The 72,089-nt window shown below is 40.6% G+C and overlaps 1 protein-coding gene and 1 long non-coding RNA gene across 5 annotated transcripts; one reads left to right on the top strand and one right to left on the bottom strand.

The window, feature by feature from the left end:
• Positions 1 to 32,183: 32,183 nt before the first annotated feature.
• PPP1R3B (protein phosphatase 1 regulatory subunit 3B) lies at positions 32,184 to 44,434 on the bottom strand. Of its 4 annotated transcripts, none has more exons than XM_077144496.1 (2): positions 44,412 to 44,434; positions 32,184 to 37,171 (listed from the first exon to the last, which is right to left on the bottom strand). In XM_077144496.1, exon 2 carries the CDS (start codon positions 37,144 to 37,146, stop codon positions 36,289 to 36,291), a length of 858 nt encoding a protein of 285 aa, XP_077000611.1. In that variant the 5' UTR covers positions 37,147 to 37,171; positions 44,412 to 44,434; the 3' UTR covers positions 32,184 to 36,288. The 4 variants fall into 4 exon arrangements, with proteins under 4 accessions (XP_077000611.1, XP_077000608.1, XP_077000610.1 ...); XM_077144493.1 differs by lacking the exon at positions 44,412 to 44,434 and adding an exon at positions 43,776 to 43,997; XM_077144495.1 differs by lacking the exon at positions 44,412 to 44,434 and adding an exon at positions 42,277 to 42,801.
• LOC143669896 (uncharacterized) lies at positions 43,213 to 70,514 on the top strand. Its single transcript, XR_013169111.1, has 4 exons — positions 43,213 to 43,632; positions 46,040 to 46,130; positions 55,022 to 55,207; positions 70,359 to 70,514. It is a non-coding gene; the product is annotated as an uncharacterized LOC143669896 (long non-coding RNA).
• Positions 70,515 to 72,089: the final 1,575 nt, after the last annotated feature.

The following is a 72,089-nucleotide window of genomic DNA, read 5'->3' as shown; positions in this document are numbered from 1 at the left end:
CATCATACTCTTTAAAATGGATCAACTCTATCCTAAAAAAAAAAAAAATGTACGCTCTTTGCTCAATAGATTTCCTAGAGTACATGATAAAAATATCTGTTGGGCCACCATGTCGAACAGTGCTTTGAAAACAAACAAGTTGTCTTTCAGCCTCAGGTGTTCCCAGTTATCCAAGGCAGTTAATAAGGTGCACTAGAATTTGGATCTTATGTGGCTCAGTTAATCCCCTCCTTTTACAGATGGAGAAACTGGGCCCACGGAGATTACGTGACTTCCCTGAGGTTTCAGACCCTTTTCTTAAGCACAGAGTGCCGGTAACTATAGCAGCGGGAGAATGGGTGGTTAAAAGGAAGGTGCTTTCTGGATGATGCATTCTAATCAATATGAGTGCTTCACCTCTGTGGTCAACCCAGTTTTTTCCTGACTTGACGCTGTCTGTGGTGACTGGCTCCACCTGGTCTATCTTATCTCTGAGCCAGAGCATGTGCAAATTGATTCTTGTGAGTCTTGCACTTTGCTCTTTTATTTTTACTGGCCCTGCTCTTGTGTCTGTTCTTGGTGCACTCTTCAGGCATATTGCAGGAGGCCCCATGTTTATCTTCAGCTCAGGACTTAATATAACCACTGCTGTCACCAGAGGCATATCTACATATTAGCCCTTTTATTATGCCTGTAAACTCCACCCCTGGCCACAGGTACAGACACCGATACTGCTTTCACTTTTTTTTATTTTACAATTTTTTTTTTTAAATTAGAGAGGGTGTAAGTTTACAGAACAATCATGCATAAAATGCAGGATTCCCATACATTACCCCACCATCACCATCTTGCATTGATGAGAAACATTTGTTATAATTGCTGACAGTACATTTTTTATGATTGTACTGTTAATGAAAATCCGTGCTTTAACTCAGGGTTCACTGTTTGTATAATGTAGTTCCATGGGTATTTTAAAAATTTTTATTCTGCTACCATATATACAATCTAACATTTCCTTTTTTAATCATATTCAATATATATATATATATATATATTTCAGTGCTGTTAATTGCATTTACAATGTTGTGCCACCATCACCACCATCCACTGCCTAAATATTTCCGTTATTCCAAAGACTTCAGTTCATGGGAGTTTGCTTTTAAATGGAAACTTTCACTGAAAGCATGGGTGGCCTGGTTCAGGAAGAAATCAGTTCTTATTACAGGCTGCACTGATGCTCTGGTCCTTGGGTGCCAAAGGCTCTCGTCTCCAATTCATAGGTCAAGAGGTCAGAAAGGAGCATACTCAGGACCCTTCACAGCACAGCATGTTCCCTGCATGCTGACTCCATTTCCATTCTCTGGGCCCTTTGAAGCGAGCTTTGTCACATCCTTCCCTCCTTTAGAGCCTACCACTGTATCCCTGAAAGAGTCTGGGTAGTGACAATACATCGTATGGCAGACCTTATTGTACAGCACAATTCTACGGTACACATTTCATAAGGACGAGCTTCTTACCCACCTCTTTCAAGAAGCTCTTCCTAACGCTCCTACCAACACTGGGTCCTTCCGTCTATAGTAGTAGATTAGATATTGTCTTGCATGGTTCGTAGGTTACTTTGTGATTTTAATCTTATGATGAGAGTGAATGCTCATCAGAATCTGAGTCTTTGTCTTCTGCTTGTCTTTTCCTAATCCCTCAACGGAGTGCTGGAAAAACATTAGGTACTTGCCAATTTCTTACTCTGTTGAGAAAGGGGGGAAATGATTCAAGCCTGACTTCCCTTCCACCTTTCTCTGAATGGTCTAGAATCTGCGATGACCTATACTACAGGTCTGGGGCACTGGAGAATTACACACCAGAAGAGGTGGCCTATAGTGGCAGCAGGATCTCTTATACAAATATGTATAATGAGAGAGGAAAGAGGACACTTGCTCAGCCAGCTGAATCAACCTAGGAACAGTGAGATAACAGAAACCGTATTGCTTTTCTATCCTCAAAGTGGTCTCAAGTTAGATCTTTTAAAATATCTTCAAGATCCACAAGGTCAGACATTCACTCCTTTGGTAGACTATTACATGCAATGGCATCATTCTCCAAACCAACACCTCTTTCTCTCCCTCCCTTTCTTCCAGCAATTATTGAAAAACTGCCATGTATGATGTTTTGGGTCAAGAAGGAAAACCAAAATGTACTCTTTTTCCTCATGGAGTTTACCATCCAGGAGAAGAGATTACATCTGTATTAAAAGGACTTAGGAAAGGCCATTTAGATAATATTGCTGGGCTGCTATCACACCTATCAGGAGAGCAATTCAGAAGATTTTTAGAAGCAAGTGTCATTTGGGCATGAATTCAGGGAGAAGAATGGTAAGAAATGAGAGAAAGAAGATAGTAAAGAGAAGACAAGAGGAAGGGCAGTTGTGCTTTGGTTTGGTTTGAGCTTGTTGGCAGCCCTGAGGATAAGATGACATTGCAGTTGCGAGTGAAGGCAGGTAGGGGGGAGCATATGTGCTTCCATCAGAACAGGAGAGTACCAGTGTAGGGGCAGAGGCATGGGGGGCCACGCTTTGTATGCTTCTCAGTCAGGATAATTTGTAATTGCTTTATCATCTTATAAATGTATAGCTAGTGGACGGTCTGCATGGCCGGCTGGCTACTGAGCCTGTTCTCCAAAAGTTCTTCTCTATTTTTGGGTTAACTATAGGAGAGGAAGGGAAATCGTTCTTTGCTCTCAGTTCTGTGTTTACAAGGTCATCTTCAGGCCATCAGTACTCTGAGTGAGGACACAGTGTCCAACACTGTTCATTAAAAAGAACCCTCATGTCAGTGTGCATCTAAAACTGGCTGCACGATTGTCGGTGGGGGCAGGGGGTCTGCTGATGGGTCAGAATTTGAGTCTCTACCACAGCCAGTGAATGTGAGAGAGATAAGGAGCGTGTCCTCAAGGTACAATGAGAACACAGGATGAAGGACCCTGTCTACAGGGAAGCGAGCTTGGGTGTGAGCTCAAGATGTGGCTTTTGATCTTCAGTGATTCATTGTTAGCATAGAAATTTCAGGGTTCTTGTGTCCAGGGGTCTATGTAGGTAGGTGTTGGCAAACTGGAATTAATAAATCTTTCAGTCATGTTCAGTGGGGATATGACCAGTATCTGAATACCTCACCAGAAAACCCAGTCCAGGATCTTATCTTTACTGTCTCAGTTGGATATAAGGTATTACATTAGATATAAGATCACAATTTACATATCTCCCTTGGGGACAGGTGGTAATGTCTATTAACAATGTATTGAGATTTTTTAAATGCTTAATTTAGAGCAAACTCACCACCCTCCCCCTGTCTACGTGGGACATGACTTCCAGGGGTGTGGACCTTCCTGGCAACGTGGGACAGAAATCCTGGAATGAGCTGGAACTCAGCATCAAAGGATTGAGAAAACCCCTAGAATGAGCTGAGACTCAGCATCAGGGGATTGAGAAAACCTTCTCCACCAAAAGTGGGAAGACTGAAATGAGACAAAATCAAGTGTCAATGGCTGAGAGATTCCAAACAGAGTCAAGAGGTTATCCTGGAGGTTACTCTTACGCATTACGTAGATATCACCTTGTTAGTCAAGATGTAGTGGAGAGGCTGGAGGGAACTGCCTGAAAATTTGGAGCTGTGTTCCAGTAGCCATGTTTCTTGAAGATGATTGTATAATGATACAGCTTTCACAATGTGACTGTGTGATTGTGAAAACCTTGCATCTGAGACTCCTTTTATCTACCTTGTCAACAGATGAGTAGAACATATGGAATAAAAATAAATAATAGAGGGAAAAAATGTTAAAATAAATTTAGTTTGAAATGCTAGTGATCAATGAAAGGGAGGGGTAAGGGGTATGGTATGTATAAATTTTTTCTGTTTTCTTTTTATTCCTTTTTCTGAATTGATGCAAATGTTCTAAGAAATGATCATGATGGTGAATATGCAACTCTGTGATGATATTGTGAATTACTGATTATATATGTAGAATGGAGTGATCAAAAGTTACAAATGTTTGCGTTTGGTGTTTTAAAAAAATTTAAAAATTTAAACAATTTTTAAAATTAATAAAAAGAAAAAAAACGAGTAAACCCTGCACAACCTGGCCCCCTTTCTTGTATTCAGTAATACATGTATACTGTTATGTACCAGGCTGGAGGACACAATAGACAAAGTCCCTGCTTTCATGGATCTTAGATCCTGGTAGAAAAAAAAAAATCAAGAAATAAATAAAACAAACTATATAACGTTAGGTAGTAAAAAGTACTATGAAAAGAAATGCAGCAGGGTAAGGAGAAAGAGCATTTGCCTTTATAGCTTTATTTCACATTTAGTCTCCAAGGAATCCTCTGTTATAATCCGGTCGATATCTCCTCTGTTTTGGATAGTGCAGAGTTCCTTGAAAGACAAAATGAGTGCATTTAAACAATTTCTTTTACCAGTTATGTCTCTGTTCTGCCTCTTATCTTCATCCTGCCTGCTTATTTTTATGGTGCTATTGATTCAGATATCAGTGCTACTTGTACCTTACCCCTTCCAGTTGGGCTCAGTTTCCTTCTTCCAAAAGTGCATTCTCTTCATTGAGGCTCTGTAAGCAGTATATTCTCTTAGTTTTTGTTTTAATATATCTTTACAGCATCCTTCTTTTGCTTAATAGTTTAGCTCTGTATAGATCCTAGATGAATTTTCCTTCAGCACTTGGAAAATATTTTTCAATTCTCTTCTGGTGTCTATGAATTGTTGACCTTTGTATGAGTTGTCTTTTTTCTCATTGCTTTTTTTCTCTTCCCTCTCTCTCTCCCTTTTCTCTCCTTCTTTTTCCTTCAGCTGCTTATAAGTTTTTTTTTTTTTTGTAATTGTGTGTGTGTGTGTGTGTGTGTGTCCTGTAGTTTCACCACACTTTGTGACAGTGTAGATTTAAATTTTCTCTCTCTCCTGCTTGGGCCTAATGCTTCTGCATCTACAAGTATTAATTATCATCCATTCTCCCCAAACTCTCCTTCTGAAACTTGAATTTGATGTTGGACCTTCTTTTCTATCTTCTATTTTTCTTAACACTTTATTTTTTTTTATCCCTTTATCTCTCTGGCTGCATAATGGATAATTTGTGCATATCTATTTTGCAATTCACATATTCTCTCTTCAGCTTTATCTAATCTGCAGTTTAAACAGTACATTGCATTTTTTAAAATTAATTAACTAGGCATTTATTAAGAGCTGGGGTGAGGGAAGAAGAGCCTTGAAAAATGAAATAGAATATCCTAGGAAAGGAAGAGAAGGGTATCCTGGGCACTGGAAGTTCCAGAGAACAATCACCTGAATGACTTTCAGAAACATCAATTTCTTGTTTCTCTAATTTCATAGAACTAAGCAGATGGCTCTGTCTTGGAATCTCTCAATCGTGGTGCCATGATTTGCTTGATTGCCATCTTTACCTTGCCCCTCCACAGCCTCTGAGCTTCTTCTTTTTTTTTATATAAAGATTTTTAACACAGACATTTATTTCATTAACAGAAGCCATCATCTCAGAAAAATGACAACTCTTTCCTTTTAAAAAAATTTTTTAAGCATTTTTTTCACAACATCATCACATAGTTTTATATTCATCATCATGATCATTTCTTAGAACATTTGCATCAATTCAGAAAAAGAAATAAAAGGAAAACAGAAAAAAAATCATACATACCATACCCCTTACCCCTCCCTTTCATTGATCACTAGCATTTTAATCTACTAAATTTATTTTAACATTTAGTACATTGCATTTTAACTTCAATGACAACATTTCTTCATTTTTTTGAAAAATGTTTTCAAATCTTTTGTTCCTTTTTCATAATACCTTGTCCTTTTCTTGGGGTTTTGCTTTTTTGTTGGTATGTCTTTAATGATTTCAAATATATTTCCTTTATATTCTCTTTCAGATTGCCATGCTATTCTATCAAGTGTAGTTATCCTATTTATTTTGTACATTCCTTCCTGCTGTTGGTGGATTGTTTTTTTAACGTGTTTTGTAATTTTTAATTTGAACTGTAATAGAGATTGTGTGTGTCTGAAAATCTCTTGTGGCATGGATTGTGAGAGTAGCCTACTAACACCATTTACCTCTGCTTCTGTGAGGGACTCCAAGAGTTTCAGGATCAATGTGTGTGTGTGTGTTTAATTAATTCCTGAACTTAGGGATTCTAGATCACATGGGTAACTTGGAATCCTTAGTCCACGAAAGGTATAGGCCTAGAGTTCCGATTTTTTCAGGGGAAAAAAATATTTCCCCTCCTAGAGCTGAGCCAGAAATAGAAAAACGTTCTTGTAATCCCTTGGTACTGATGAGTGGATTAATTTATTTAGCTTTTTTTTTTAATTGTGAAAAAAAAAAACATATATACTATAAAGCAAAAAATTTCAAAGCACACTGCAACAATTAGTTATAGAACAGATTTCATTGTTTGGTATGGGTGACAATTCCATAATTTTATGTTTTTCCTTCCAGTTGCTCCAAGACACTAGAGACTAAAAGGAATATCCATAAAATGATTCAGCAATCATACTCGTTTGTTAAATCCTATCTTCTTTGTTATAACTCCACCTTCTCCTTTGATCTTTCTCCCATTCTTTAGTGATATTTGTGCTATGCCCATTCTAACTTTTTCATATTGGAAAGGGCTGCCAATAATATGGGATAGGGCGATGAAACTAGTTGCTGTTCCGGAGAGGCTGGCCCCTCTAGGTTTCAGGACTTATTTGACCTAGGAACTCGATGGGTGGATTTATACCTTTTAACTGAGAAAGCAGCTCTATGAGCATCCCAGGAATTTCAGTTCTCCAACTCTCTCAGGCTCTGAGCCTGGTTGGGGCCTTATATGTACACTCAGTGTTTGCTTTAAAACACAATACTGCCTAGATACAAAGTGTGGTCCCTAAATCAGTAGCAAGAGGAGCACTTGGGAGGTTGTTAGAAATGTAGAATCTCAAGCCCCACCCAAGACCTACTTAATCAGAACCTACATTTCAACATGATCCCAGGAGATTTGTGTGCACATGAAAGTTTGAGAAACACCACACTAGACCACCATGTTATATAAAGCTTATTCTTCTAAGCCCCCCACCCCTCTCATCCCAAAATCACAAAGTCCACCCACATGTTTATTGTCCTTTCTATATCCTCTGTAGTTTTGACACCTGAGAATTTTGCTTTCTTGTTTGGAAGCTAATCTATACATTAAAAAACATTTTTTTGTGAAGATCTTCTTAAGTACGCCATGTTTCCAGAGCTGGAAATCCAATCTTGCTTAGTCTTCAAAATTGAGCTTTAAATACTTAGCAGTTTCATATACCAGAACCTAGCTTAGTGCTTTGTACATGGACATATTCAATAACTATGTGTAGCTTTCATGTTCAAGTGATTGATTAGAAGTATACATTTGAAAGTGGCTCAAAGTGACATCATTTTGTTTAGTTCTTTCCCTTCCATGGTGTTCTCTTTTTCTATATACAAATGCTTTGACCCATAATAACATCTGGTCCTACTCTATGCTTTTTACAGAACTGGGTCTGGCTCAGGGCTACCTCCAAGAGTCCCAGACATTTTCCTCTCTTGTAGACGATGGAATTTCTGTAGTGAGATAGGAGAAATCAGTTGTGCTCTCAGAGTTACAGACACTGAATGACACAAAAGGGGCCAGTTCATCAGTGGACACCTCTTTTAGAGGCCCCTTTTGAACATTTGGTTATCTCAACCCATACCATTCAGCCTACATTTGGAGATCTGGAAGGTAAAAGCTGCGGTGGAAGCAGCTCTCTCCAAATTTACTTAGTAGGCATGAATTGCACACCCATTCATTACATTGCATTGCATTACCCCCTGAGACTCAGGGGTAACTGAAAGCGACTATTAGGTGTGAGGGTAGGTACTCATATCTAAAACAACATTAAGAAAAATCCCAACATGTTAGATAATCCAGTGCCTAATAGAGAAGTATGGACTGTGTCTTGAAAATACTGAGAGAACAATAGGTCAGTAGGAGTATCTCCATAGGATGGGTGGGGTGACATCATTCCTTCAGCTTCCTTATGCCCTGCCTGTCCTGGCTTCTTCTTTGTTTCAGAGAGAAGAAAAGAGCTCCTTTGCCCTCCCCTGCCTGGGAAATTCATTACACCTACCACAGAGACTTTGTCTTTTTATACCATTTTGGTGGCTCTGTTTGGCATAAAAAACCTATCCTCCCTGCATGAGGTGGGGAGGGATTTATAAATTCTTTCACCTCCTGTAGGGTACATCTGGCTCACAGTCCCTGATCTTTACTTGCACAGCTTTAATTCAAACATGTACATTGCTTTTTCAATGGCAAAAGACTGAGCCAACGATAACCATAGGTCTTGATCTGGTATGTTCATCTGAAGGACAGGAATATTATATGAAGCTCCCCTCCAACCAGTCTACTATGCTCTTTGTTTCCTGGGAAACTTCGTTAGCTTTGTACTTTTCCTCACAGTACACCTACTCCAGAAATCCCTTACCCCATTCCTTTCCAAATCCTACCCATTCTTTTGTGTGTGTGTATGTGGTGGGGTCACATTTCATTTTTTTTCCATGTGAGTATACCATTATTGTAGCACCATTTGTTGAATTTTTGTTTGTTGGTTGGTTTTTTGTTTTGTTTGCTTGTCTGTTTGGGAAGTGCATGGACCAGGAATCAAACCCGGGTCTCTCACATGGCAAGCAAGTATTCTACCACTGATCTACCCTTGCACCCCCCTACCCATTCTTAAAGTTCTTTTTCCTTGGTGACTTTATATTTGCCCTGATTATTTTCAACGTCACTTCTGCCCTAAAGTGTTAGGGATTGCTTTTATGTCTGACTTATCTCCCTAAAATATACTTTCAGCTCCTTGAAGGCAGGGAACTTACAGCATGCAGCAAGTTGTCAAAGATCTCAATAAAGTTTAAATTCATATTATTATTAATTATCAATATAAATAATTATTCACAAATATAAATGAAGCAATTCTGTATAAGGCCCATGTTGTAAATATCATACCAAGGAGGCTCCAGAAATGCAGGATTAAAGGAAATGAGCCACACTTTCCCTTGTAGGGGGAGATGAAATGCCTCACTCGTGCCTGAATTGGTGCGTACCTCCACCTGCCCCACACACTCAACTTTACCACCTTCCCTCTCATGTAGTAGAATAAAAGGTCACAAGCAGCTCCCTCATTTTATGTATTTGAAAGCCCTGTATTTGGTGCATTTACCACCTTCCAGATAAATTTATCCTTTTGCCATCATGAAATATTATCTGGCGAAAGTTTTAGTCTTGAAAGGTACTTATCTAGTACTCACATAGCCACTCAACCTTCTCATGATTTCTGTTTGCATGTTCATCTTTTCAATCCTTTTACTTTCAACTTATTTGTCTTTAGATTTACATTGCATCTCTTACAGACAGTAAATAGTGAGGACTTGCTTTTTTTCATCCATTTGATCCATCTCTACCTTTTAATTGGAATTTTTAGTCCATTAATATTCAATGTAATTGTTGTTATGGTTGGATTTAGGCCCACCATTTTTCTATTTGTCCCATCCATATGTTATTCCAGTTTCTCCTTTCCTGCATTCTCTTGAGTTAGTTGATTATTTTAGAATTTTATTTTAATGGATGCATTCACTTTTTAGAGTTATTTTTTAGTGTTTATTTTAGGGCTTAAAATATACAGCCTTAACTTTCATTGCCTGCATAGAACTACTTTTGTATCACTTCACATAAAATATAAGAACCTTACACCTGTGTATATCCCTTTACTCATCCATTCTTTATGATTTAGTTGTCATGCATATTATATCTATATTCACTATAAATAATCATTTTAAATATTTGCTCTAAATAATCATATATATTTTAAGGAAATTAAAGAGGAAAAAGAAGTCTTTTTTATTTACCCACATGTTTACCATTTCTGACGCTCTTTATTACTCGTTGAAAGTCCAAGTTGCCACCTGATAGCTTTTTCATCATCCTAAAGAACTTATACTATAGAATTTCTTATAGTGCAGATCTGCTGGTGATGGAGTCTCTTAGTTTTTGCTTATCTGAAAATGTCTTTATTTCACCTTCATTCTTGAAGGATATTTTTACTTGAGAATTTTGAGTTAGCAATTGGTTTTCTTTTGGCCCCTTAAAGATATTGTTCTACTGTCTTCTGGCCTCCATTTTTTCTGATGAGAAATCAGTGATAACTCACAGCCTTGCTCCCTTTTGGAAATGTTTTCTCTAGCTGCTTTCAGTATTTTCTCTATGTCTTTGGTTTTTAGCAGTTCAATTATGATGTGCCTGGATGTGACGTTCTTTTGTACGCATCATGCTTTGATTTTCCTAAGTTGCATGAATCTGTAAATTATTGTCTTTTATGGAACTTGAGAAATCTTTAGTCACTATTTTTTTTAAATATTTTTTTTCTGCTCCATTTTCTCCCTCTTTCCTCTTCTGAGACTTCAATTACTCATATATTAGATTGTTTATTCTACTAGTCACTGAGATTGTTTATTCTACTAGTCACTGAGGCTCTGTTCATTTTATTCACTCTTTTTTCTCTATTTTTAAATTAATTTCTACTTATCTATCTTCAATGTAAGTGACTTAATATTCTCTTTTGTCCAATATGTTGTTAAATATACTCACAGTATTTTAAATTTCATATATTATTATCTTAGTTATAGAATTTCCTCTTTTTTTTTTAGCTACCATGTCTCTGCTGAGGTTTCCTACTGTTCATGTTTATTATGAGTATAGCTTTTATACTCTTGAGCATAGTTATAATACGGGCTTTAAAGTCTATTTCTGCTAATTCCAACATCTGGGTCAGCTTGGGGTTGTCCTCCATTGATTGCCTTTATTAGTGAATATGGGTTGCATTTTTCCAATTTTCCATATATTATGCATTTTAGATGATATCCCAGACATTGTGAACATTGCAGAGACTCTGTATTGTGAATATTGCTAGAAAGAGATAGCTTTTTTGTTGTTTTTGTTAATAGGCAATTAACTTGACTGGACTTAAACTGCAAACTCTGTTGACCTGGTAGTGGGCAGATGCTGAAATCTATATTCTGTTCTTAAAAGACCCAAAGTTAAAGCCTGGGGCTGTGTGGGGTCTATCTTGCAAAAGCATGATTCATTGGTCAACCAGAGATTTGGGTAGAAGCTAAATGCATAAGTTGAGTCTTCCTCTCTAGATGTCTCCTTTCCATGATTACCTCCACTCTCTCATTTTCCTTGAAGTTGCATCAAGCTATTAAAATTGTAGGCTTCTACTTGTGTTTTAACCAACATGACAGAAATGGGGGTTTCCGTCAGGAAGAAAAACTCATGAAAAATCTGGGAACTCATTTAATACCATTCCCTTCTTTCAAGTGTTTATTTCCCTCCCTAATTTATGTCTGCCTTTGGTTACTCTCCAGTGCATTCTGTGAATCATTTTTTCATATTTTATCCAGGGTTTATGATTGCATCTACAAGAGGATTGGCTTGAGAGGAGCTACTCTACCTTTACGTAAAGCAGAACCAACTGCCTCATTTTAGAGAGAGTACTAAGGCTTGGCAGGAGAACTGTGTATGCCTATGTAATGAGAGAGATAGCTGAAGATCCCTAAGACAGCTCTGCTCCAGTGTTCCCATGGTTCCATGGAAACCGCATCTCAAGCGCTAGTGCTAAATGCACAGAAGAAGGTCCCCATGCATATGAGCACCTTCATGGTGACTTCGAGTGGACCTGGCCACCTAACATGCAGAAGCCAACTGAAAAATAGCTCACATATTCTTTGCAAGGCACAGTTCTAAATATTCCATAAAGATTATCTCATTTAGCTCTACCACAAGTTTTTAAATTAGGCACAATCTATAATGATAGAGCTTTCACAATGTGACTGTATGATTGTGAAAACCTTGTGTTTGATACTTCTTTTATCTACCTTATGGATTAAAAATAAATAAAAAATAGGGGGAACAGATGTTAAAATAAATTTGATAGACTGAAATGCTAATAATCAATGAAAGGGAGGGGTAAGGGGTATGGTATGTATGAATTTTTTTGTTTTCTTTTTATTTCGTTTTCTGAATTGATGGAAATGTTCTAAGAAATGATCATGATGATGAATATACAACTATGTGATGAAAAAAGAATGTTCATATTGCATGTTGTATATTGATTGGTTTTATTAATAAAAAATAAAATAAAAATAAAAAATAAAAACAATTTAGGCACAATCATTATCCTCATTTTGCAGGTAAAAGCATGAGACCTAAAGGAATCAGTAATTTGCTCTCTGTGTAACTGAACAGCCTCTAGCGTCGTGCTGGTTTGAAAGGAAGTATGTCCCCTAGAAAACCCATGTTTTAATCAAAATCCCATTTTATAAAGGTAGAATAATCCCTATTCAATACTATAGCTCTGAAACTGTAATCAGATCATCTCCCTGGATGATGTGATTTAGTCAAGAGTGGTTGTTAAACTGAATTAGGTGATGACATGTCTACACCCATTTGGGTGGGTCTTGATTGGTTTACTGGAGTCCTATGAAAGAGGAAACATTTGGGAGAATAAGAGATTCAGAGAGAGCAGAGCAGAATGACATAGCCATGAGAAGCAGAGTCCACCAGCCAGCAACCTTTGGAGATGAAGAAGGAAAATGCCTTTGGGGTATTCCTCCAGGGAGCTTCATGAAACAGGAAGCCAGGAGAAGAAGCTAGCAGATGACGCTGTGTTCACCATGTGCCCTTCCAGATGACAGAGGAACCCTGACCGTGTTTACCATATGCCTTTCCAGATGAGAGAGAAACTCTGACTGTGTTTACCATGTACCCTTCCACTTGAGAAAGAAACCGTGAGCTTCATCAGCCTTCTTAAACCAAGGTATCTTTCCCTGGATGCCTTTGATTGGACATTTCTATAGACTTGTTTTAATTGGAACATTTTCTTGGCCTTAGAACTGTAAACTAGCAATTTATTCAATTCCCCTTTTTAAATGCCATTCTGTTTCTGGTATCTTGCATTCCTGCAGCTAGCAAACAAGAACAAGTGTGGTGCAATCAGGACTGAAATCTAGATCGGACTGATGTTATGGCCCCTTTGCCTATAAGTATAGGGTTCTACATTTCCTTACCAATAGGAAACATGGTAGTGTAGTTCACAATCATGTACATACATGCCCTGAATATTTGCCTTTCTGGATCCCCTGTCTCCTTCCTAGATAAGATGAATATCCATGTATAGCTGGTTCCTGTAGTGCCAGGAGGGCAAAGAGGGAGGGAAGACTTATGGATTTGGAAGATATGTAGAAGTCAAGGGATTGGGTTTTGAGTTCTCATTTTTGCTAATTCGCTGTGTGACCTTGGGCAAGTCATTCTGCTCACTTATAAGTAAAGTCAGAATGAATTCTTAAGATCTTGACCAGAATTACTGGTAAAATTACTGGTAGAATTACTTAAGCTTAATTCTAAGGTTTATTTCTGGTGGCCAGGAACCAGTAAGAAGTCTCCTGGCAAAATTTGCTTGCAGACTGTGAATTTAACTGTATATATGGCAAGTGTTATTGGTAACTTTAATCCTCAGGTATCCTCTAATAATAAAAGCGGAATAATAAAGCCAGAATCTCTAGTCCTTGGCTAGCATGGATATGTTATTCTTGGATAGTCAGATGACTAACTCCAGCTAAAGTCTCCCAAGATCCACCATGTTCCAATCAGTGCTCTCTCAAAGAGAACCTTGAACTGGCTAGGTCACTTTTTTGCATCAAGAGCATAAATTCCTATAGGGATAGCAATATCAAGAATTTTGGTGTCATCTCTTGGTGATCTGTGTTCTAGGTTGGGAAGTTAACCTTTCCCACCTACAGAAAGGATCTACCTTGCCCAAACTGCTGTCCAGGGTGGGAGGAAAATATCATTTGCACTTCTGTCTCTCTGTGGAACTTAATTTCCACGCCTACATTTCAGACACCCTGGAATACTCTGCTGTAGACTCACATCATAGTTGGTGAGATGTGGGACCTCTGCTCCAAGGAATTCATCAATCCTCAGGTTTTCATTAGATGAATTAAAGTACTAGGTAAACTTATTAGTCAAGATGTAGTGGAAAGGCTGGAGGGAACTGCCTGAAAATGAGGAGCTGTGTTCCAGTAGCCATGTTTCTTGAAGATGATTGTATAATGATATAGCTTTCACAATGTGACTGTGTGATTGTGAAAACCTTGGGTCTGATGCTCCTTTTATCTACCTTATCAACAGATGAGTAAAACATATGGAATAAAGATGAATAATAGGGGGAACAAATGTTAAAATAAATTTAGAGTGAAATGCTGGTGATAGGTGAGGGGGAAGGGTGGGGAATATGGTATGTATGAATTTTTTTCTGTTTTCTTTTTATTTCTTTTTTTCTGAATAAATGCAAGTGTTCCAAGAAATGATCATGATGATGAATATGAAACTATGTGATGCTATTGTGAAATACTGATTATATATGTAGAACAGAATGATTAAAAATTATGAATATTTGCATTTGTTTTTTTTGGTATTTAAAAAAAAAAAAGTCCTAGGTAAAATGCCTTCCTGGTACCAGTGTCAGTCTCTGGAATTTCTAAGGCTCACCTCCTTTCTCACAGCAAAAGTTTATTTTTTTAATAGTCATGCTGGATAAAGCACCCTATTTAAAAATTAAAATAAAGTGGAGCAGGAGGCATGGTGTACACTGTTTGAGAATGACAGCTCGGGGCATAGCCCGTGGACGATTTCACCTTCCTGATCTTCCAAGAAATGGCTTAGTATGAGGTTATGAGCATAAACAGTACTTTTCTTTTCACTCACCATGTATCTTTAGGAAATGAATTTAACCTTCCAGTGTCTAAATGTAAATGATAGATGCCAAGGTGCTGCCTACCATAATTTGTGACAATTTTGAAATATTAGGAGAGCCTTGGAAAAATGAAGCAACCTTACATTGGTGACATTCTCACCCTGCTAAAACAATGACAGTACTTAAAGTGGAGATTTTCAGTTCATCATAAATTTATGTTTTCAATTTACTTTCTGAAATTGATCTCTCCGTTTCATTCTGGGGGACCCTAAATCAGATGTTGACATCTTATGGCATGTGTGCCAAAGATGGCAAAGGCCAGATTTTTACACATGGAAAGCCCAGAGATCACTACCTTTGCTTACTTCTATTTGCTTTCTCCTCCTTCACACGTCTCCTTCTATTGCTTGCAAAAGCTGATCCACATTTGCTAACTTAGACCTTTCAGGAGTTCGTCACCAAACAAAAAGAAAAAAGCCTCGTCTTGGCAAAACTTTGAAAATATTTCAACTTCCTTCTCTAAAGGGGAAAATGTCAATGCCTTGGAATGAGGATTCAAGTTTCCCAGGCCTGCTGAAGTAACCAAAGATGGAGATGGATAATTAAATGTCAAATTCTAACAGCACGAATTTCCCCAAAGGGCAAGAGCTCAGCAGTCCTTTTCCTTCTCTAGGCCTTAGTTGCCTCATCTGTAAAATGAGGCAGTAGGAAACAAAAAAGCCTGTCTTGTTTGTAAAAACAATAAAATTACGTTCTATTATTAGCAAAGGCTGTGCTGCCTAAAATTATTCATTTTATTACTATTGTTTTCCTAAATGAAATAATCTACAAGTCTCACGCCCCATATACTTTATAAAGCTATACAATTAGTAAACGCTTATCACATTCTAGCCTAGTAAAACAGGAGGATTTCACCCTCCTGTGGATGTATTTCAAGTTTTGCCATTGAGTTGAGTTTTCTTATGTATACATACTATTTTAGAAGGCTTTTATTCCCAACTAAAACTATATTCTTTATGACCTACCCAAATTGTCTAGCCCTAACTTCTCCTCAAAGTCCTATTTTTATGTTTCCAGTTACCCACAGAGAATTTGCACTTGGGGAAAACATCACACGATAAGACAATCAATAGGTATTTTTGAACAGCTATCACAGATCCAATTTGCGAGAAATTTAGAAGAAGCATTAGACATAACCCCTACTCCCCTGCTCTTAAGGACCTTAAGTTGTAACTCGGGAGAAAAATAAATATATATTAAGTTGTAACTGGGGAGAGAAATAAATAAATATATGAAAGTATAAACCAGCATACACTTGATGAGGGCCTATTTGTGTGACACAACATGAAGCCTGGTGAGGAGGGCAACAATATATCCCAGTTTGCCAGGAAAAATCCTATTTATATCTGGGGCATTAGAGTAATCATTACTATTAATCCTTCTGGCTTTTGGAAGCGTCCTAGTTTAGATGATCAATTATAAGGTTGCCTTAAGAATGGGAGCGACAGGGCCTTGGTATCTCTACCTATGAAAGCCAAGTCAACAAAGACAATTGCCATAGCAATTAAGACCCGTGATGATAGGTACTCAGTACAGGAATGGACATTGTCACATCCTAGGTATTATTAGCTTGGTCGAGGCAATTCCTCTCATTATCTGAGATATATGCATAAACTATACTTTGTGTGGTTGGGTAATCTAATGCAAAGGATTATTTTTTCCAGGTTATAATTCTGATAAGCATTTTGTGTCTCTGGGATGGATTCAGCCTATTACTGAAAATTGCATGATCTTTTATCTGTGGAAATGGACCAAGGAAAAGGCCTTAACGAGTGGGTAACAAGTAAGCAATGGAAGCTTTTGTAATTCACATAAAGAAAAGAGGGTTTGAGGGTTTATCGTCTCAGTTCAACAACTGTCCTTTGAGTATCTACTCCATGCTGGACATGAGACCTTCAGTCAACAGGAAGGTCTAGGCAGATGGAAGCATAAAAACAAAGACCAGAGGTAGGAAACGGCATGGGTGGGTAAGGACTGCCAAACAGTTTGGACTGGTGTATGCAAAAAATCATGAGCCTGTGGGTGACAGGAGATGCAGCTACAGAGGTAGGCAGAGGCCAGATGAGGAGAACCTTGAGTGCTACATCAAGAAGACTGACCTTTATTAAGATTGGAAATGGTGCCTCTGAAATAGCTCCACTCTAGGACTCAGACTGCTCTGGCAGCCACCACACTTGAAGCAAAGTAATCTGTCTTACAGGGCTCCTGTAGATCTCTGAAAACCTCTCTCCCCACTTTGGTGCTCTGTACAGATTTGTTGTTCACATTTCCAAACTTAGCAGTGCTGATGAGACAATATTTCAAGATCCAGGGCAAACAACGTTAGCTGCACGGTAACAACCAATCCTGGGCAGACTGCTCCCTGTTTGGTGTCACCTCCAAGTATTCCAGAAAAACTAGCCCAGCAAGGACAACTGATTCATTTGGGTCAAGGTAAGACTGTTTATGTTCTTCCCAAGTGTGCAGAATTGCTGACAATGCTGGGCTGGCACGGAACAGCCTACTAATTCCTTTGATTATTCCCCCCACGGGTGGACTTGGACCGTGATCCGGCTTGGTATGCCACCTCAGGTTGTGGGATCTTGAATCCCCTGCCACTTCAAACTGCAATGTCCCAGGCAGGTGATCTTATTTACTCTGACAACACAAGCTCTTGGCAAACAGCAGAGTGGTATGGATTGGTGCATAAATGCCGGAAGCAAAGGAAATGCTCACATCCGATTGGAATGAGTAAGCAGAATCCAGCCAAAGAATAAAGTGTAAAGCTAGGTGCAAGAACTGCCTCCAATCATGTGTGAAGGGCATGCAAAGGAAGATTCTTTCTAAAAGAGAGAATTTTTAAGAAATAGTTTACTAGGAACTTTAAAAATCATATGCAGAGGTTTGCTTTCCAGTTTGCTAAACATGATATCTTTAAGTGAAAAAAAAAATCTCTTTTAGGTTCAAGGGAGGGCATTTGTTTTTACATTGCATAACTTTTCTCCTTCACTAATTCACTTAAAAACTTCCCTTAAATGATTTATTTTCTTCTGCATTGCAAGAGTATGACCAGTGTTCATTCAGTGAAGAAGCAATGATGAACTAAAGCAGTGTGCTGAGGTCTTCCCCCTTCTTTGAGGACTGCAGGGATGCCAAGAGATGGAAAGCATCTGGCATACAAAGACCCCAGAGGTTATTGGGAAGGCTCGTGGCTCATGGTGGGTCAGGATGGGAATACCGAGTCCATCTCTTTCATTCAAAAAGCCTATCGAGGAGTATGTTCTGAACTGGGTACGTGATTAAAACAATTTTTAACTGTGGCTCTCACAGGAGAGAACACTCCAATTTAACACCCTTCTTTTGAAGCTTCAATTCATGTTTCATTGTCATTTGCACCAGTTCTGTTCTGAGTGTTGATCTTTGATGACATCAGGCGCTTTGTCCAGAATGTAAGTTCATGCACTACTAATTTCATGGAGAAAATCAGCCTATGGAAACATTATCAGCTGCACCATACGGTGTCCTCAGCGTGGTTGAGACACAGTATGGTGCAATCTCCTTCTCTTCTTGCAGAATGACATCTGCCCACGGGCTATGCTTTGAGAAGCACTGATGTACACATTAGTTCCTTAGTCATCTTCACCTTCTATGCAATCTAGAATTATTAATCTGTTTTGCCATTTTCCAATAGTTTTATTTTGAAACAATTCAAACAATTTCAAGCAAGAATGGTACAAAGAACTCCTGGTGACCCTTCACCTAGTTCTCTTCCAAGTCTCACCCATGACGTGTGTGAAATCAGGATCGTATCTACCACCCTTTAGTCTCGCTCACTCTGGAACAGCCCTGGTTCTTCCTTGAGTTTTATGTCCTTGACTTTTATGACATTGCAGGCTAGTAATTTTGTAGAATGACCCTCAACTTGGGTTTGTCCTGTGCTTTTTCACAGTTAGACCCAGCTTGAGTCCGTAGGGCAGGAATATCATATAAGCGATGCTGTGTTCTCATTATCCTATCAAATGGCCCCAGAAATTGACCTGCCCCATAAATGGTGATGGAACTTTGCTTGATAAAGATAATGTCTGTCCAGTATCTCTCCTGTGACTTTTTTCTTTTGTAATTAATATTATTAATTTGTATACATTATATAATATGTATTATATAAATATCCCATTACTTATCCCACTTTTACCTACTTGTTTGAGCATCCGCAATGTTTCTTGCCTGGATTAATTATTACTATGGCTTTTGTTAAATGGTCATTTTTAAATTCTATCATTCCTTTTTTTAGGTGGTATTCAATTGTAAGGAGGAGCTCTTTTTTCTCCACATTTTTAATCCATTATAACTATTATTCAATCCATTACAATAATTAATTATTTTGATGCTGAAACCGGCCAGATTTGGACAGTAGAACCCTGTGAAGCTGGCTTTTGGATCCTTCTGACATGTGTGTATCACTCTTTGAGTGCTACCTTTATAACAAAGTATTCCAGCATTATCTTGTACTTTCCCTGTCCCAGCTCTGGTTCAGCCATTTCTATAAGGAACCCTGATTTCTTTCAGATAGAGTGATATTTCTAAAGCCAAGATCTGGGTGCTAAAAGTGCTCTTTGTTAGTGGAGTGTTACCTCTTCCAGAACTAGGAAATATATGTATTTATACGCACACATACATTTACATCTAGACTTCTCTATTTCTCTGGCCCCAGTATCCTAGTTCTTCTACATATTTGCCCAATCCCCTGTATATGACTTCTCCTGACTCTTGGAGGTAGCCCCTCTGCCTGCTCTGACTCTGCCCTCACGAAGTTGTCCCTTACCAGCTGTCATCAGCTGCTCCGCCACCTCCCTTCAATGCCATTCTTGGCAGGCCACTCTTACTCCCCTGCTCCTGCTGGCCCCAATGATAGTTGGTGCGCTGGTTTGAAAGGAAGTATGCCCCCTAAGAAAAGTCATGTTTTAATATAAATCCCATTTCTTAAAGGTAGAATAATCCCTATTCAATACTGTATATTTGAAACTGTAATGAGATCATCTCCCTGGTTGATGTGATTTAGTTAAGAATGGTTGTTAAACTGGATTAGGGGATGACATGTCTCCACCCATTTGAATGGGTCTTGATTAGTTTCTGAAGTCCTATAAAAGAGGAAACATTTTGGAGAATGAGAGATTCAGAGAGATTCAGAGAGAGCAACACTACAAAGCAGAGAGTCCACCAGCCAGCGACCTTTGGAGATGAAGAAGGAAGACACCTCCCGGGGAGCTTCATGAAATAGGAAGCCAGGAGAGAAAGCTAGCAGATGACGCCGTGTTCGCCATGTGCCCTTCCAGCTGAGAGAGAAGCCCTGACTGTGTTCGCCATGTGCCTTCTCACTTGAGAGAGAAATCCTGAACTTCATCGGCCTTCTTGAACCAAGGTATCTTTCCCTAGATGCCTTTGATTGGACATTTCTTTAGACTTGTTTTAATTGGGACATTTTCTCGGCCTTAGAACTGTAAACTAGCAACTCATTAAATTCCCCTTGTTAAAAGCCATTCTGTTTCTGGTATATTGCATTCCAGCAGCTAGCAAACTAGAACAGTTGGGCTGAATTGGGGAGGAAATCAAATTTTTGTTTTCTTAATTACAAGAAAAGGTAAGCCAAAGCTAAATTGGGGCAACTTGCAATGCTGACTCCTTTGATCACCGATGCACCTTGGAATTTGAATGATAAGACAAACAGCCTAATAATATTTTAGTCTTAGTACCTCTTGGTCTGCTTCAGGGCTGTAATTAAGACAGGAGGGTGGGGAGGCTTAGGTGCCTGTGCCCTCTACAGTGCACTTCAGCCTTAGCTCCAGCAGCAAGAATAGGGCTGTCAGCCTTGGGTTTGACGTTGCTAAATCAGCAGAATGCTTTTCACTGGTTTGGACATGCATCATGCCTAATGATGAACAAAAACCACAGGCTTGATTTTTCTGTGGTCTTTAACAGGAGGCTGTACTGCTCATCCTCAAGGGGGTCTGGGAAATGTGGGGGCGTTTCATGTTGTCACTATACCCAGGGTCGGTCAACTGTCATTTAGTGGGCAAGAGCCGGGGACGTTAAATATCCTGCAGTGCTCAGGACAGTCCTGCATGCGGTGACTTCTCCCACTCAGATGCCAACTGAGCCCCGCTAAGAGACTCAGGTGCTCAGCAATACGAGCGCACTTTGTAATGTTTTAACGTGATTATTATTGTCATCTTTGTAAGGGACCGTGTCCTCTAGCCTTGGCCAGAGCAGAGCAAAGTAACCATGACTACCAGAAATAGAAGTAGTTGTGGCAGCTGCTTCTGCATCTTCCAGATGTTCACCTACTGTGGGCTGTCCTGAGTGAAGCAGTGGCACCCCTGTGACCACCACACCCCAACCCCAGCAACGTGGGCAACACAGTGCCGTTAGAGCAAAAAGGGAGCTGGAGGGATTCCTCTGCTTTGGCCTCTTTTGAAACTAGCATCAGAAATATAAATGTGCTTCTGCCTTCATGGATGACTGTTAGCTAATTGTGAGCTAAATATCTACCAGTTGATTGTGAGCTCTTCCACGGCAAGGGGGTGGAATCATGCACTCCCGTAATCTTCCTGAGTGGCTTACAATTAGTAGCTGATTAGTAGTTGATGACTCAAAGGCTTAATTTTTTCTAGCTAGAACATTAACCCATTGACCCACTTCTATTCATCTGTAGTGTTCATCACCTCTACATATTCACATTTGAGATAGGACTTCTTGGCAACCTCCTGAACTGATTAAACAAGCCAGAAGGAAGCAAAAGCCCTTTCCTATTTTAATTTTTCTCCCTCCCTCTCTTCAGCCCTCTTCTTCCTCTCTCCCTCCTTTTCTCCCTCCCTGCCTCTGATTTATAGGCTTGCAGGAGTTCATGCATGAATGGCCCCAATCTGGGTGTATAAAAAGCCTTGTCCATTCAAGCTCAGAGCTGAGAAGCAGGACATCCAGGCTCTGAACTGCAATCAGTTTTAGGCTGGCTTCTGGCATGAACGCTGTCTGACTTTCAGCAAGTCTCTTAACCCCTCTGGTTTCATTATCTTTATCTGTAGAACTGGAAGTTGGACCTCATGTTCTCTTTTTTATTTGTTTCTCCTTTTTTTTAAATGCAATTTTACTGAAATATAGTCACATACCATATAATCATCCAAAGTATTTCATCGATGGCTCAACAGTATCATCATACAGTTGTGCATTCATCACCACAGTATTTTAGAACATTTTCATTACTCAAAAATAAGCAAATAAAAAGAAAAAGAACACCCAAAATATCCCATACTCCTTATCCCAGCCACCTATTATTTATCTTCTGTCTTTATTTTCTTACCTGTCTGCCCAAACACTGGATAAAGGGAGTGTCAGTCACAAGGTTTTCACATTCACATGGTCACACTGTAAAGCTATATCCACTCACCATCAAGAATCAAGGCTTCCAGATTATAGTTCAACAGTTTCAGTATCTCCCTCTAGCTGTTCTAAAACCCTAAAACCTAAAAAGGGATATCTATATAAGAATATATAGTATAAGAATAACCTCCATAATGACCTCTCAACTCTACTTGAAATCTCTCAGCCACTGAACTTTGTTTCATCTCTTCCTCCCCTTTTGGTCAAGAAGGCCTTCTTAATCCCACAATGCCAGGGCCAGGCTCATACCTGGGAGTCATGTCCCATGTAAGGGGGAGGGTAGTGATCTCACCTGCCTAGCTGGCTTAGAGAGAAAGACCACATCTGAACAACAAAAGGGAGCTCTGGATCTCTTAAGGGTCTGTGGTTCTACAGTTATTCTACTCAGGCCTGTGGAAATACTGACTCATTGACACATCCTGAATACAGCAAAGAATGGCAAAGTGACAAGGAAAACAGAGTGAAAGTATGACCTGAAATAACAATAGAAAGACCATTCTCTCGATACTAAAATTAAAGCTTCTCTTTCTTTGTGGCTCTCTCTCTCCTCTCTCTCTCTCACTCTCTCTGTCTTTCTTCTTTTTTTAATAGGAAGAGCAGCAGAAACCACTTACAATTGTTGCCTTCTTATAAGGGGGATAAACAAGTCTAAGACCCTGGTAGTGGAGAAAACTGGTTTTCATTTCCAGACTGTAGAAGGACCACATTCACTCAAGATGGCCTTCTTTCCCACAAATGATTGATGACTGTGATATGTAATTCCGACACACTCTGCAATTTTTATAAGTCTGACTTTTATGTTAACAAAGTACAGTGAAAAAATAATTTAAATTAAATGACTCACTATCTAGATGTCCTGATACTTTACTTTTTCTTCCACAATTGTTTCCATTCCTGAAAATTGGAAAAATATTTCCACCATTGTTTGTCATTTTTCCCTTTTGCCATTAAAAAAAAAACTTACTCTGTATTTTTTGTAAACTGTCAAATATTTCTGAAGTGGTTTGGAAATAAATGATAAAGTAATAATTTGCAGTCATTACAAATTATTAAAATGATAATTTGTTATTTGTAATAATCAAGAAAAACAGAAAGTTATGGAACCAGAGAATTATAGAATGTTAAAAGCAGATGGGACCTCAGAGAACATTTAAATCAATGTTTTTCAAGTTGCAGGTTGCAAGCCATTAGTGAGTTGCAACTAATAGTTTTAAAAAGTGGTATGGAATAGGATGGAAAATACCAGAATACATAAACATAGTAAAGGGTTGCTTAATGAAACTTTTGTTTAGGCATGTTCTGACTTGCCTAGAATCTCAAAGCTGTTAGAAAGTATGAAAATAACTCAGCACAGTAAACTAGAGCACTGTATTATATTAAGTATGACTTTATATAATTGGTCACTACGATGCCCTGATTAACTCAGAAATAGTATTTGGAAAATCCACTGAAAAATTCAATTTAATAATATTTAATAAGTGTCCAAATAAGCAAAAGAGTAAGCAAAATAATTAATTGAAAGACTAGGCCTTTAATGATTAAAGATACAGAACTTGTAATTGAAAACCTCCCATAAAGGAAATCTCCAGGTCCAGATGGTTTCAATAGTTAATTCTACCAATTATTTAGAGGAGAATTAACAGCAATTTAAAATAATCTCTTTCAGAAAATGAAAGAGTAGAATACTTCTCAATTCATTTCTTGATGTTATTACCCTGATATCAAAACCAGACAGAGTCCAGAAAAAAACAAATCAGCTAAAGATCAGTATTGCTCATGAACTTACTGTACACATCTTCAACAAAATATTAGGAAATTGAATCAAGCAATCTATAAAAAGAATTATACACTATACTAAGTGGGATTTATTTCACATAAACACGGCTAGGTCAATATTTGAAAATCAGTCATTGTAATCCACCATATCAGTAGGGGAAAGAAGAAAGATGGCATGATTATATCAATTGTTCATAAGAGTATTTGACAAAATCCAATATCCATTCATGATAAAAACTCTCAGCAAACTAGCAATAAAGGGAAGCTTCCTAAATCTGATGAAGAATAACTATGAAAAAACCCACTGGTAACATTTTCCTTAATGGCCAAAGAGTGAATGCTTTCTCTCTAAGATTAGGAACAAGGCAAGGCAAGTAAATAAGTACTAGAAATCCTAGCCACAGCAAGAAAGCAAGAAAAAGAAATGAAAGGTCTACATATTAGAAATGACAAAATAAAACTGTCCTTACTTGCATATGGCACGATTGTCTACCTAGAAAATTCCAAGAAATCTACAGAATACTCTTAGAACTGATGCATGCACTCATCAGGGATATACGATCACACAAAAATCAGTTGCATTTCCACATACTTACCATGAACATATGGAAATCAAAGTTAAGAACACAATACCATTTACAATCACTCCAAATAAAATGAAATAGGTATGCACTTAAAACATGTGCAATAACTTTATGCACAACACAGTAAAATGCTGATGAAAGAAATCAAAGATGATCTAAGTAAATGGAGAGATATGCCATGTCCATACTTTGAAAAGCTCAACATAGAAAAGATGTTAATTCTTTCCAAATTGATATGTAGTTTAAATAGAATTTTGTTTCAAACCCCAGCAAGAATTTTTGTAGACATAGACAAGATTATTCTAAAATCTATATGAAACACAAGCCCTAGAATAGCTAAATAATATTGAAAAAGTAGAATAGAGTAGGAAGAATTCCTGTACCTGATATTAACTCTTACTATGCAACTATAGTGATCAAGACAATCTGGTTTGGGCAGAGGGACAGACATACATACAAAAAAATAGATAACCCAGAAATAAACCCACACATATATCCAATTGTTTTTTGGCAAAGATGCAAAAGCAATTCAATGGAGGAAGGATAGATTTTTCAATAAATGTAGAGAAGGAATTAGACATCCACAGGCAAAAAACAAAAACCAAAACAAATAAATAGAACCTCAACCTAAATCTCACACCTTATATAAAAATTAACCCAACATGTATCATTTATCTAAATTTTAAAATGTAATGTAAAACTGTACAATTTTAAAAAATAAAACATAGGATAAACTCTTTGGGTCTAAGGCTAGGCAAAGAATTCTTAGACTTGAGATCATAAACACTTTGGGTCTAAGGCTAGGCAAAGAATTCTTAGACTTGACACCAAAAGCATAATTCCTAAAGGAAAAGTTGATAAATTGATAAAAGATAAAGCCTTTTGCTCTGAGAAAGCCTATGTAAATGGGGATGAAAAATGAAAAGATAAGCTATAGATTGGGAGACAGTATTTTCAAACCACCTATTTGACAAAGGACTAATATATCCATTTAAGCTGCCAGAATGCAATGTAGCAGAAGTGCACATCTTTTTAAAAGGGAATTTAATAAATTACAAGCTTAAAGTTCTAAGGCCATGGAAATGTCCAAATTAAGGCAGCAAAAAGAGGTTACCTTTACTCAAGAAAGGCTGAGTGCTCCTCTGTCAGCTGGGAAGGCATATGGATGGCATTTGCTGGTCCCTGCTTCTGGGCTCTGTTGCTTTCAGCCTCTGTTTCCTGTGAAGTTTCCTCATTTAGCATCAGTGGGCCTTCATTTAGCTCCTCCAGGACACAAGTCTGGGTTCTGGCTTGCTTAGCATCTCATGGGAAGGTGTATGGTGACCTCTGCTAGCTTCCTCTCCTGGTTTCTCATTTCATAAGTCTTCCCTGGGGGTGTTTTCTTTCTACATCTCCAAAGGTCTCTGGCTGTGCAGGCTTGGAGCTTTCTCCAAAATGTTTCCTCTTTTAAAGGATTCCAGTAAACTAATCAGGAACCATGCTGAACGGGCAGAGTAACATCTTCCTGGAGGTAACGTCATCAAAAGATCACACCCACATCAGGGAGCATCACATCTCCTGGAGATTATCTAATCAGAAGGGTTTCCACTCTATGATACTGAATCAGAATTAAAGGACAAAGCTTTTCTGGGGTACACAACACTTTGAAACCAGTACAACTAGTATTTAAGAATATATAAACTCTCGAAACTCAACAGCAAAACAACAAACTACCCAATTAGAAAACTGACAAAGGACTCAAACAGACATTTTACTAGAGAAGATAAAAAGATAAACAAGCACCAAAAAGACCTCCAATATTATTAGCCATTGGGGAAATGCAAATTAGAACCACAATGAGATATCATTACACACCAGCCAGAATTGCTAAAATGAGAAATAGTGCAACATCCAAAGCTGGTGAGGATATGGAGAAATTAGTTCACCCACATATGACTGATGGAAATGTAAAATGGACAGCCAGACTGAAAAGAGAATGACAGTTTCTTATGAAACTATACATGGAACTACCATATGAGTTGGCAATTGCATCCCTGGGCATTTGTCTCAGAGAAGCGAAAATTTATGCTCACATAAAAACCTGTACATGAATGTCCATAGCACCTTTATTCATAATAGCCCCAAACTGGACATAGCCCAGATGCCCTTAGGTAGGTGAATGCCCTTAGGTAGGTGAAACTGTGAAACATCCATATCATGCAATACTACTCAGCAATACAAAGAAACAAACTATTGATACATGTAACAACTTGGATGAATCTCTAGGAATCATGCTGAGTGAAAAAACTGCAATCTCAAAAAATTGCATATTGTATGATATAATCTATATAACATTTTTGAAATGAAAAAAAATTTGCAAAAATGGAAAACAAAATTAGTGATTGCCAGGGCTCAAGGACAGGGCAGGTGTACAGCAGGAGAGAGGATGTTGTGGCTATGTAAGGGATTTCTGTGGTGCTGGAGATGTGCGTATCTTGACTGTGATTGCCAAAATCCTGACTGTGATATCGTACTATAGTTTTTGTTTGTTTGTTTTTGACATGGGCATGTGCCGGGAATCGAACCCAGGTCCCTGTCATGGCAGGCAAGAACTCTGCCACTGAGCCACTGTGGCCTGCCCATAGCATTATTTTTTAAAGCTGCATGTGATTCTAAAATTATTTTAAAGCCAAATGTATAATCAAAAACAAAAAGAAACATCAGGACTTTCTGTTGGGTTTAATTTGATGAAAGTCAATGGAGTAAAAAAATGTCTAATGAGAGAAAAGACTCAATAATAACCATTAAACAGATTATAAATGGCTTGGTGACAGTGATATGTTCCTCCCACCCCATCGTCACTAGAGTATTGGACCCAGTCAATACATGGCTCAAGAAGCACTCTGTAATTTTGGTTTGTGTATTAAACAATGGAATAGAAGTTGCCTGATCAGGCAGTTTAATTTATATATGTGAATATAAGGCATACATATGACAATAGACAATCCAAAGCAGTTCTACGTGAACAAGCCAACAACTTTTTGTGTGTGAAAGGAGAATAACAATTATCTTTGATAAACATAACTAAAGTCCCTTTGAATAGTATGTGGTTAAATAGTTGTTTTTGTCTCATGAATGTTTGGTTAGTTTGCTTTTGTTTTCTTTTACAGGCTATCCTTGAACCACAATGAACAGCTTAGAAAACAGGGGCAGGACAACCACTTTGTTCTAAGGAAAAGGTGTTCACCCATGTTTGTGGAGTACCTCAGGGGTCTTGGTAAGGGGGACTGGGTGTGAGTCCCTGCTTCCTGCAGTTTCCACCTGGGGCAGATTCTATTCCTATCAATTTTGCAAATTGGGTTCTGTGTTTAAGAACAGTCTAACGCTTAATAAAATGTTTGAAAACCACCCGCTGCTCTGACCCATGGAGATGACGGTGCAGGAGGCCCCATCTCTCTGCATTCCCTGGCCGGGGAGATGGCGGAGAGGCTGAGATAAAGCAGCTAGCAGGGTCCTGGAGGGTGAAGGACAAGCTCTGAGTGTCACTCCTTCTCTGGCTCCAGTCACTGCCAGCAGAGTGCTGCTTATTTCATGTTGCTCTCTGCTCCAACTAGAGAAAATGCTGGGGCAGGACCACCGTTTCAAAGCAGAAAAATGAAACCATGTGCAAGGGATGTAAGCAGAAAAGATATTTCTACATTTTTTCTTTCCAATGTGTGTGTGTGTGTGAGAGAGAGAGAGAGAGAGAAACATGGCATGAGGGTCCAAGGGGTGAGAAGATAGATCAATCAATTAGAAAAGCACCTGGAAATTCAAATGAACAAATGTTCATGGCATGCACAAATGTGCAAAGCTGTGCACAGAAAATATTTTAGGGGTATTTCTGTATTAGGTTCAATACTATCAAAAATGGGTGAAATTGTTTCTGTTTTAATGGATGAAGGCAGCCAAGGCTGCCGGGCAGGGTGTGTGTTTATGGGCATGTGTGTGAATGTGTATGACTACCAACCAAACTCTTGACATGGCCAATCACCAGCAAATGGCGATCAACGAGGTGGCTCCATAGGTGAGTCCAAGAGGAGGGTGTTTCTCACAAATGACAGTAGCGCAGATTGTGATTTGTGGTGTTTGCACTCTCTCACAAAGAGCTCTTTGGGATGAAGGCTGGAAAACATACCCATCTTTGACGGTGAAGAGTTCCCCTTGGACATCTTGGGGCTTTGTAACCTCCCCGCACCTCCATGTCCCCTGTGGACTGACATGAGCTTCCTCTCAGAACCCACCTTTGGCATTGGGCAATGGGAAACACCAGAGGGGAAGGCAATGGACCCTTAAAGGAAAGAGAGCTCTTGTGTCACCCTGCAATGGTGGCCACCAGGCAGGGAGAAAGCTTCAGGACCTGCGCCCAGGGGGCTCTGGAGATGATTTCCTCCCTCCTTGGTCACCGTAGATGCTGAAAGCCCCTTGAACTTGTTGGACCGGAAAAGGATGTGCTGAGATCCCATGGCTGGCAAAGTTCCTGGGAGTATTCAAGGTCTCCATTATGGGGACTTGGGTTTGGAATTCTGCTAAATTCAGCCTCAGTGTCTCTGTCTATAGTGGACAACTTCCCTTGGGGAGCTTTGCCATGCCCTACTTGTTGGGGACTAGAGAGACGAAGGAGGTACTAGGAAGGAAGGCCCAAACAGTAACCACTCCTTTCCTCCTGAATAAGCTACTGTTAAGAATGAACTGGCTGGAGGGACCAGAGAGGGCTTTGGCCCTCAACACTACAATTAGGAAACAGAAAACACCACCAAACCAAAAACGCATCTAAACCACAGACTAAATCACCATGCTGTTAGAATCCATCCATTCCCCAAAACCCGGAAAAAACTCTGTGACCCTGTGAAGCTACAGCTGAGTTCAGCATATGGCTGGGGCATTCTGAACTTTCTAAAGGTCTGAGGCTCCAGAGAAGACCAGGATGGGTGAGCACCGGCAGGGTTCACGTGGTTGGGGGGACCATGCGTCCCGGCTCGCCCAGGATGCCCCTCACTTCTACCTGGCGTGCCAGGATAATTAACCGGACCCCTTCATGCTCGAAAGTGTCCCAGCCTGGACCACAAATTATATGGTCGAATTAAAAAACAAAACAACGCAGACCTGAAAATAACCTTCTGCCTCCGGGCCTCAGCAGGCAGGGGTGCAGGACGTCTGCTCTGAGGGCTTCACTCTTCTATGTGACTCCTTAACTGAGGTCGGTTAAGCAATGGCCTGAGGGCCAAATTCAGCCCTTCATCGGTTCCTGAAGGCCTCGTAAGCTAAGAATGGTTTTAACAGTTTTAAAGGGTTTTAAATAACAAAGGCTATGTGACGGACTGTATGTGGCCTGCAGAGCCTAAAGCATTTACTTTCTGGCTTTGTACGAAAATGCTTGCTGACCCGATTTGTTACCCATCCAGCACCCCTGGCGAGATGGTCAGGATCAGGAATCATTATTGACTTTGGTTCCAGAGAAGGGCAACAGTTAGACGTCCTCATTCTACCTCTGCCAAATTCAAGGTTAGGGCTGACTTATGGTCCAGCACAGTTCTGGCGGGGTAACCATCGCAGAGTTTAGCGAATGAATGACACTAACTGTAAACTCAAGCCTGACACTTAATCCGAGTCTCCCTGTGAACTGCAAAAGGCATCTGTTGAGATTCTCTCTCTGCCTCTCCCTCCAGGGATTAGTGCCACTAAAAAAGAAGCGAGAGAGGGGGAGTCTTCCTGCGCTAGGATTTCATTCTTTCTGGGGAAAGGAATGCTGTGGCCAAGTGTCCCTCACTTTTGGAAGGCCTCAGTAGCCACAAGTCCCTTTATGGTTTCCTACCATAAATTACAGCCTGATGTCCAATCATGCCCTCAGAGACCCAGATCATTTAATTTTAACTTTTACGGTTCCACAGGGTCTGGGGCCCTTGTATTTGCAAAGGAAGCCTTTGTGCCTGCTCATATATAAACACGAGCTCATTCACTCCCCTGGGAATTGCATCTTTCCAGCATGAGGTACCACTTTTTAAGAGTCACTGATTTCAGTTCAGGGGGGCAGTTCTTGGAAAAAGACCCATGTTGTCTTCCTGGGTCTGTCAGTGACTAACTATGTGACTTTGAGAAACTCACTCGGGGACTTGGTATCCTTAACCATAGAAAGATCTCTGCTATCCTTCCAACTCTAACACAGATGCTCGGATTAAGTGCAGGCTATAGCCTGGAATGCCATTTATTCTTATAAAGAATGCAAATAGAGTAGATGGTAGAAGCCTTTTAAAAATGAACATCTTGTGATTGTATGAGATAGCTTTCGCAATGTGACTGTGATTGTGAAAACCTTGTTCCGATGCTCTTTTTATCTACAGTATGGATAGATGAATAAGAAATACGGATTAAAAATAAATAATAGGGGGAACAAATGTTAAAAAATTGGATAAAGGGAAATACTAGTGGGCAATGAAAGGGAAGGATAAGGGTTATGGTAAGTATGAGTTTCTTTTTTCTCTTTATTTATTTTTCTGGAGCAATGCAAATGTTCTAAGAAATGATCATGGTGATGAATATACAACTTTGTGATGATATTGTGAGCCACTGATTGCACACCAAGTATGGAATGTTCGTGTTTGTATGTTGTTTGGTTTTATCAATAAAAATTAAAAAAAAAAAAGTGAACATCTTTGTTGACTTTCATAAGCATCCAAGTACTGCTAGGGCCCAGTGGTAATTACTTCCTGCTAACAACACTGGAAGCTTGCCAGTGGAGCAGCTGACAGAGGGGAGCCCTAAGTCAGAGGCTGAGCCAAGATCAGAACCCAGGACGCCTGGCTTCCAAGACCTTTTGATAACAAAACACACTGCTTTCCATAGCTATGAGAGGACTCACCGAAAAAATACGGAAGTCTCCTACAGGGGCTGGGTAGGAAAACCACCTAACACTGCTTGTAAATTGTAAATGAGCAGTAAATGTTTAACTGGATTTCTCAGAGGGCTGCATTTTACTGCTCTGCCCTTATAATTCCAGAAAAGTGTATTTTTTGTTTTACTTCGGACATCTCCGAGATGAAAAATTCTTTTTTACAAGTTAGAATTAAGCAGTGTGTTAACGATTATGAAAACAATACTGAATCTGAAATAGACACTTACAAAAAACAATGTCATTTTTCCCCCTTCCCATTTCTGTGCACAGTGTTTAAAAATCTTAAGTATGCATGGGCTCACTCTTGCATTTCTGTCCTAGGTGCCAATAACACTCCACCTTCCACTGCACAGCCAGCTATGATTTCTGAGGCTGGCAGATTTCTCTGGAAATCTTACTTACTTAGGATGCATGTTCGAAATGCAATGGAGAGGAGGGGTCCCTTCAGGAGCTGGGTACAGTGTAGCTGCTCATGCAGTTAAAAGCTATGACAGTCACTTATAGTATTCCCACTTTTGTCTGAATACACTAAACCAGAAATGTGTTTCACAGGAAAGTGAGATGGGAAAAGACATGCCCCTGGGTCATTAAAAATAGATAATAAGACTCCTTTTCTCAGCTTTGACTAGCCTTTAATGCTCTGACAACTTAAAAGCAATTACACCTTTACTCCTTGCTTTATAGTTTAGTTAACTCAGCCATTGCTGGTAATCTATCCTTTTGGGAACCTAAGTTCCACGTGCGAAACATGCTGATTTAAATATTCCTTCCCTTCCTCTGACTCCATGAATAGAACAGTTTCAGGTTTTTGTTTTTTTTTCCTACCTTTATTACATTTTTGCTTTTCATATACAAACAAACCACTCTTATACCACACAAAATACATCCATTCTTGTGTTTTTAAAGTGCATTTCTCCTTTAACTTTGTGTACAAAAATATTTATTTTTACACCATGCGGAAGTTTCTTGACAAGGCACTTTTAGGCATAAAATGAAGATGAATTCTCGGTTCTACATTCACATTGAAGTAGAAGTAAAGCATCATCACAGCTGCATTCTTGAAATCTTCATAGATCCACAAGTCTCCAGAAACTGATAAACAGACTGTAAAGACATTCATAGCTTTACAATTCTGGCTGCAATGCTTTACAAGCATGACAAGGAAAAAAGGAAACAGTAGCTCCCTTTGTCTCAGTGCCAGAGGTGTCCCCACTTCAGGATATGAAAATGAGCTGCCAAACTGTCTTCACTGACTCTCTAAGATCCCACTACATGTATGACTTCTTATTCCCATTGCAGAAATCATGTCAGGGGAGATAGTTCAGAAACGTCCTAGAGCCAAGGGCCACCAGGCCTCCTCCCTCAGGTAAACCACATCCAGTTGAGGAATTTCAAGACAGAAAACGAATTGAAGACTACCCAAGTTGTCATTCACTGTCCACTGAGAGGGAAAACCAAGAAAGTGGGCACTTTTAAAAAGAAATGAACAAACAGACTTCTTTGGTTTATGAAGATGTATGGCCCAGTTAATATCCAAGTGATTATAAGTAATACTTATTTTTAAAAAGCAAATGATACACAAAGATCAAAAACCACAAAGCATTCTCCGACAAGTTCAAAATTTACACCTTTAAAGAATATATTGAAAACCTCATGTCTTACCACTGTGAAGATGACATCTTAGATATAAAATAAATTCTACCATTAATTCTGAAATGGTTTTAATTTCTGGAGAGCAGCTTAACTCTATTCTTTCTCACCAGCTCCCCTGTAACCAGAATAGTTTAATAAAAAAAGACAAGAAAAGAAACCCAGTCAGATGCTTCTCTTCCAGGAAACATGGAAAGCTTATTTATTATATATCCTTATATAGTCCGGCTTATTGATTGCACCCAATTTGCAAATTTTCCCCAGTCAATGAATATGGATCATAAATGGCGCTACTTCCCCATCTCTGGACAAGGGCACTGGTGACAGATGGCTGGTTCTTCTGGGGAAGTTCGTCATCATAACCAAAAGAACACTCTGAAGCCCAAATATACGAGTCAAGCTGCAGTGAAGTCTCCAACTGAGAAACCCTCCGACATGGGGAAGGCTGAACTCATGTAGGAGAGGTTCCATAAAAGCAGTTCCTGAGGCCATCTGAGGAATCTCACGGAATAGAACCAGAAGCAAAGGACAAAGGCTGTGATGGGGGTGGGGTAAAGCAAACACAGTATTCTGATACTGCTACTTCACTGACTGATGACACTGATGAGGGAAGTCAGGCTATATTCTGTAATGTGGGAAGGTGGGAAGGATCTCAGCAAGCAGGTGAGGACTCGCCTTCTGAACTGCCTAAAGGGTGAGCACCCCAGGTGTGCTGCACAGGGGCTTGGAAACTGTGCCTCAGGGCAAGAGAGCAAAGAAGGGTGGGAAGGTTTACGGCTGTTTCCGAAGAGACACTTACCACTGAATTATCATATTTCAATTTTTGACGTGGGAATGTTTTAGGAATCACTGTTACTTATTCTTCTACAGTCACTCGAGGCATTTTTCTTCTGAGCATAGGATAATTTTATTCCCCTTCGTCTGACATGTAAATGACAGTGCAGCCTGTATCTTTCCCACATACGGGGGTGGGGTGGAGTTTTTAAAACAAAATAATTCAGGACCTACATGAAATCAGTTTTGCTTCCATTTGTTTTGGATTTATGCTCTAATAGTTCTGATCACATATTATAACATCTAAAGTACCTGCTGTAAGGTATATTTACATAAAACACAGCTCTGCCCAATTTCATCATGAGATAAAAAACGTGATTTCCACACACATTATATTACCATGTAACCCAGAGTGCTACCCACCTGAGAGAAGCACAGAAAATAAAGCACTACATTGCACACTAGTAACAACCAGTTTTAGGAACAATTACATCAAACACTGCTTAAAGCACTGAAAAAGTTCAAAAGCATTTTAAAGTTCCAAAAAGAAAAAAAAAAACAATCCCAACCACAAGACTCCAGGAGTCAAGGCACTCTTATTTCTGCCTGACACTGAGTCCTTATACTGGGTTTACAAAATTACAGAAGCCATGAGGCCTTTTCTAATCAATCTGGGTAATTCACGCAAAAGAAGATTCTTTGCTTGAAAAGTCCAGCAGCTGTGCCCCCAAACCTGTGTATCCCTCTTTCTGCCTCCCAGGACAACCACACTTTAGTAACATCAAGCAAACAAAAAAATGAGACAGTTATCAAGCTCCAAAAAGAAACAAACAAAAAAACAGAAAAAAAAATCCCCAACTCTCTACAAATATACATGTAAAAATATTTTCAAAACATCTCTAAGTACAAACCAGTCCTGCCTAACAAAAATCACAGGCTTTGGGGATCCACCTGATAATAAATGACCCAAGAGTATCTTCTATAATAGCATCAACCAACCAACAGCATTAATTCTTTAGATCCAATATGGGTAAGAACAATTAACCTCTGATATTTCAGAGCTGGCAAATATTTAAAATAAAATATAAGAACTTGGTTAGGTTTTTCTCCCCTATCCCTTTACATACTCACACACCATAAATAACATCCCAAAGTTCCCAGGTGCTTGTAAAGTGTCCTGGATATTTTAAAACACAGTCAAAATTAAACCAAACATTTTCTGGCAGGTTTTGAGGATATACTTGATCTGTAAATCAAAATGTTCTAAACACAGTGTAAAAGATGACTCTCTAGGAGACGAGATCTAAAATTCTTTTGCAACAAATGAGATGCTTGCAAACCAGCTAAACAAGTTAAATCTTGTGATCGAACTGTCTGGAGACTCAGGGTAAGAGTGAGCACTTAGCTCCCACAAAAGCCAAGAGGAAGAGCTAAAAATGTTTTACTCGTGACCGTTCTGCCTTGTCTTAACCTTGCAATCTTAACACTGCACAGGAGCCAGTTACTTTCGATAACTGGTGTGCTTGCTCCACTGGAACATATATATGTGGGGCCAGGAAGAGGGGAGAGGAAATGCCTCTCTTAGTCACAAGTTAATTTGCCTTTATTATCTTTCCTGAACATCAGATGAGCTGTGTAAGAAAATAAAAGGCAAAATAGGAACTTGCAATCATATTACAGCACAGGGAAAAAAGAAGGCAGGTTGCTGATTCCGTCTCTGTTTCATAGCTATATTAGAGATGTGCAAACTCAGACCGACGTAGCAGGATACAGAGGTAAAATATGAAGAACGTGTACAGACGTGGAGCAGCGGCAACATGCAGGGAGAGCCTGTCTGAGGGGGCTGGGGACTCAGCTCCACTTTTAGGTGACTTTCCACATCCAAATGGAGAGCAGTGGCTCCTCCAGCATCCCAGACACTCTCTTGGGTGCCTTGTTAAGCCCCTTGTCCTCCAGCCTCACAGTGTTGCCCTCAGACTTGTTCCTGTCCAGACCCTTTCAGCACCATCTACTCATTTCCCTTGTGGGTGCCACAGTCCAAAGCGGACCAGCAGACAGCGTACGCTGGGGAAGGATCATGAGATAACTCTGGGATATATACCCAGCTGGCTTTGCTGGTTTAAGAAAAAAAAAGTGAACAGGATCCTTTCTTTATGAAAACTGGGCCTAATGGCAGTTCGACCTTACTCTTTTGGGCCTCCGTCTACATCTCATTGTGACTGGAGCCAGGTTTGCCTGTGTACCAGCTCAGCCATGCCCCATCAAGGGCAGTTCTCTAGTAGTAGGGTCCCAGCTTTTCATATCCCAAATAACTGGGCCACTCTGGAAACAGACCATAGGAACAACGTGGGCTTCCAAACTGGTCGAAGGCTATTCCAAAATCAGGTCCATTTTGCTGCTGGACCATCCCTTGTGTGGACTTCAATTCAGCCCGGATAATTCGGTAGTTTTTGCCTTTGTTACTGTCCCAGTATGTCTGTCCACTGCACTCATAGCACACAGCAAACTCCATTCTTTCATAAGACTGAATTTTCTCAGGCAAGCTAATGTCAAAGGAGAACGTGTCCCGGTCTGAACCACCGTAAGTGTCCTTCACATACTGACAAGGAAAGTCTGTGAAGGTCTTCCACGTGTCAAATGTCATTCTTATTTTCACAGTCTTCTCAAATGCAAGGTTCTGCACCTTCACTGTGCCCGCGATGGCTCTGTCCTTCAGCATGCAGTTTTCAAGGCACACGTGGTCTGTCTGAAGTCGATTTCTAAAGTCCAAGTAATCTGCAGAAGGCTGTGAAAAATCCAAAACAAAACTCTCGCTCTCGACTGTCGTCAAGTTCACAATGCTGTCAAGAAGCTCGGTGATGTTGAATGGAATATCTAATGGGTCATCAAATTCTGAGAATACTTTGACCATGGTCAGGGCCAAGCCTTGGTTGTCTGCAAAGGAGACCCGCTTTTTCACCTTCTTCTCCTGGACAGTCGGTGCCACCAAGCCACTGGCTTCATTCCTGCTGCTCAGCTGAATACATGGCCTCAGAGGTTTGCTTGGCTTTGGTGAGATCTTGAAGGCAAACCTCTCTCTACGCAAGGAAGGGGCCATGCAGTTGTATCTGCACTCTATGTCCACAGCCATCATGGAGTTAGACAAACAGGTTAGAATCCTGGCAAGAAGGGGAAACAAACAGAACAACAAACAGGTCAGACAGATGTTTAAAATCTCATCCCAACAGAGATGGGCAAAGATGGTCTCTGCTTCTTTTCGACTCTGCCCACTGGGTATAGCTCAGTACTAAGCCAAAGTTCGGATCAGTACAACATTAATTTCAGGGGAGATGAAGAGGTGAAACTGAGGGGTGGGGTGAGTACAAGGTAAAGACAAAAAGTATTGGAACCACTGGTTTTAAAAGTAAAGCATTCTCAGCATCTTTGGTATGCTAATAAGCCATGGGGAATAATGAAGAGGGTACACTGTTTACACAAATCCCCAAACTCATTTCACTATGGAACTCTCTTTTGGGGAGCATCTTGTGTAAAAGCTGCTCTGGGCAACACAGTTTGGTAAATTCTGCTTTAATACAATGAAGAGAAAGGAATTCATCCTCCAAATTCTGATCTAGTGTTTATTACATACCAGGTTATCATGCTGACACTGGGACTGATAGTGAAGACAGACACAAACCTGCACACAAACCTTAAATTTACAATAAGTTTTATTATCCCAGTACATCTTTCTTTAATGAGCCAGCAATTCACCTTTCATAGAGGTGAATTTGTCTTTTCTACAAGTGAAAATAGCCTTCATAACAATAAAAAGCGAAGAATCATGTTAAAGGAAATAAGTTAAACCTGTCCACATAAGAATTACAATTCTCTATAAGTGAAAAGATAAATAAAAACAAGACATTAAAGAAACACTGGGAAAACGTTTTAAAACAAGCATGCAGCAAAGAGTTAAATCCTTAATACATAAAGTTTTTACAAAACAATATCAAAGTCAAATACTCTATACAGAAAAACAAAATTTATGCACTTTAAAATGGTTTATAAATAAGCGAAATGATCAAGCTTATATATAATTTAAGAAATTTAAATTAGAAAATCATGCATGTTTTTACCTATCAAATCACAAAACAAAAAAAATCATACAAATATATATGTTAGTGTAAACTTGTAAAACCCATCTAATGTTGAATAATGCTCTTATTTATTGCTCTAATATCCCAAAAGGCATTTATTGTAGGGAAATCATTGAAAGTGTACAGATTAATATACTTAAATGCTCAGGGCAGCATTATAGGGGGGAAAAGGGTGAGAAAATAATCTAAATGACCAATCAAAGATACTTGGTTAAATGAATTGTTCCACATCCACATGATACATTTTTATGTCGTCATTAAAACCATAATTTGGAAAAATATTTAAATGACCCAGAAAAAGCTGTATAATATAGCTAACGTGGAAAATGGAGAAGATAAAGTTATCTATCTACTGCTTTCTACCGCAGTGGTAACAGTAGCTCAGTGGCAGAGTGCCTCCATACTGGAGATCTGGGTCTGATTCCCGGAGTCTGCCCATGCCAAAAAGCAAAACAAAACAAAATATTACTATTAGAAACTAGACTTATGGAGAAAAATATTATATGTATGCAGAGGAAGAAGACTGGAGATATACTAAAAACTGATAGTATGTCCAGGTGATGGGATTTCAGGACATTTCTATTTTCCTGCTTTGTACTCTCCTATATTTTCTAAGATGAGTACAACTTCTATAATCAGAAAAGAAAATCTAAAAAAACAAAGACAAAAACCAACATTTAAATGTTTTACGCCTGTCAAAAACCCATTGAACACTAAGTGCTCTCTAAAATCAAGCAATTTTTTTTATCATCCTAATGACCATAGCAAATTTATACTCTGATTTGACAGCTACAATGGGTAACTTGAAGAAGTTAGTGGCAAAACCAGGATTAAAATTCCAAATCTGAGACTCACAGAACAGGATCCAGATTAGTTCCCAAACTCATTTTCCTAACTACAACAAAAGGTGTACATTTAAGGTAGTTGATGTTGGGGTGTCTTGTTCTCAGACTTCTATTGCCTGCCCTATAGTGGGGAGATGCGTGTGGGAGGCTGCAGGCCAGGTCATTAAGGAAAACAATTAGGCAAAATGTGGCTCATCTGAAAAGAGCTGGGACCACCAATTCAGCCCAATAAATAATACCTTGCTTTCAACTTCTGATTTTGATTAAACAAAACTATGAAGCAAAAAGGAGAAAGGACAAAGACACGTATGGCTTGATCTCATTTTCTGAAAGAAGTACAGCATTTCCCAGACTGAACTTCGGCTGGGATGTTCAGAGAGACGCACAAATTCAGAAACAAATAAAATAGATTAATTTGTGGCCATAATATAGTTACCTAAACATTCATTCTAACATTTAGTCTTAGCTTTTCCTCTCTAACAAAGTCAATCAAGTGAAAAATTTAAGCGAAATCTGCTCTCTAGTTTCTGTCCTTATATCAACGTAATTGTTCGGAAAGGAAAGATCTGAACGAATACAGCAAGACAGCTTCACAGAGGGTCACAAAATCGAACAACAGGCTCAATGTAAAAATACTTCTATTTACAGATTATCTGAAATCTAGACCTCCCCTGTCCTTTGCAAAACTTTCTGTTAGAATGTACAGCTATTATACCTTCAGCTCTAACTCTGACACAGGGAGGTGTCTTTGTTTTGTTTTGGTTTTGGTTTTAGTGTGGATTAAAAACCAACCAACCAAACAGCCTGTATCTTCTTGCATCAGCCCCTCCCAGTCTGCTCCCCATCCCCCCTTGAAAACTGGGTTCCTCCTCAACGGCTTCCTCCTCGCCTGAGTCAGCACAAGGTCAACTGCAAGTTCTCCAGACACCTCGGACAAGCCGGCAAAGCAATATCATAGTGCCTTCCCATACACTCCCCTTTAAAACAGTTCATTATGTGTGACTCTGTGATTGTGAAAACCTTGTGTCTGATGCTCCTTTTATCTACCATATCAACAGACGAGTAGAATACATGGAATAAAAATAAATAATAGGGGGAACAAATATTAAAATAAATTTAGTTTGAAATGCTAGTGATAAATGAAAGTGAGGGGTAAGGGGTATGGTATGTATAATCTTTTTTTTCTGTTATCGTTTTATTCCTTTTTCTGTTGTCTTTTTATTTCTTTTTCTAAATCGATGCAAATGTTCTAAAAAATGATGAATATGCAACTATGTGATATTAAGAACTACTGATTATATATGTAGAATGGAATGATATGTTAATATTTTTGTTTGTTGTTAATTTTTTTATTTAATAAATAAAAAAACAGTTCATTATGAAAAGGCTGGGAAGCTCTACTGTCGAAGTACAATTCTAAAGCAAAGGATCAGTTCAAGACACCTGCACACTTGCAGGAGTCTTAAGTTCTAATTCTGCAGGTTAAAGAGACTTAGTTGAAGACTGATCAAATTTCACTGTTTGGACACCCAGTGATAAAAATTTGCCTCCCTTACCCCCCCCCCCCCAAAAAAAAGCCCTTTTATCACCAAGTTGTAGGAATAAGTGGAACTGGGGGTGAGGAGACAAGGTTCTGTTGTGAGCCCGACATAATTGAACAATTCCACTGGCACTTTCAAGAGCAGAATTGATTTTGCAACATTCTTCCAGAAAGGCGAAAGTAAGGTTAACCACCTTGTGGACCTACAGTTACTGCCAGGGGGATTGCACAAACAGCCCCTACCCAGAACACCTTCCCTTTTCTGTGTGTCATCATAACTGGAGGTGAGGACATTAACCCCTGAGGCCTCAATTTAGAGCATGATATGCAAAGGTAGCTCCCATAATCCAAAATCAGTGCACTGAAGTGCCGGCTTGGTGTTAGCTTCTTGTCCTTTTGTTCAAGAATTCCCCAAAAGACATTGACCCAGATACCCATCACCTAGAAGGACTCCTAACAACTGAGATGTACAAGTAATGTTTTCTCAAGTGCCTGGAAGGAAGACACCAGGACAGCTGTGTTATTCTCAAATGTCACGCAAATGATCAGCTCCAAGGCAGGGCATTCCCCTTCCATGTGCCAAGGAATATGAATGTGCAAGGCTGGTCAAGTAAAAACCAGAATCAGAAGACACGACACAGGAGAGCCAGCAGTACATGATACAAGATCTGAAGATAAGTTGCAGAACAAGTGCACAAGGGGATTAGTAGCTGTTACCCAAGCCAGTTGGGATTCTTGGACACCTTGTGCTGCCATATAGATACCTAAGAGATCAATTTTGCTTAATGAGGGACTGGGTCATGTCTGAGGGTAGATTTCAGTATTTCTGGCCGAATGAGAGCAAACCCTAACATGCTATGCAAATCAGAGGGAACATGGGCAGATCTGCATAAATTCCTTCCCTGTTCCACTACTGACAATTAACAATCCTCAAGATAGCTAGGCAGGGTTAGGCATTGTATTTATGAGGATTCTGCAGAGAAATAGAACCAACAGGGTGTGTCTGTGTGTGGAAGGAGAGGGAGGGGGGAGGAGAGAGGGGGGTGGGGAGAGAGAGAGAGAGAGAGAGAGAGAGAGAGAGAGAGAGGGAGGGAGGGAGAGAGAGGGAGAGAGGGAGGGAGGGAGGGAAGGTAGGTGGGTGGGTGGGTGGGAGGGAGGGTGAGAGAGATGGATTATAAAGAACTGGCTCACTGAGGCAGGCCAGAGGCTGGGAATTCTAGGAGGAATGTCTGAGTTTGTAGAGGAGGTCCAAGAAGAGTGGAGGGTGTAGCCTGGAGGCAGAATTCCTTGATTCGTGAAACTTTTTACTTTTGAGACCTCCAACTAAGGAAGAATGAGGTCATTCACATGGCTGAGGGTTATTCACTTTAAACTGGATGCACCAATAACCCACCAAGAACACTGAAAACTCCACCAGACTGCATTGGGTATAAGCATTTACAACCAGGTTATAAAACGTCTTAAAGAAATGGCCATCCACCCCTTCAGCCTTTCTTTATTCCTACCCAAGATTTGGCCATTACAGCACAGATAAAGCTGACATCTTTTCCCTTTTTAATCAGATTGTGGAGCACTTATTCAGTCTAGCGCCTCTTGTTTCCCTCTGTCACTATCATCTGAAGCACCTTTGAGAAAAATACCAGTGAATGAGGCTGTATGTTGTAGAAAAGAGAAAATTAGTATGGCACAGTCCCTGCTAAGTGTCCAACATGAAACACAGACCACCGGCCCAGGTACGCCCCTACCTTGCTGTGCCACTTCGGCAATCACTCGACCTCTCTGGGCTTGAGGTTTCTTCTTTGGGGTCCCTTCTAGTTCTGACAGTCAATGCTGCTAATAAAATCTGGTGGTTCTTCTCTTCCCACTAACTCTTCCCTAAATACCTCAACTTTACTTCTGTGGCAAGTTCCCCAGCTGTCCTCACTTTAATCTTGGCTTCTGGACAACCCTGCCAAATGAACCATTTCCTCTTCCCCTGTTCCTCTTCACCCCGGCCCTAACTCGCCTTCCTCTTCTTGGACCCTAGCTCTTCCAGGGAGGCCTGGCCACACAAACCGCAGGCCCCAACACCTCCAGCAACTCTCCAAGTTCCCAAGTTGTCTTTCCCCTGCTCGCTCTCTCCTCCTCCTCGGGAAACAATACCTTGTCAGGCCCCAAACGTCCTAGTACGTCGCGCTAGGTCCCCAGCCCCACAGTCCCTTCCACACCCCTTTCTCTGAGTTCAAAAGGGCGGCGTGAACGCGGGCAGCCGGGAGTGTCCAGGCTGGAGGATCCTCGCGGGTCACTGTCTGACCGCACCTCCTCCTCTCCCTCCAGCCGGGCCGGGCTGCACCCCGCCCCCAACTTCCTCCACGCAGTCGCGCACCCACCTTTCAGGCCGCGGAGAAGCCCCCTTCCCAGCTCGCTCGCTGCATGGGAGAGCCCGGTGGGAGGCCGCAGGGGCGGCCGCCGCCACCATCCGACTACGTGAGCGTCGATGTGTCCCAGAACCAAGGCCCGGGCTCGGTTCCCGGAGTTGTGACCCGCAGGCGGAGGGAGACGACGAGGAGGAGGAGTCCAAGTTATCACACCCCGGGGGGGCGGGGCGGGGCGCGCCGGACAACCCCCACCACACCCCCACCACACCCCCACCCCCACCCCGGAGCAGCGCCGTGCGAGCGCCCCCGCGCGGTCTCCGCGTCCCGGCCCGGACTGCCCTGGGCCCCGCTCCCGGAGGCCACAGCCGCCGCAGCGCCCTCCCTCTCACCCTCCGCGGAAACTACCGAGTGCGTTTCCTTCAGCTTGATAGGGAAACTGAGGCCAGGGGAGAGGCAAAGCGACTTTTCCTTGGGCTCCAGACCCCATCGCTCGGAACCGATGGAGACACTCTCCAGAACTGTCCCTGACTGGCAACGCCTGGTGCCAGGCCTGAGCCCGGGACAATAGCGAGGGGGCGGGGGGCATGGGTAGCTGAGCTACCGACTGTGCGCCCGGATGCCACAGCCAGCCCTCGCGGCCGCGACCCCGCACCTCAGGGCAACACGGTTGGGGGGGTAGGGGGTCCGGCCAGGCGCCACCCCAGCCCTCATCCCCGGATGTTCCTCTCGCAATGGCAGCCACAGGTAACCCGCTCGTCTAGTCTGTTGCGTCAGCACGGGGGTTTAGGGGAAAGTTGGACGGCGAAAATGCAGGATGGTAGCAGACACCACAGAGGGTCTACCGCGCCCAGTGCGCCTGAGACGCGAGGGCTCGGGGATGTACGTACCGGGCACAGCTCATAAGCCCCGAGGTGCAGGGGCGCCGGCCCGCGGCAGCCTCCGCGCCTGGACGGCAGGGGCAGCGGCGGGGGCCCGGGGACAGGTCGGCGCCCTCGGCGGGCAGCCGCATCCGTCTGTGCACGAGAGCAGCCCGCTCGCCTCTTCGCTGGGGCCTCGCAACAGGGACTCGGACTCCTCTGGGCCGCGACACCCTCTTTAACTTTCCGGCCACCTTTCCCCTGCTCGGGGTCCCATCCCAGACCCCCTTGCACGTGAACGCCCGCTGCAGCCAATTGGGGCGCCCGGGACAAGAGCCGCCGACCAATGGCCGCGCAGTCGCGGCCCGGGGGAGCATCGCTCCGCCACGTGATCGGCTGGAGTCCAGGGGCTGGAAAGGGGGCGGTGGGTCACTGGAGCCCGGCTACGGGCGCTTGCGAGCAGGGACAGTTTTCCTACAGCAGAACGCCCCGTTGTAGCCAGAGGGCTGCCCGGAGGCGGCTTGCCAAATCCGTTCTTCCCAGGCAAAGTCCTAGCTAGGCACAGCCTTCTTGGACGCGCACGAGGTCGCTGAGCCGCGTTTGCAGACAGGCCACCCAGCAGATCTTATCTTACACCTTAGCCTCCAGCTTCGCAGACCTACTTACCTCCTTCCCACGCAAGAAACCCGAGGGACCCTGAGAAAAGCCCAAGGGTGTTTTCCTTCCGTTTTTGCCGGGGCCCTCTTCGGGATTGAACATCCCCAACTCCTGTGATAGTGTCCAAAGCAAATAATCACTGAACGCCTGCTTTGTGCCCTTCGTGATCCGTGTGTCACTGTAAGAGGAATGCAGTAAAATCTTTTTTATAAAACTGGAATTGAGGCAAATGTTCGACACCTAACTGACGCGGTATCCCAGATATAGTTGGTGGTTCTCAGGTATATTTTAGAGAAAACCACCTGATTTGAATATGTATAATTACCTGTATTTAAAGAACCTCTGAGCGGCTTGGAGACTATAGAAAACTATGCCCTTAGAAGAGATGGAACCAGAGACCCTCCTCTCAGGGGATATACATTTTTAAAATGTAATTTAAATTTAATTTGATTTAATTAATTTAGTTACATATATCACACAGTCTTATTTATGCTCCCCTATGAGGTAGTCACTTTAGGGATGAGGCTCCTAGTTTTCTAGTTTTAATGACCAATATACTTTTATAAAAGAATTTGGAAACTGATATAAACTTGCCAAGTTTTTAAAGTGCCAAGTAAGAACGTTAAAATAAACAAACAATCCCGGCCAGCTTCTATTGCCCTTCTTTTGTTTAAAGCATTTTTTGACTACCCTTTAACACAATAGCAACACAAAGTGCAGGAAGGGCAAAATCTCCCAGTCCAGCTTTGTGAAAAATCATGTTGAGTACGGCATTTGGGAATTTCTGTTTAGGGGCTATGAGAGCATTTTACAGTCTTACAGTGTGAGATGAAAACACTAATTGTTTACAATAATTCAATTCACACCTTCAGCATAAGTGCTCCCCAGATGCAGGGTCTCCCCTTCTGAAAGTTGGAAAGGGCTCTCTCTCTCTCTCTCTCTCTCTCAAAAATTTTTTTAAACATAACAACATACAAATACGAATATTCTCAACATATGATCATTCCATTCTTGGTATATAACCAATAGCTCACAATATCATCACATGGTTGTAAATTCATCACCATGATCATTTCTTAGAACATTTGCATCAATTCAGAAAAAGAAATAAAAAGAGAAAAGAAAAAAAGACTCATACAAACCATACCCCTTACCCTTCCCTCTCTTTGATTGCTAGTATTTCCATCTACCCAATATATTTGAGCCTTACTTTCCCCTATTTTTTCCTATATCCCTTATCACTTCCTTTCATTGATCACTAACATTTTCAAAGTACTAAATTTATTTTAATATTTGTTCCCCCATTATTTATTTATTTTTAATCCATATGTTTTACTCATCTGTCCATACTGTAGATAAAAAAAAGCATCAGACACAAGATTTTCACAATACACAGTCATACTGTGAAAGTTGTATCATTATACAGTCATCTTCAAGAAATATGGCTGTGTTCCAGAAACACAGCTCTACATTTTCAGGCACTTCCCTCTAGCCTCTCCATTATACCTTAACTAAAAAGGTGATATCTATATAATGCGTAAGAATAACCTCCAGGAGAACCTCTCAACTCTGTTTGAAATCTCTCAGCCATTGACACTTTATTTTGTCTCATTTCTCTCATCTCCCTTTTGGTCTAGAAGATTTACTCAATCCAGAAAAGGCTCTCTCTTGAGTCTTCTCTTTCGATGGGCAAATCTGATAAAGGACCACCTGTGAAATCAACTATTGGTAGGTATTTGGCAAGTAGAATTTCTATGCAATATTCCTTTTTGCCAATTCTAACCACCCTTTTATTAGCTGATGAGGAAGTCGAGGTTTTATTAATCTGGCTATGTTTCTCAGATATAGTGAGTATGCTAGAGGAATGGGCAAAAATAAAGAGGCAATAGGTAGGTATTGCAAAATGTATACAGGCAAAGGGTGATCTGGAGCAAGCTGGGAAGGAGTTAAGACAAGTAAATACAATTTTATATCATCAGGGTTTGGCAGCATCTTTGTTCCATGCATCTAGGAAACCATGGGTAATAATATCCCCTAGTGGTTTAGATGACTATTTCAGATCAGGAGAGTGGGGCTAAACTTAGTTGTGGCACACCACAGTCTTGTTAGGTAGGAGTGGTGTCTATGTGCTTGAAAAGAGCATAGTTTCTTTGCGATCAAAGTAGAACTGCGATGCACGCTCCGAAAGACCTTTCCAGCCCAAGACCAAATAATCCCACAGCCCTAGAACCTGAGAACCGTTTAAAATGATCTCATTTTATGGCAACAGAGAGGGAAAGTGAAAATGGAAAATTCCAACCCTTTCGTCAATGCTCCCCATGTTCCTTTTATAATAACTGGCATTGCATTTTAGCTTTAATTTCATTTAATAAACCAACCAAACAAATAAAAAACCCAAAAATCTTAGCGGTGGCTGAGCGTGGCAATTATCGTTCTTCCATTCACCATTCTTTTTCATGCCCATCAGTGGTAGCACTGTCTTTCTTCTTCCTTGTGCTTGGGTTCATCTGTAGATTCCCTCACTCTTCTGTCATTAATTCATGAATTCATTCGTTCAACAACACATTATTTAATGACTACCAGTAGCCTAAGTTCTAGAAATGGAAAAATGGGTGAAATATAATCTTACCCCCACGGACCTCAGAGACTAATAATGATATGAAATAAGTGTGTGGAAGGTAAGTCTGTACTTTGGGAGCAAAGAATAAGGCTGTGCATGTGTGTCAAAAAGGAGGGGCTGGGAATGAGGGAGGTCAGGGAGGTCTCCCAGGGAAGTGACCGCTGAGCAGGAGCCCAAAGGACTTAAGAGCTTAGTGGTAATGGGAGGGTTATGGCAGGTAATGGCAAAGGCACAGAGATGGACCCCAAAGAATTTCCACTCTACTAATTAAATATTAGTTCCCCTTTTGGGGTTAAATATTAGGCAAAGTTCCTTTATGCATGTTTGACGTTAACTTTTTGCGCATTCATAATTTTTTCTTTTAAGTCGGTATCTTATATCCTCAATTTAACATGCTTCAAAAAACAGCCTAGAATTAGAGCCTATCCCCATGCAAGATTTTGGGAAAAAAAATCTTTCTTCCTCCTCTTAGAGCTGTAACATTACTCCGCTTTGAATGAAAATTATCGCAAAGTGAGCCTAAGTAAAAATAACCAGCACTAGGAGTCAGAACTGAAGAAGAGAACATTCTTTTGTCCGATCAGAATAGAACTTGGGAAAGACTGCTTCCACTCTGCCTGAGTCGATTTATATTTAGACGAGTGGAGTTTGCACCTGTCAGAGCTACAGTCATATTCTGGGTACATTACGTTACCTGGGTCCCTCTGCCCTACTCTCAGATTGGACTGAAATTAGCTTGCAAAGTCATATTTTATGGGGACAGATAGGTAAATTCTAACAGAGGGATTCTGTAAGCCTTCTGTCTATGGAGAAGGTATTCCTGCCACGTGAGAATACCTTCAGTAGTTTACAGCATCGAAGCTCATAGAGCTCATTAGGACATTTTTCTCACTATTGGGGAAATTCGAGTTCCTGGATGAGGTCGATGAACTGATCACTCTTTTCAAAGTTATGTAAATGCAGAGCAGATTTCATCCCATAGCGTCATACCTTGCATTGTGCTTTGTATGAATCCAGTAGAATGTCTTTAATGTATACCATTTATTATTTTTTTTATGATTAGAAAACTAATAAAAGGCCATTGTAGGTATTGTGGAAAATAAAGAGAAATATAAAGATGTAAATAAAATCAGGACCACCCAGAGATAACTACCAATATAATTCACTGTACTTTCTTTTAATATTTATGCTATGCATCAACATTATATTAGTAGGATCATAGCATATACATGGTTTAACTTTTATATCCATGAATGCATCTCATTCCAAGTGCATTCATATTATAATTTTTCTAAATAGGATTTTAATGGCTATATAGTATTCCTTTCTATAGAGAAAGCTTATAATGTAACTGTTTTCTTGTTGTGAGATATTTAGATTTTTTCCAAACATTTCCCATTAAGAATAACACAGTGATAAGCATCTTTATACTGAAATCTTTCTCTACAACCCTGATTATTTCCTGCAGCATGCAGACGACCTTCAGACTCTTGATTCATATTGCTAATTGTTTTAAGAAAGTTTTATATCAAATTTTCATTCCCACTACTGGGGAAAATTAAAAGCTAAATAATTCTAATAGGATCTTGGTTTATGGGCTTTGGGCAAGCTAAACTTATTTTGCCAGAAAGACAATTGAAAATTTTTGCTAATGAATCATATACTCTGTACTTGGGTGAAAATAGCTACTCACCTGGTCTTTGGCTTAGCTTTGAATCTCAAAAGTACACAGCCAATTTGAGTTATGAATGGGTATTTCAAACCCCATATTATTGATTTAAATGGTATAAAGGAAGAAGTTTGAGAGGTTGGGAACTAGGGAATACTGTCTTGCCATAGGCTCAAAAAGAATTAGACAGAGCCTGGTGTATATTTATATTCTTTGCTTATTCATCCCCTGTTCGTGTTTGGTGTGGTCATAAATTATATTTAAACATGAATTTCTCTTTCTCTCTCTTTGTGTGTGTGTGTGTGTATATATATATATATGATGAAACATAAAGCAGCGTGCATACAGAATTTCATGACAAGTGGCATGCATAAAATATGCCAAGCTGCTTTTAGGCTGGTGATAGACCACGTGGCCACTGCATGCCTTGTCCATTAGGTCTGGCCTGTTTCTGTGCCATCTCTCTGGAGTCAAATGACTCAGATACTATAGGCCCTTCAGGTTTTGTATACACAGTTGTATTTCAACTGGTTCTCTCCTGCTATTTACAAAACTTCTATTTACAAACTAGCCTTACTCTTAGGAACATGCATCAATATATATTCACATTAAGAAAACAGTGAGTCACTTGAGGGATGAGAGATGGAAACCCTAAATATTTATGTACGGTGATTCCAAAATATACACCGCTATATTGCAGAGGCCTTTCATTTTCTATCAGTCCTCTTTTCCTTTGAAATTTAGAGTCAGAAGCTGAACTGACTTCATGGTTTTCCTCGTGATCATTTGATAGCCTCTAGAGAATTACAACTTAAAGACTCATTCTTTCTTCTCAAAGCTCATGTAAGCAGTTTTTCCACACAGAGCCACCGGCTGTTTTGGAGCTGGAAATTGAACATTTAAAGCTCGAAAGTCACACAAGTTGGGAATATTCCTGCTCCTAGCCTTCTGGTGTTGGCGAAGAGGCACAGGTCTTGGAGGGCAGAGGGTCATTTCACCAACTGTATGATAAAGTGCAGAGGACCATAGTGTATTCATTATAAAGACTACTCAAGTTTGCTATAAAATTATAGTTCATCAAAAACAACCATCTGATTACTAACTCTTAGAATGAGTTTTACTTGGTGAGGAGTCAGGACTATATAGTATATAGAGACAAACTCTAACATTGTTTCCATCTAAACCTTGGAAATTACTATGAAAATATAGTAAATGTTAACAGATATTTTTGGCATCACTTCCTTTTTTCTTCTGTTGGTTCCTTGGTCATCTTCAAATGAAAACCCCCTGCCCCCCAATGTAAAGTTCTTTGTCTCCTCCTACGTTTCTCACAGTTCATCGTTCCAAAAGTACAGTTACCTGCCCTTTCTTCCCTGACCATGACCCTTCTTCCTTCTTTCTAAACTCCTTAGTTTACCAAATCTAGAAACCTCTCTCTCCTAAGATTAGTAAATGAGCAGCTCCCTTTTCACTTTCTCTTTTTATAGATCAGCATTAGCTCTTAAATTTCGGGAACAATCCCAAATTATGGGTGATGAGAAGGAACACAGTAAAAATTTTTTTAAAAAAGGTTTCTGGTTTAACTTCCTGCTAAAAAAATGTGGAAAAAGCTGAAGCTTCACATACTTCCCATATGTTAGCAATAATAAATATAGTGGTGAAGAGCTCCATCGTCTGAGGTCCTGGATTAGAATCCTGACTTGGGTCACAAAGGAGCTATGGACTTGGGCCAATTACTTAATTATCTTATTATACCTCCATTTCCTTATCTGCAAACCTGAGCCTGGTAGGGTTTTTCTGAGCGTTTCCTGGAATTCTATGTGTAACTTGGATGGCTTGCTCCCCAATACCCAGGTGCGAGGAAAGTTGCAGTTCTTAATTATTCTAAATACAAAAAATATCTGGATTTGATCCCTGTGCTTACTAAAGTCAGCAAGAAGTCCCCTAGCAGTCTGCTTATGCAGCCCAAGAAAGTTGGGAACAGGCCTGTAAGGCCACTCCATCTGCAGCTGACCCTCTGTGGAGGTCAGGTCCCAGCCTTTCACCAGAGCTGCTGCTTACGGCGGGCTCTACTGAGCCCACTTGGCAGGTCTCAGCCCCTTCCAGCATGTCGGCACTAGAACGGAATGTCAAATCTACACCTGTTTCTCCACAGCTCATAGTCTCTGGGTGTCACCCTCTCTTTGGGCGGGACCTTTCTGTGAATCCATAGAGGTACCAGGTTCTCTCCCCTCCCACTCTTGGACAGTCCTGGACCCTGCCTGGAAGGATGCAAAGTATTTGGGGAATCTTTTCTGATTCCTGAAATACAGAGGAACTGTTAGCTTCTCATTGGGGTTAAAAAGAGCCAAGACCTTAGAAAACAAAAACCTAGCCCTCACTCTAGGTTAAGGTGTTGGTATTTGTGAGACTAAAGCACACATTTATGCTGCAATGATATTTGTAAAGTATCAAGCACATGGTAAATATCCCAAGGGCAGCACTAGTTTGCCAGATAGCCCTGCATTTGAGGATAGGTGCAGAGAAGCAACAATTAGGATGTAACTTATAAAACAAGAGGAAGGTGTATTTCTAAAGACTCTGAAAAGGAGCAGACCTCTGAAACAGGTTCACTACAGGAATGAAAGAAAAATTTTAAAAAACATCTTTGATTGTGAAAAGAGCTGGTCTATATGAATTATAGTCACCTAGAGAGAAAAAGACCCAGATGAAATGTTAGCTATATGAGATTTAAAGAGAGATAAAGCTGGATGGCAAAAAAGCAATTGAAGATTTAAAATCCATCATGAAGGTAGAAATAAGCAAAAATTGACACTGTAGAAAATGGAATCAATGATTTTGAGGTTAAATTGTAGAGGTGTACCATATGGCACAGGAAAAGAGCTGAATAAAAATGATAAGAAAAAAGAAAACAGTCACTGAGAAAAGAGACTGATACTGATAGATTCTGAGAATAGGAATCCAATTAAAGAATTACGGTGTGATTAAGTGATAACTTTATTGAAGAAAATATTTCTAACCTAGAAAGAGACCAGAGTATGTAGATTGAATGGGCTCTCATATTCCAGATAAAATCATTTTTTATTTAATTTACAAAACAACGCACAAACACAAATATTCTTAATATATGAACATTCCATACTTGGTATACAATCGATGGCTCACAGTATCATCACATAGTTGTATATTCCTCACCATGATAATTTCTTAGAACATTTGCATCACTCCAGGAAAAGAAATAAAAAGAAAAAATAAAACACTCATACATACCATAACCTTTACCCCTGCCTCTCATTTACCACTCATATTTCCATCTACCCGATATATTTTAACCTTTGTTCCCCCTATTTTTTTCCTGTGCCCCTTACCACTCCCTTTCATTGATCACTAGTATTTTAATCTATTCAACTTAACATTTGTTCCCCCTATTATTTATAAAATCATTTTTTTAAAAAAGAGCCACACCTAGACACATACAACATTTTTTAATTACAAAGACCCCCCCCAATATAAAAAAGTAACACAACTGACCAGGCAGAAAATAACCAACCCCCCAAACCAAGTATTGATGGAATAGAAAACTAAGTGACTTCAGACCTATCTGTGATACTGACACAGAAAACCACAGAGAAGCATCTAAAAGAATTTATACTCGGCCAAATTGACTTTCAGTGTGAAAGACCCCTCTTCCTAACACTTCCCATTTTTCCTACCATATTCCCCCACCCCATATTAGGAAATATAGCAATGAGTCTGGTTAGTACACAAAAAAGTACTCATTAAATCGTATCCACCTTGTAATGCAGCTCTTTGTTGAAGTTCTAAAGTTACGGGTAAAAGCCTGTTTTATGCCTCACCATCTCTCTGTGCGTTGAATGCCTTGGTTTGAACAATCCTTGAATCTGGCAGCAGTCCTGTTATTTGCTGCTGAGAGAAGAGGTCTCCCTCCCAATGACTTAACTTTAACTTCACCTCTCCCTCTTCAAGGGTGGTCCTATTGTTTTCCTTGCCAGTGGGAATTTATACTTTGTGGTTGTAGTGTTTGCTCAGGTGGAAGAGCTCAACACAGCAAATCTTTGCTGCTTAATTTCACTCCAAATGCCAAGACCTTAGTTTACAAATCATCTGGATTTGAATCAGCTAAAAGAGCTTTATGTGTCTTCTAATCTAACATCCTCAGTTTATAGGTGAGGGAAATCGAGGCCCAGAAGGGTGGCATCACTTGTTTAAAGTCACAACCTTAGTAATGTTTGAGTTGAGACTAAGCTTCTGTTTTTTCTGCATCTGCCACTAGGCAGACTCTGATGGACAAGACCCATCCTTAGAACTGCATGAGGCAGCCTTCATGGTGAGGAGGGGGCACACAGTGTCGTGCCCAAAGCCTGTGGAGTAGCCAAATGGAAGGCTAATGCCCACTAATCAAAAGTCCAGCACATGCCCAGCCATGATTGGAGACGTGCCTTCAACAGGGCACTTCAGAGCAACTGGAAACTAAATGGAAATCTGAGGACATGCATGAGATGCCTCTAGAAAGTTCTTCTTCAAAGGTTCTACTTTCAAGGACACTAGTAACAAGAACGTGCCTGTTTCTAAGCAAGCAGACTTGGGTATGATACCTAGCATTCCTTAATCAAATACTGCTTGACCAGTTCAGGGATCAAGACTGTATCCTGCACTTGCAAATCCCATAGCTTTCCTACATGGGACTTGGATGGGTCTGGGACTCTTTAGGTTGCAAAGGAGAAAAGCACAACTGCAACTGTCTTCATCAAACAAGCAAGCAAAAAAGAAGAATCGGTTCACATACCATATCCCAGGAAGGCAGAGGTGAAGTTGATCTTGGGATCAGTGTCTGTGAGTCTGCATCAACCCCCCTTATGGAGCAGAGAGAAAAGAGGACATCTTTCACCTGATTCCAGTATATGAAATTCCTGGGAGGGGCTGTGATAGGCCAATAACTGTGGCCAGAGGGTGTTCATAGCCTGACTGCATGCTCAGTTCTCTCTCTCTCTCTCTTTTTTTTTCTTTTAGCTTTTTTATTGTATAATGTAACACCATGTGATCCTCGCATATTTTTCCTTCTAGCTGCTCCAGAATATAGGAGGCTAGAGGGCTTAAATACTTTTTTTATCATCACAATCGATGTTTTTTTCCTTCTTTTTTTTGTGAACAATAGCATGTATACAAAAAAGCTATAAATTTCAAAGCACAGCACCACAATTAGTTGTAGAACATATTTCAGACTTTGACATAGGTTGCAGTTTCACAATTGTAGGTTTTTACTTCTGGCTGCTCTAAAATACTGGAGACTAAAAGAGATATCAATTTAATGACTCAGCATTCATATTCATTTAAGTCTTATCTTCTATGTATAATTCCCCCACCACCTTTGATCTTTCCATACCTCTCTTTGGGGTTATTTGGGCTATGGCAATTCTAAATTTTTGCTCTTGAAAGGGTCTGTCACTAATATGGGGTAGGGAGATGGAGCTATCTGATGTTCTGGAGAGGCTGGGCTAGGTTTCAGGATTTATCTGGACCAGGGACCCATCTGGAGGTTGTAGGTTTCTGGAAAATTACTTCAGTGCCTGGAACCCTTGTGGAATCTTATAAATTGCCCTAGGTGTTCTTTAGGATTGGCTGGAATGGTCCTGGTTAGGGGTTGGCAGGTCATGATAGGTACATGCTCAGTTCTCTTGAGAGGAGCATTTTCTATAACCAAAATTGAGGGGAATGGGCAGGAAATGGTACCGGTCAGATATAGGCGGTAACCACTATATTATCAATAGCAGGTTTCAGTTAGCATGTAATTTGCTCTCTTCTCGATGTTACTGCCACCATGTATTTCCAAGAAAGGAGGAAAGAAATTATTAATTCCTCTACTTTGCCATCTTTTCACCACCATCACTAACTCCACTTCTGGAGGGTACAGGACCCTGTCTGCCTGTCTCCTGGTTAGGAAGGGACACTGAAGAGCATACTTATTTAGGAAACTACAAAACTAAGGGGCCCCTGTGCTTTGTGGAGGATTTCTAATCAGAGCCTTTTCTTGCGGTCTTGGCTGTGCTGTTTCCCCTCCTTTAGAGATGATAGCAGCAGTGAGGGTGTGATGGCATGTCCCAGATTTAGGGAACAGGTTCACTTGCCAGCATTGTAAGAAATGAACTCATAGTGGGGTCATTACAGGTGAGGAGGTGACGCCGAAGCGCCACTCTCCAAGATGATATCCTCATGCTTGTTGGGGCCCCAGGAATGTGGGTCAGCCTTAGAAGATACAGTTTTGGGGCAGTGCCAGTGACCTAGGTTAGACTTTATCTCTTCATTCTCTAGTGGGCTCCTGTAACTTGAGTGAAGAGGACACTGTGAGCTCTGTGGGGAAAGTCCTCGCGCCAGCTCCTCAGCTTCATTTCCATTATCAAGTCTTCACAGGCCCAGTCAAATTGGAAAAGACCATCATTTATTGATCACCCACCCTGTGGCAGGCACTTGGCATATTTTCTACCAATATCCTGGAAGGTAGGTATTTTTATCAACTACTTTTTATAGGTAAGAACACCAAGGCTCGGAGATGTTTAGTAATTTCCCCAAGATCACACAGCAGCGAATCACAGAGTCTTGACTCAAGGTCAAATCTATCTGACCCCAAAGCCTGGGCCTTATCTACCATACTAGGCTGCAGCTCACAGCAATCAGATGGGAAAGGAACTCCTTGTTCTGCTTCCCCAGTCTGCTAGATGGAATCTTAGGGCCTTTATGGGGCTCTAGAAGAATAAATTTAGATTTTGCCAAACATAGCCCTTAATTCAATTTGCTGCAGGGACAACCACCTCATTCACTGGTGGGTGGTAAGGAGAGGATAATTAGGTTACTCGTGCTGCAGGAAGAGAGGTTTATAGCCTTTCTGGAAAGCTACAGCAGAGTGGGCAGGAAGGAAATCTGGGGAGCTGGAGACAGAGGAGAAAGATTGGGGGCACGTAGGAAGGCAGAATCTGAGGCTTGAGAAGGAAAAGACCACACAATATTTGAACAGAGGCCAAATATCTCCGTTTTCAGGAGGAAACAGACATACAAAAAAATCCTCCCACCCAAAGAATGCTTAGGTACCCCTGAGCCCTGAGACAGCATAAAGAAAATAAAACAACCTGCTATAAATGCAATAAAGGTAGGAAATTCTACCGTAAATCCGGAAGGAATTCATTTTATTCAAAATGGCTTTGCAAAAATTATTTAGGGTGGCTGAATACCTGGAGGACAGGGTGGGTAGGAGTCTGTTGAAATCTCTGCCTTTGTCACAACCTGGGAGTATGGACCTGCAGTGCAAAGAAAGAGGGCATTGACTTGGGTTTGTGGTGGGGAGAGCCCCTGGGAGACTGACATCTTGTCTCATTTCTGAGTCCCTCTGCCACAGCCACAGCCAGGGCTGGTGCTTTTTACACAGCATGCAAAGGAAGTGACGATTGCCGGGCCTCAGGAGAGGATGGTTGTGGTAGGTTAGGTTCAGGTGTCAACTTGGCCAGGTGAAGGTGCCTAGTTCTGTTGCTGTGGACATGAGCCAATGGTTCGTGAACCTCATCTTGCTCATTACATCTCCAGTGGGCTAGGAGGTGTGCCTGCTGCAATGAATGATGTTTGATTTAATTGGCTGGTGCTTAAATGAGAAAGCTCAATGTAGCACAGCCTAAGCAGCTCGGCATTCCTCATCTCAGCACTCGCAGCTCAGCCCAGGCCTTTTGAGATGCAGAAAGGAATCACCCCGGGCAAAGTTGTTAGAATCTGGAGGCCTGGAGAGAAGGCCAGCAGAGATCACCCTGTGCCTTCCCACATAAGAAAGAACCTCAGTGGAAAGTTAGCTGCCTTTCCTCTAAAGAACTATATGTTAACTAAATAAATCCCCTTTTATTGAAAGCCAATCCATCTCTGGTGTGTTGCATTCCAGCAGCTAGCAAACTACAATAGTGGTGATCAGGGGGACAGTTTGCCTTGGGTCTTCTTGGACGTGAATTCTACATTTTGCTGACCTTTGTGCCATGAGGACTCCTGGCATCTCAAAATAGATATCTTCTCAAAGGGGAGCATAGACATCTCAAAGACATCCTGCCAAAGCAAAAATTTTTAACTTTAATTCTAATTCTAATTAAAGCACGAATATGTGCCATTTGGCATGTTTATGCATACGAGAAAGTGTTGCTGAAGCAAGTAATAAAAATGTGAAGGTTAGAGAATTACTGGGAAGGAAAAAATTTGTGGTTAAAAGGATTCTAGGGCTGTTGAACTGTAATCTGGTAGCCTTGATTATTGAAGATGATTGTATAACTATATAGCTTTTATAGTATGACTGTGACTGTGAAAACCTTGTGACTGACACTCCCTTTATCCATGTATAGGCAGATGAGTAAGAAAATAAAGACAAAAAAAATAAGTAATGGGGGGAGGGGATAAGGGATACGGGATGTTTTGGGTGTCCTTTATTTATTTTTTATTTTTATTTTTTTGGAGTAATGAAAATATTCTAAAATTTTTCATGGTAATGAATGCACAACAATATGATGATACTGTGAGCCATTGATTATATACTTTAGATGATTATATGGTATGTGAATAAATCTCAATAAAATTGCATTTAGAAAAAGGATTCTAGGGAAACTTATTTGGATGAATGTTCCTAATATTTTCATGATCCCTGCTCAGCTATGGAGAAATGGCAAGAAGGCATCTGCAGACCCTATATGCATGCCATACTCCTGCTGCCAGGGAAGCCCCCCTCACCTGCTGTCAGGGGAGGCAGGACATGGGAAGGACACACCTCTTCTAATAATTCTCAGGGGCCTGAAGAGTCCACAAGTTTATTTGCCAAGCACTTGATGGCATTTGAAAATTTGTTTGATACCTATTTGTTTAAAGCAGACCTTGTGATTAAAAGATGACCAAAATCCTGAGCCCCCAGTCTTGGGGTTTGTTCATATGAAACTTAACCCCACAAAGGATAGGTCAAGCCTACTTAAAATTAGGCCTGTCACCCCCAAGAGAACCTCTTTTATTGCTCAGATGTGGCCCCTCTCTCCAGCCAACACAACAAGCAAACTCACTGCCCTCCCCCTGTCTTCGTGGGACATGACTCCCAGGGTTGTGGACCTTCCTGGCCACATGGGACAGAAATCCTAGAATGAGCTGAGACTCAGCACCAAGGGATTGAGAAAACCTTCTCAACCAAAAAGGGGAAGAGCAAAATGAGACAAAATCAAGTGTCAATGGCAGAGAGATTCCACAGAGTTGAGAGGTTATCCTGGAGGTTATTCTTATGCATTGAATAGATAGCACCTTGTTAGTCAAGATGTAATGGAGAGGCTAGAGAGAACTGCCTGAAAATGTAGAGCTGTGTTCCGGTAGCCAAGTTTCTTGATGATGATTGTATAATGATATAGCTTTCACAGTGTGACTGTTTGATTGTGAAAACCTTGTCTCTTATGCTCCTTTTATCTGCCTTGTCAACAGATGAGTAGAACACATGGAATAAAAATAAATAATAGGGGGAACAAATGTTAAAATAAATTTAGTTTGAAGTGCCAGTGATCAATGAAAGGGAGGGGTAAGGGGTATGGTATGTATAAATTTTTTTCTGTTTTCATTTTATTTCTTTTTCTGAATAGATGCAAGTGTTCCAAGAAATGATCATGATGATGAATATGCAACTATGTGATGATATTGTGACTTACTGATTATATGTGTAGAATGGAATGATCATATGTTAAGAATGTTTGTGTTTCTTTCATGTCATATTTTTAAAAAAAATTTAAAAATTAATTTAAAAAATTAAAAAAAAATATTGCCAAAATCAGAAAGAGGAAAAACCAGGAAGTTGATTTATATTTAGAGAAGTTTTGGAAGAAAGATGAGACAAACTTAAAGAAACAGAGAAAACCCATAAATGAACTACACTGCTGTTCTGCACAATGCCTTGGGTGAAGCACTAGTTTTGAGAGAAGTTCATCACCAAAAGTTTTCTGTACTCAAGTAAATCTGGCCACTCTGACATACCATAATCCCATGTGGAGATTCAGGTTTTGAGAGCATACTAAATGTTCTGACAACTTCTGCAGTAAAGAAATATAGTTTTGTTTTTTCACACAGCATTTCCTCAATTGGCCTGAGAACTCTTTTTCCAGCAATCTTTTATATTACTGGATGGTAGAGTTGTGAAGGAGAAAAAAAAAAATGAACATAGGCGAGTATGAATGAAATTTTAGGAAAAAAATCTCGAACAGAATAGGGAAATGCATTAGGCATGATTTAATTTTGTGGAACGGCAGTCCTCAGTACAGAGAAAAGATGGAAACAATTCCAACAGACTATGTGCTGAATGCCTTTTCCTAGAATAAGACAATCAGATGGGTACCTTGTTTCATCCCAGCATGGAACCAAGCCACTATGGAAGCCAGAACCAAGTGGAAGAGATTAAATCAACCAGTTTAGGCCCTATGAGTAAGAAACAAAGGAACACCAAAAGCAGCTTATCTTTGTACAAACAGACAAGATAAGAAAAGACACAAACAGTATTGGACTAGAGAGAAACCCAATCACATTAACAATTTATGTAAGTTTGAAAGGCAAAGCTCTTACTTCTTTTGAAAATAGAGGAATTTTTATCTTTGCAGAATCAAAATCCATTCATTCATTCAACACAATTTATTGATTGCCTGTAAGTGCTGGGGGGCTTTGTAAGGGCTGAGGATGCACAGCAAGCAAGCCAGGGTAGGTGTAGGGATGTAGGTGATGATTGTAAACAAATAACCACGGTCCAGTGTGTTAGGTGCTTTAATAATAAAATGACTGAGGCCACTGATGTGAACCCACATTGCAATCACTCAAGCGAAGTATATCCATTATGATCTTTACAACAATTAAATGGTGCTTCCTTAGTCACTGAAGCAAATCAACAGATGGTTGTTTAATTGTTTGTGAAACTAAACTATTAACTACTGGGCTAGAAAATACATCTCTTCTTCTGAAATCTCTCAAGGCAGAAATGAAACAGCACTCTGGAAGATGCCAAAAACCATCAAAAGATAAATGTAGAATCTCAGAATTGAGTCCTGTCACTGACCTGCTTTATAACCTCTGTCAAACTGCAATATGGTAAGATATAGTGGATGTGTTTCCCCAGGAGCATTAAATGGAATGATGAATGTTTTCTAGTTGCTTGTTACATAAATGGTAAAATACAAAGCTACTCATAAAACCCCTTTGTGGTGATGAAGGGTCTCTGTCAAGTTTCCCATGTTGGCTGCAGATATGTTTGGGGAATTTGGCCCCCTTCAAAAAGAGAATGCATGGGCTCCTTGTTTCTGGCCACATTTTAATATTGCACTGCATTTTAGCTTATGAAGCTCCAGACACTATTTATGCGCTGTTCATTTAATATAATGCTAATTACAGTAATAGGCAAGGCACTTATGTCTCTATTAATCACTTCAACAACACTTGGCTTAATCCTCTAAAATTAACTACAAGCTATTACTAAACTATAAAATTCTCAAACTATGCCTGATAAACTAGAAACACCTTCAAATAATGAGAGCCAGCTTGAGAGTTGACAAAGGCTCCTCACAGTCCAGCTGACAACAGCAACATTCCCCAAAAGCCCACTTTCAAAGGTCACCATTTCCATCTGCCCACCTCTTGGTAATGCTGCCATTTATATAACGCTGGAAGCCAGATGCTGAGCCTGTTTCTGAAGCACCCAAGTGGAAGTTTCTGTTCTAGGTTTAGTAGGTATCTCCTGACAGATGTCATGCACAGAGTCCTGGCATGCTTTCCCATCTTCTACATGAGGATGAAACCGTTCCCACTGCAGTCTTCCTCCCCTGGAAGCATCCTTTCTATCCTCCTGGATTCAGCTTAAATGCCACATCCTCAGGAAGTTTGCCTGACCAGTTGAGCTAACCTTGATCTCTCAGTTGTCAAATCTCTGATCATTTATATTTCTGTTTACTTTCTGGTTCATAGTCGGGCCTTGCCAACTAAAAGGCAAGCTCTGTGAGGGAAACAGCATCTGCTCTCTTTACCCCTATAATCTGCAATGCACAGATAGGATCTGTTGATTGAATAAAAAGGATGATGTGACAACAATATCAGAGACAGATTTTGAATAAAAAATAAAAAAGAAGATTACTTGATAATTTTGTTAACGCAAGTTCATTTATTTTTGTTTCTCTTCTATTAAACAGTTGACAACATCTGGATCCAACTGGATCCAAATATTGGAGGCAATCTCCAAATGAAGCATCTGCCCAGGTCTTTAAGTGTTTACCAGAGGCAGGTTGGGACACCTATTCCTAGCAGTGCCTTCTACTTTGTCTTCTTACGCAAGGTCAACAGAGATCAGGAGTCAGAGATGGAGTATATATAAAAATTAATAGGTGACAATAATGTTGGGAGGGATCCAGAGATGGGAATATTCTGGCTGCAAGGCAAGTAATCAGAGGCTGTGAAGTCTGTGAGTTTAAAGGCAGATAGCAGTAAGCAGAACACCACACTGTCTTAAAGGTGCCTGATCCTTGAGTAGATTACCATCCCTGCATCTATGGATTTTCTGGCATCCAAGTGGCAGGAACATCCAGCAGAGAGAGTTAAAGACTTTAGCTGGGAACTTCCAATTGGCCATCCATCCATCCATCCATCCACTATCAAGACTCAGAGGACTATGCCAGACTTTCTGGATACAGAAAAATACTCAACACTACTTTTGAGAAGTTCATGGTCTGTTGAGGTGGCAGACATCTAATCAGATAAATACCCCAACACTATTGGAGCTGTAACTGAATCTGTACCAGGAACACAGAGGAGGGAACTGCTCCCAAACTACACTGCGGAGGTGGAATTTGAGCAGATTCTTGAAGGAGGTCAAGAAGTTTTCTAGGGAGAAAAAGTTGGTGGACCTTCTAGAAAGAAAAAAAAGGCATATAGATGTGGGACAATCTGTAATATTTGGGGATCAGATGTTTAGTATAGGTGAACTATGAGGCACAGTTGGGAGCTGGAGTTGCTGAGGCTGGGAAAGGGGTTGCATCCAGATATCAGTGCTCTTGTATACTTTACCAAGGAGTTTAAATTCCATCTTCTGGTCTGTGCAAAGTCTGTAGAGAAGAACTGTATTTTTTTGGTTTTTTTGTTGTTTGTTTTACACACACATGCACACAGCAACTAGAAGAACACGGTTAGAAAGCTTGCTTGGTAACAAATCATGAAAGATACCAAATGTGTCACCAAAGACTTTATTTTCTAGACCAAAGGTCCACATCTCAGATGCCTTCAGAGGCCAGACAAATAGCAAACATGTGAGGTGCCTGGGGGTGATTGTCCCATCTAAAGATTTCACATTCATGAATGTCAAAACACTGTGTTTGCCAAACTGATCATCTCAGTGGCTGATATGACTTTGCTCTCTGAGCTCATGATCTCTGCCCTGGAAAATGGGAAGACAGAAGATTTTAGTTGAGAAGAATTGTAGCAGGTTCTGTTGTTGCTCTCTCTGCCAAGATCCCATTGGACTGTCCAAGAGGTCACTTGCAGATAGTCCCTCTCAATCTGTGGTTTCCTCCATCCCCCTGTCTGAGGGCCTTCTGAGAGTGCTTGGCCACATGAGGGCTAGGTCAGAAGTGCCAGAGCATTACTGCCTCAGGAATAAACTTTGACCAAGAAGAACAGGAGTTGCTGGACAAACACCCCGGCGGCCTTGCTCTTGATGGACCAATGCTGCTATTTGGTCTACGTAGTTTCTCAGAGGGTCTCCAGCAGGACTGAACTCCAGTTGTCCACAGCAGTGTCTCATCCATTAATGCAGTTTATTGGCTTTCTCTTTATAGGGTTTACCTATAAAACTGAAATGCAGATTTGCTTACAGGAACTTTATTGGGTAATTTCCTAGAGATCTATCAACACCTGTGAGAGAAAAAGGAAGCACAATTGCATAGATGGAGGAGTTGAACTGTGCTGCTATTATAGCCTCAGTGGATCCTAAGAAGTTCAGGGCCTGGGGTGGCCATTTAGAGTTATTCTCCTTGAGACCAGGGTGGGTGTGCATTACATTCCTGTATTGACTAGTCAATGGATGTAGGCTGCTCCAGAGAAGGACCCTGGGTGAGCCTGCTCTTTCCTGCTGAGAGCAATTCTTGGTGAGGGACTCAGGTAAGAGCCATTAGTCACCAGTACTCTGTCTAGCAGCTGGTGGAATGAGGTCCTGGCCCTTCAGGGAGTCTGGACAGCATACCACAGCATCCACCTGATAGGCTTTCTTCCCTTCCTTGTCTACTTCTCTACTCCCTTGCTATCCTGGTAGCAATACAATTCTTGTCTGCTTTAGGTGAAACTCATACAAGACAGGAGTCATATGATCTGAACATTTGTTTAAGAAAACCGACCTGGTAGCAGGGTATAAAATAGATTGGAGGACTGCAAGACTGTCTAAATATGCCAGAAGAAAAAAATGATGACAGTTGTCCAGGTGAGAGGGATTAAATTAAGAGAATGGCTCAGGGAGAGGAAGAAAAGGGATGGAGGTGAAAATGCCATTAATGGAAATAAAATAAGCAAAAAGATGAATGGTGTGCAGATGAGAGCAGTTAATTTGGTTTTAGAAATTTTGCACTTGAGTTAGAAATGTCCATTTAGCAGGTGGATATTCAGGTTAAGAAATGTAGATTGAAGAGTTAGGTATGTAACAGTGGTAGCTGACATGTTGAGATTGGAAGAGATTGTTAAGGGAGAGGGTGCAGGAAAGGAGGAATCAGATAACAATCATTGATCATCTATAATCAGACACTATGCTTGGTTGAGGACAGGTCCTTGGAAAAGACCAACATTTACAGGAGTAGAAAAGGAGACAAAACAGCAATCATCAATAACAAATGCCATATCCACCAACTGCCACTCTTTTCTGCTCCATCCACTGCAGACATTACCAACTGATCTTGCAATTTTTCTCTAAAGTGCTTGGACTTGCTTCAGAATCCTTCTCAACCCTGTGTACCAGAAGTGATACTAACTAATCAGGTTTAGCCCCCCCTGGATCAAAAATGTATCGCTATTCTTGGTATTGGGGGAGCTAAAAGTAGAAAGACTTGGACAAATGAGAGGGTGGGTAGTGAGCATTTTTCAGTACTAGAGAAGCAGAAGAGAACAAAGCCTGAAAGGAGCCAGCTGGGCTAAGTAAATAGGAGGTTTTGTGGACCATGGAGAACAGTTTCAGGGGAGCAACAGGACAGCAATCAGAGTGCAGGATTGCAAGTAGATGCTGATGTTCTGTCTTCCTTAGAAGTTGGTGCTGCTGCTGAGGGGAGCGCTGTACTGGCAGCTGGGGAGTTGAGGCTGAAGCCACTGAGTTCCTAGTAACCCAAAGTGATGCCATAATCAATGTCCCAAGAAATTAAAAAAAAAAAGATTTTGGGTGTCTGTTGATTATTATCTTTTCTCTCTGTGGATATAGTCTTATGTAATCTTTCAAATCCTTTTAAATGACACAATAAGCACACTATTTCTAAGATACATAAGATTGGCCCATAGGCAGTATGAATTTTGTTTGAGTATCCTAAATTACATTTGATAGACACAGGAAAAGCTTTAAAAATAATCCTTCAATGTAGTTGGTTGCTGATATTGGAAAAACAATTGCCAACATAGAGCAATATCTTCTGCTTTCCATATTCATGACATTTGACATAAGATGCATAAGACAAAACAAGAGCAAACATGATCTGGAGATGGGTCAGCAGAAGAAAAGGAGCACTGCAAGGCATTCGGCCCGGAAAGTCAAGCCAGCTCTGGCTCTAACTTGGAATTGATCTTGGGTGAGTCGCTTAACTGCTCTAATCCTCTGTTTCATCCTTTGGAAAATCAGAGTCCTGGCCCAGGGCGATCTACTGAGAGAAAGTCTTTGATTCATCTATGGCCAACCCACTTTTATCCCTAAATTCATCAGGCTGAGTCCTCATCAATAATTCATAGGTACCTGCAGGTCACCTCTGCATAGAATCAAGTTTCTTGTACTTGTCCTGTTTCCATTTGAATGAAAACTCCCTGATCTGTGCCATCTAAAGACACCACCCAAAGTTTGTAAGTTTAGAGGGCAGAGTTGATGACATCTAAAGCACTTTCAAAGTCCAGCATTTCTGGGAAGGGGACCATCAATATTAATTAAGTGCTGGCAGGCCTCAGGATCACTTACTATTCTAAAAATGTGTGAGTTCACTTGTACCGTGTACTCATGAGGAATTTGGATATACCTGCAGATCTGGTTACTGCATCAGTTGGGCCGCATCCAAAAGCCACAACACTCTGCTTCCTGCATCTTAAGTGTGTTCTTACTGAAAATTCTGATGAATAGCTAAAGAAATACGCTAACTCCCTGGAAGCTAACTCAATGGATAAACTTGAAAAAAGGTAACAGATTTTACTGCAAGAAGCATGGGATTATGGCCCCTAAAATATAAACTGGAAATCATTGTTTCATGTTGGCCCATGCATTTCTTCAAGTGTTGTGTGATAAATAATTGTAGGAGTAAGATCAAGGAAGGTGGGAAATGTCTAGACTCCATCAGACCTTTGGACCTGACTCCATCAGTCAGAACTGATATAAACTGTCTTCAGAAATGTTCCCCCCTCTCTTAGCCATGAAAGGTTGTTTTGACTTCTGGACCTCTCTCCTGCTCCTCTGCTCTTTCTTTCCACTCTCGTTCCCAGGGTCAGCTTCCTCTGTCCATCTTGCAAAGGCTGCCACCACTTCCCTTCTCTACAAAGCACACCATGTGTGTTCATGCCTCCAGTTCTTATTGGGCTTTCTCATGCAGTTGCTGTCATACAAGGCTGGGGCTGGAGTTCTCTGAAGATATCTGAAGATTTGCTCACTCATATGTCCCACACCACAGGGCAGCTCAGAGCTGAGAGAGAGAGAGAGAGAGAGAGAGAGAGAGAGAGAGAGAGAGAGACAGAGAGAGAGACAGAGACAGAGACAGAGAGAGTTTGGTTTGTTCAGATTAGTGTGATGCCCTGATACATCCCAGAGTAATTTAGACAGAGAATAAAAAAGTATTTGCAAAATCCCCTTGAGGGGCTGGGGAGTAGAAAGGAAATATTAAACCTCCCCATTGGGGGAACTCCTAATATTTTTACCAGCAATGGGGACAACCAATTCAATAGGCTGAACCCTCGATCTTGGGTTCACCCCTATGAAACTTATTCCTTCAAAGGAGAAGCTAAGACTACTTATACTTATGCCTGAGTCAACCCCAGAGAACCTCTTTTGTTGCTCAGATGTGGCCTCTCTTTCTAAGCCAACTTGGCAGGTGAACTCCTGCCCTCCCCACAACCCCCCATGTGGGACATGACTCCCAGGGGTGTAAATCTCCCTAGTAATGTGGGACAGGGCTGTTGAGATGAGACTGGACTGCAGGATGAGATTTAAGAAGGCTTCTTGACCAAAAGGGGGAAGAGAGAATTGGGACAAAATAAAGTTTCAGTGGCTGAGAAATTTTAAACAGAGTCGGGAGTTTTTCCAGGAAGTTATTCTTCTGCATTGCATAGATATCCCTTTTCAGTTTATGGTGTATTGGCGTGGCTGGAGGGAAGTACCTGAAATTGTTGAACTGTGTTCTAGTAGACTTGATTCTTAAAGATGATTGTATAATTTACAATGTTACCATGTGATTATGAAAACCTTGCATCTGATGCTCCTTTTATCCAAGGTATGGACAGGTGAGTAAAAAAAATAGGATAAAAATAAATAAATAATAGGGGTGAATAAGGGGCAAAAAAATTGGGTAGATTGAAATACTAGTGGTCAATGAAAGGGATAAGAGGTATGAGATATATGAGTTTTTTTTCTTTTTATTTCTTTTTTTTTGGAGTGATGCAGATATTCTAAAAATGATCATTGTGCTGAATACACAAATATGTGATGATATCGTGAGCCACTGATTGTATATTTTGGATGGTGTGTACACGTATGAACATATCTCAATGAAAATATAAAAAAAAATGAAATCATGCAGTGTCCCTTCTGGTACATTTCATGGGTCCAGACAGTCACAAAGTCCCGTCCAAGTAAAGCGGAGATGACATAGACTTCACGTCTTGATGAGAGAATGTCAGAGTTCTGGAAATATTGTGGGACCCAGTGATGGGTTGAATCATGGGCCCCACAAATAGGTTCGTAATTGAATCTGCATTCCTGTGAGTGGGAACCCAATGTAAATAGGACCTCTAGAAGATGTTCTCAAACTGGCTTGGTAGAGGCCTTATAAAGAAAACCTGGGAGTCACAAAAGCCCGAAAGGAGAGTCTATTGCTATGTGATGGGAGGCAAAAATACAAGAAACTGCAAGGATTGCCATTCACAATGCCACAGACTCCGGGGAGAAAGCAAGCCTTGCCAATATCTTGATTTTGGACCTCTTCTAGCCTCAAAACCCTGAGCCAATAAATTCCTAGTAAGTCAGAACCAGATTGTGGTATTTGTGATGGTGGCTCTGACAAACTAAGATCATATTTAGAGAATGGTTTTGTTTTCTTGTTAACAAAGTGTTGTCCTACTGTGTGTTCTTGGTTATTCCACCTTCCATTTAATAAGTCTTTCATTAAATAGTACTTCTGCATATCTATGACAGATGGACCTTGTACTGAAAGAGACCAGCAAGAGTCACTGCAGTGGTGAACTCACTGCTCTCCCTTCAACGTGGGACATGACTCCCAGGGGTGTAAATCTCCCTAGCATTGTGGAATAGAAATCCTGGATGAGCCAGGACCCAGCATCATGAGATTGAGAAAGCCTTCTTGACCAAAAGGGGGAAGACAGAAATGAGACAAAATAAAGTTTCAGTGGCTGAGAGATTTCAAATATAGTTGAGAGGTTAACCTGGAGGTTACTATGCATTTTATAGATATCCCTTTTTAGTTTAGGTGTGTTGGAGTGGCTGGAGGGAAGTACCTGAAACTGTTGAGCTGTGTTCCAGTAGCTTTGATTCTTGAAGATGCTTACTTAAAGATATACTTTTACAATGTGACTGTGACTTTGAAAACCTTGTGTTCTGATGCTCCTTTTATCCAGGGTATGAATAGATGAGTAAAATAATATGGGTAAACAAATAAATAAATAATGGGGGGACAAAAGGTAAAATAAATTAGGTAGATGGAAATACTACTGGTCAATGAGCAGGAGGGATAATGGGTATGGGATATATGAGCTTTTTCTTTTCTTTTTTTTTTCTGGAGTGATGCAAATGTTCTAAAAGATGATCATGGGGATGAACGCACAACTACGTGATGATATTGTGAGCCATTGATTGTACACGATGTATGGTCTGTATGTGTGTGAAGATTTCTCAATAAAAATGTAAAGAAAAAAAGTACAATTTGAAAACTGAAAAAGAAAAAACAGTCTCTGCAGATGGCCACACACCTGCTAAAGCACCAGAGAGGGGCTGAGACTTTCAGAGTCATGCTGGTGTGTTATTCAGTTGCTTACTGCTTAGAACATTTGGTCTCCCAGTCAATTCTGGCACAAAGTAGGCCTTGGGCAGCCTGAGGATTGCAGGTTCCCCCTGTAAAACCAGGGGCTGGCTGAAATCATGCCTTAGGCCATTCTCTGGTTTGACTGGTAGAAACCAGATTTTCTAAGTCCCTAGAGTTTACCATAGAGAGTTTGGCTTCTAATCTACATTGTTTATAGCCATTTCCTCTTGCTGGAAATCAGACTGTTATGTGCCTCAGAAAAGCCATATTTCTAATCCATTCCTGTGGGTGCAGACCTATTTTTGGGTGGGATCTTTTGCTTAGGTTGTTTCTAGGGAGATGCAGCCCACCCAATTCAAGGTGGGTCCTAACCCTTTATTGAAGTCCTTTTTGAGAGGGCACAGAGAGCTCAGAGCTCAGAGACATTTGGAGACAGGGAAAGAAAATGCTCCAGGATAAGCTAAGAGAGACGCACCCTGAGATGTTTTGGAGACAGTATTGAAACCAGAAGCTGAGACAAAAGGACCAGCAGTCATTGTCATGTGCCTTCCCATATGGCAGAGGAGCCCCAGATGCCATTGGCCTTTTCTGAGTGAAAGTATCCTTGTTGATGCCTTAGTTTGGACATTTTTATGGCCTTAGAACCATACATTTGTAACCTAATAAACCCCCTTTTGAAAAGCCACCCCATTTCTGGTATATTGCATTCTGGCAGCATTAGCAAACTGAAACACCAGCCTGAAGGCAGAAGCAGGGAGAAACCAACCCAAGCAGAGGAGTAGTTGGAGGGGAAAAGATGTGGGCAGAGGGAAAACAGAAAAGGCAGACGGATTAAAAAGTTGTTGATGTTAGTGTTGGCTCACTGTCACCAGGGTGGGAGGCCTTGGCTGGTCTCCTTAGTAAGATAAGGCATATTTAATAAATCTTGCTTTAGCTTGCCTCTTTTTTCTTTCCTAAAGCTGGCATTTCACCCTCTTTTTAGGGTACAGTACTTAACATAAATCCACAAGATTTATCAGGCCTACTTATCCCATGGAGGGGACCCTAGGGTAACTGGAATTAAATCAGAATTTCATGTGACTGACTTGGCTTAAATTGACGCTTGCCATATCTGGTTGAAAGAAAAGGTATATTTTGTTACTGTGCAAATGAATAATGCTATAAAAGGCTGAAGAATTAAAAATTATCTCTGCAGATTTCCTCTGCAGAGGAAACTAGGTGGTTTGAAATTCCTTAGAGACAGAGTTGGGAGGAAATACTTATTTCCACTTCAAGTAGCATCATGGTGCGTTATTCAGATTTTTATCTTTTTTTTTGGTGGACCTATACAAATGGCTAGAAAAATAATTATATAGAGGGAAAAATCCAATTAAAATGGCTTCAGAAGGACAGCAGCATCTTATACTCAGTAGATTCTGTTAAGTGTCATGGAGAAGTACAACATCCTCACCAATTCCTGAGGATTATTCATTTCAAGCAGCATATATTGGACGCCTGCCAGTAGCCTTAATGCAGTGCCAGGTGCTGGAGACATAGTCACTAATAAAACAGGCCTTTCCCAGAAATCCAGGTTTATACTGTCCCTTTTATATTAGAAAGTAATACATTATTTAAAAAAAAAGTTGGGGGGGGATTGCCATTCTAATATCATTGCTTTGTTTTGATATATTTTCTTCCTGGGTATTTAAAATATTTAGTTGTAATAATCCCAAATATAAACATTTTTATCTTGCTTTTTCTAAATGTGACCATTTTATTAATGCTAGCAGCTAAGCTGCTAAAGGCACAGCTAGGATTTTTCTCTTCATATTCCAAGTTGATAAAGTCAGGAACGTGTCAATAAATCGAGGCAAATGAAGGCCTCAGGTGTCTTGAGAATCATTTTCAGGGTTTTGTTTGTTCATTTATATCTTATTCTAAGATGCTCACCCTCCCTCTCTCTCTCGTTCCCCACTACACAAACCCACGGCAGTATTTCCCAGAGTGGAAAAGTTAATGATATTCTATCCTTAGAGCCGTGCACGCCCCACTTAGACACAATTTCTCAGGAGTCAGCTGCTAAGTGCTGTGTCCCTCCCTCCCCCCCAGGACACAGGTGGCCTCTTTCAGTTACAGGCAGAGCACTCAGCTGTTGGAGTCACTGCTTTTCTTTTCTTATTTTTTTTAAGGCATCTTCAGTGCTGCCTGGAGAAAGGTTGTTATTTGAGGCCCTCGTCCTACTCCATTATATCTTTCAGGACTGCCTGAAGGAGGCTGCATCTGACTTTAAAGAAGGATTTTGTTGCTGTTGTCGCTTTCTTCAGCTATCAATCATCAATAAATAAAATAAGAAGAGTTGAAAAATAACTTCTTGCTGTGTTGTATGTGTAAGGAAACAGGCCTCCCTATTGAAAACCAAAACCAAGCACCAAACCCTTCAGCAGAGAAGGAATCTGCAAGGAGACTCTTAGACCAGTGTTTCTACCCTGAATTTTACCTTCCTTTTTAGCTCTCATTTAATTTACCTGTCACTGGTGGTGGATCCAGGTTTGTGGGGCCTGGAGCTTATGCAGTTTGGCAGCCCTGTATGAAAGAAAGCAAATAAATTAATACACACTTTGGTGCAGGATCTTGGAAGGATGCCAGGCTAGGATCTCAAGTGAGTGAGAAGCCCCTTCCACTGAGCTTCTTGAGCCTCACAGTAAATCTGCCCTTGATGAGCATCTCTATATCCCTGCCCTGGGGAGGCAGCAACCCCTTCTATAAATTGTCCCAAACTAGAGGGGATGAGGATGTGGGTGGGGGAAAGAAACCTGGTCCTGTCCCTTAGAGCCTAATACTCTTTCCACAGATAGGCTGCTGTGTTTAAAATGAATGGGCAAAAAATGACAGGAAAAGATCTAGAGAAAACGAAGATGATGCTATAATTGTTAGTATTCTAAGGTGAAATGACTAAGTCCACATATCCCAGCAGAAGCATAAAAGAAATTTAAATACTACCCCAGAAAACATGTTCTTAAATTTAATACACTCCCGTGGGTGTGAACCCATTGTAAGTAGGACTTCTTGATGAGGCTACTTCCATTGAGGTGTGGCTCAACTGAGGATGGGTCTTAATCCCATCCTGGATCCTTCATAAGAGAATGAGATTCAGACGGGCAGACAGAAAGCCACAGGAAGCGAGAAGCTGAAATTCAGTGGAACCCGGAAGTGAGGGGAGAGAACAGGAGACACTGCCAGGTGCCTTGCCATGTGACAAGCTAAGCGTCAAGGGTCACTGGCAGCTGACCTCAGAATGCAAATCTTCCAGAAGAAAGCATCACCTTGATGACATCTTAATTTGGGCTTTTTTTTAACCTCAAAACCATGAGAAAATAAATTCCCATGGTTTAAGCCAACCCATTGCATGGTATTTACTTGAGTAACCAAAGAAACTAAAATAGTGGGTATCTCCTAATTCCCTGATCTGAGAGAAGAGTCTGCCTGATGTATTCCCTCCTAACATCACTACAAAGAGTACTTTTCCTATGAAAATTCAAAACATGTATGAATTTAAACCTCATAGAGGTTCTACCCACACAGCTGAGTTTTCTGCTCACGTATCAAATGGGTCGGTATAAGTCAAGGGCTATAACAGTGCCCTGTACCTCGTAAGTTTTGTGTTAAGTGTTTGTCATTATTATTACTCTTAGTTCAAGGCTGGATGATTTTGGTGATTGATAAAAAAGGCTTTCATTGGGAGCCCAGGTTCATCCATCAGCCCTGAGTTCCATTCCCACATAAGAGAGCTGTGCTTTTAAATATCCATCCATAAAGGGTGAAGAGTCTAGGAGACTGTAACCCTATATTAGTACACTTAACAAGCCTTCCAAACACATGCTCGGGTATGGAGATTGGTGATATTTCAGAAGGTCTCCATG

This window comes from Tamandua tetradactyla, chromosome 26 (assembly GCF_023851605.1).
Source record: "Tamandua tetradactyla isolate mTamTet1 chromosome 26, mTamTet1.pri, whole genome shotgun sequence".
NCBI classification, from domain to species: domain Eukaryota; kingdom Metazoa; phylum Chordata; class Mammalia; order Pilosa; family Myrmecophagidae; genus Tamandua; species Tamandua tetradactyla.
This window is presented reverse-complemented; position numbering and strand designations above follow the sequence as displayed.

Excerpts from the sequence above, each read along its gene's own strand:
- PPP1R3B (XM_077144493.1), bottom strand. The coding sequence starts at position 43,897 with ATGCGGCTGCCCGCCGAGGGCGCCGACCTGTCCCCGGGCCCCCGCCGC. Across the intron at positions 37,172-43,775 it reads GGGCTTATGAGCTGTGCCCG|GATTCTAACCTGTTTGTCTA; the intron begins GTACGTACATCC and ends CCTTCTTGCCAG.